At 35.6% G+C, this 72,089-nt stretch overlaps 1 protein-coding gene across 5 annotated transcripts; it reads left to right on the top strand.

Annotated features, from left to right (window-relative positions):
• The first annotated feature begins 30,788 nt into the window (after positions 1-30,788).
• LOC141720907 (uncharacterized) lies at positions 30,789-45,634 on the top strand. Of its 5 annotated transcripts, none has more exons than XM_074523590.1 (3): positions 38,078-38,291; positions 39,526-39,722; positions 40,412-45,634. In XM_074523590.1, exon 3 carries the CDS (start codon positions 41,175-41,177, stop codon positions 42,603-42,605), a length of 1,431 nt encoding a protein of 476 aa, XP_074379691.1. In that variant the 5' UTR covers positions 38,078-38,291; positions 39,526-39,722; positions 40,412-41,174; the 3' UTR covers positions 42,606-45,634. The 5 variants fall into 5 exon arrangements, with proteins under 5 accessions (XP_074379694.1, XP_074379691.1, XP_074379690.1 ...); XM_074523589.1 differs by having other exon boundaries at positions 38,402-39,722; XM_074523593.1 differs by lacking the exons at positions 38,078-38,291; positions 39,526-39,722 and adding an exon at positions 30,789-30,854.
• Positions 45,635-72,089: the final 26,455 nt, after the last annotated feature.

Genomic DNA, 72,089 nt, shown 5'->3' with positions numbered 1-72,089 from the left:
GGTATAGCTGCGAACTTGAGTCCAGTATAGTTGGTTTATATTCGCCAGCAATGGCCTTCTTTTGATTCTTATGAGGTTATATCTTTGCAGATATACCTGGGATACGGATTCAGTTATATTGCTTTAACATTGTGTATATTTGGTAGACTTGTTGAGCAATTTTGGCTCACCCCTTTTTGTTGTTATTCACCTTATTGTTTCAGTTAAGAAGGAATATGAAACCCGTCAGAACACGAGTGGTAAATAAGCGGGTCAAGCCTCGGGATCCTCTTATACCCAAGGTGTTGATCCCTATCCAGGAAGAAAGCTTTGAGTTGCCCGAGCAGGTGGAGTGTTAATAGATAGTATGTGTGTTTGAATAAAAGCTGAACTTAGTTTAAAATGAGTTAGACAATGGTTTGTAATAAAGAAAGTTTGTGAGATTTTGAATATTGGTTTGTAATAAAAGTAGTTAGTGGTTCTTGTTTTCATACTTCAACCTAGAAAGGTCCTGGTAGTTGTTAAGGGGTTTAGTTTCATTTCTTTATTATTTATCAATAAGCTTGTACAGGTTTGGTGATTAGCTCGTAACCCCCGGACTTATACCCCGGGTCTGGAGGGCGTTACAGTGTGTTAGGTTATAAGTATACATATATGGATATATGTATAAGAGCTGCACTTGGATAAAGAAATAATAGAAGTATGGCTTGTGATTATGTGTTGAATGAGAGAAATATGGAGGTATGGTGCATGTACTCCTTGTCTCCCCCTTTACTATTCACAACATTATTCTAGTTTGATTGACTAACTACTAGTTACACTTCTAACTACTAGTTGGGTGCAGGATTGTGCATGGCTAACTTGCATGGCTTCCAATTACTTCCTCATTTAATTATCGTTCATGCAATTGTCATGTTATTCCGATAGTTTTCCCGTAGAACATTTCGTTTCGCAAGGATTTCTTTTATCATCTATAATCATTTAATCACTTCCATTCCTTTCTCTTGAACTTAATAACATCTTGATGAGATGTTTATTTAACGTAGTATTCCCGATTCTACACCATTCTTTACGGATTCTAAAACACGTAGTATAAGAGTGAATCTTCGAATTTCGACGGCTTTTGCATTCACTTATTTCGCTCGTTAAACAAGAATACGTTCTCGAATTCTCAAGATTCCACTATTCATTTATGGTGAACTCAAAATTTTTGCATAATCACATCCAATTATTATTCACTGAAGTTTTGAAATATTACAAAATTTAGGTTTCTTACAAATTCTGTTCTTTGACACTGTGTCTCTGGGTACTTTGGATACAGCAATAGACCTTCTGAGCAGCTTCTTTTCATCTGGATTAGGGGTTTCATAGGAGAGGTCCAATGGATTTTTATCTAAATTCTTTGGATAATTTCTCTTGGGTTTAAAATTCACACTGGCCTTTGGAGATTTAATTGATGAGGGTTGACCACCTTTCCATGTTCCCTAAGCTCATTTCATCTGCTGAGATTTGTCTCAATTGAGAGAAGTGAGAAAAGACCTTGTCTTGTTTCTCAATTGGATCAAACTTCTTCGTGATGTTTTCATCAAGCTTCTTCCATTTTTCATTTAGCTCTAACTCAACTGCTGCTACATCAAGCTTTGTCAATTTGTCATTTGACTCCAACTTAGCTGCTGCTAACTTGACCATATCAATACTGTCAACGGCTGATGGCTTAATGAAAGTAATTGCTAGAACAATCACCTTGCTAACTTGTATGTTGAGCACTTTCTCCCCCTCACTTGTTGACTCACCCTGGCTAACTGGAACAATAGAGTCTTTCTCCCCCTTTTTGTTAGCATCAAGTTGAGTGGAGGTTGAGGTTTGTGCAGCCACCAGTTTCTGAAGTAGCAGAGTTTGTTGAGCTTGATGGAGGTGAATTTGTGTAATAGATGTTTCCAGGGTCTTGAGCCTGGTGTTTAAGGATTCCATTTTGCTGGCTAGATCAGAGTTTTTCCTAGGCTGTCTGTTGATATCTAGCATTTTTGTGTTAGGAAATATATCTTCTAATCTTGCAGTAATATCCTTTTTGACTTGACCAATTTCTGTCTTGAGCTCAGTGACATCCTGATTTTGCTTGAGAGAATGAATATGGTGCAATTGAAGAGACTCAAGGTGTGCTTGAAGAAGTCTTTTGGTGTTGGCATTTGTATTAACTTGAAGAGATGTCTGAGTCTGTTGAACTATGTGAAAGGGAGTGGATTTGAAATGGTGCTCATCACATTCTTTGCCAAACATCCAAGATAGAGTGTTTTTACTTGAGTTAGGGCTTACTTCTCCCCCTATGTGCATGAAATCTCCTTCATCATCATCTTCATCCCCAAATACATCCTCAGAACCACCAGTTGGATAATCAAAATCATCACCAGCTATGGGGGTATGGCTGTGATTGCATCCTTGGCCCTTTGCTGAAATAGTTGTTTCTTTTCAGCCTCATTGACATCCCTTAACTCACTTACAATGGGCTCTTCCCATTCTTCTGTACATGTCTTTCTCTCATAATCTCTCTTTTTTTGCATTAAGGGCTCCCCTTAGCTTCCCACCCTCACCTTCACCTACTAAGGTGGGACTCCACTCACTCACTTTTGCCAAGCTGGAAGAAATAGCTTGCATATTTTCAATATTTTCTTCTCCTTTTGCCTGAGAGCAACTCAGCCTCTCACTCTGTTCACTCCCTTCCCTCAATCCTAAGAGTGATTGCACAACTACTAAATCATCTGCACATGTGACAACAGTTGAGATTTCAAGTTTTGTAGTGATTGTCAACGGATGAGAGACATCCATCGAGGTAGTAATTGAGAGTTTCAACGGATGACTGCTGTTAAGCACATTCGTCGAGATACAATCACTAGTCAACGGATGAACAATATCCGTTGAGATAGTAAAAATGACAGAGTTTGGAGTAGATACGACTGTAGAATATGTGGTGATTGATTTGAGGTTTTGCACAGATTCCTCAGTAGAATCAGAAAGAAATGGCAAGTGACCCAACAAATCATCTAAAAGATGATGCTCACTTGTTGTAGCTTTTGGCTTCTCCATGAGAGTTAAAGATGGAGAATTAGGAATTGATGTGTGAATCATGTCCACATCCAGAGAATTTGAAGGTGAGTTTTGTGTGTGAGGTGCTTCTATCACTAAATATTTTGGCTGTGACTTCACATTTACAGGAGCCACATCAATCTGACTTTGATAAGGTGTTATAATTGAGTCTTTGACTGCAGTTTGCACAGTGTGTGCACCCTGTGTATCCCCAAGTGTTTTGGATTTCTTCTTTCTAGCATAAATTTGGGTTGAGCTTGTGTCCCTGACCCTCTTGACATGCGCTCTTGGTTGAGAGCTTGTTTCAATAGTAACATCCTTTTGGGAGGATGAAACTAGTAATGAGCTTATGTCCTTATTAATCACTACAGTTTGTTGGGAAACTGTAATGTGGCTAGGTTTGGTTACACAGACCTCTTCATCCTTATTCTTAGGGCTTCTTTTATGTTCACCATGTCCCTCACCAGACTTACTTCCCTTCACACTCCCTCCTGGTTTTTAGGGGATGTTACAACTAGCTTCTTTTAAGAGAAACTAGAGGGGGCTTTCTTTGACTTAGATTTTGAAATTTTTGGTTTTGTGGCTTGGGTAGGCACCTGTTTGGTCACTGTCACAGGTGTCATGGCCACAGATGATTGCAAAGAGATAGGTGGTTGAGAAATAGTAGGGATAGAAACATTTACCTCACTTACCTGAGGCTGTTCCATGACTAGCATGTAAACAAGGGGAACCTCACTGAGGTTGTTTGACCTGTTCAAGTCAGCAATAACACTTCTTTCTTAAACCCAACAATCAAGCTTGTTGGTTGGGTTCTCAATGATAAGATCTTTAGAAACAAAGTTAGCCAGTAACATAAAGAATCTATCATAATATATGTTTTTAGATCTTTTCTTAATGTCCCCTAGCTTAAAACCTAATTCAAACAAGACAGACTCACTAAAGTTATGATACTTATCACTAAGCAGCATATATAACATGTTTACAGGTGATTAAGTCAGAGCATCAAAATTACTAATTTTTCCAGAAAATGCTTCAATAAAAGAATCACAGAGAAAGCTCCACTCCTTTCTGAGGCCTTTTCTTCTAACATCACCTAGCTTGGTGGGGTCAAAAGCATAACCCATAGAACTGAGCATAGAACTCACATCTATGTCTGTGTGTGGAGTTAGTGTATTATTCTCAGGCAATTGAAAACAGACACGAATTATATCACTGTTTATGCAGTAACTTATACCTCTGAGAGTAAAGGTAATGGTTTTGTCACTTGAGTTGTAAATAGCAGGGGTCCATATCTCTTCAAACACTTCACAATAGATAACAGGAGACTCTAGCATAGCATACTTCAGTTTGCAACTTCGAATGAAATCCATCACTTTGTGGTAATCTTCAGAAGCAGTAATCTTCTTATTCACTAGTGCGATGAAGTTGTTCTTTTCATACACAAACCCAGATTGGGACTTGATCTTGACTACCGGTACCATTGCTGAGAATGAGAGTAATTTGCAGAGAGAAAAAGATTTTGCTTTGAGTAAGAAAGAGTTAGGGAAATTGCTTGAGAAAGATAAAAGTAAAGAATAGAAATAAAATTAGCTTATATACTTTCTCAGAAATAAACTGTCAAAAAGTAAAAAATAAAATAAAGTAACCAATCAAATTAGCCCAAAATAGTCATTTAAAAATAAAGAAAACTGTCAAAATTCTAAGATTATCCGTTGAAATATACATATAGGTTGTAATTAAATTCGACGGATAATGCTTAAAATTAACGGCTAAGATTGCGTACAATTCGACGGATAATGATAAAAGTACCCAGAGTAATAACTGATACTTCGATGGATGATAAGATTTAACGGATATTCATTTTCAATGGATAATGAACATCCGCCGAGATATAAATTCTGACTTAGCCAAAATTTTATCTTTGACAGGAAATATCAATTTTCACTCTGGTTGCATTTCAATTTGCTTAGACATCAAAATAAATTAAGATTAGTTAAGCATACCTAACTCACTTACCAACCTAGTAAAGGTGGATTCATCAAGTGGCTTGGTAAAGATGTCTGCAAGTTGCTTCTCACTTGGAACAAAATGAAGTTCCACAGTACCATTCATAACATGCTCTTTAATAAAATGGCACTTGATGTCAATGTGCTTGGTCCTTGAATGTTGTACTGAATTTTCAGTAATTGCAATGGCACTTGTGTTATCATAGAAGATAGGAATCTTATTCACATGTAGACCATAGTCCAATAGTTGATTTTTCATCCATAAAATATGTGCACAATAGCTACCAATAACAATATATTCAGCTTCAGCTGTAGAAGTAGAAACTGAATTTTCCTTTTTACTAAACCAGGATACTAGCTTTTTTCCTAAAAATTGACAGGTTCCTGTTGTACTTTTTCTATCAATTTTACAACCTGCATAATCTGCATCTGAATAACCAGTTAGATCAAAACCAGAATCTCTAGGATACCAAATGCCAAGTTTTAGTGTTCCTTTGAGATATCTGAAAATTCTCTTAATAGCTATTAAATGAGATTCTCTAGGATCAGCCTGAAATCTAGCACAGAGACAGGTAGCAAACATTATATCTGGCCTACTAGCTATTAAATATAAACGTGAATTAACCATGCCTCTATAACTTGAAATATCCACAGACTTTTCAGTGGTGTTTAATTCAAGTTTAGTTGCAGTGGCCATGGGAGTTTTTACAGATGTGCAATCCATTAAGTCAAACTTCTTCAAAAGATCAAAAATATATTTGGTTTGACTAATGAATATTCAATCACTAACTTGCTTAACTTATAAGCCCAGAAAGTAAGTAGTTCTCCCATCATGCTCATTTCATATTTACTTTGCATCAATTTGGCAAACTTTTTATAAAAAATTTCATCTGTAGAGCCAAATATAATATCATCTACATAAATTTGAACAAGTATACTAGAGTCATTAACATTTCTATAGAATAAATTTTTATCAACAGTACCTCTGGTGAAATGATTTTCTAAGAGAAACTTTGACAAAGTGTCATACAGGGCTCTAAGTGCTTGCTTCATTCCATAAAGTGCTTTCAAAAGATAGTAGACATATTCTGGAAAATTTGGATCTTCAAAACCAAGAGGCTGACTGACATAAACTTTATCCTCTAAATTTCCATTCAGAAAGGCACTTTTTACCTTTATTTGATAGACCTTGAAATTGGCATGGGCTGCATAGGCTAAGAAGATTCTGATGGCTTCAATCCTTGCAATAGGAGTAAAAGTTTCATCAAAATCTATTCCTTCTTGTTGACAATAGGCCGTAGCAACAAATCTAGCTTTGTTCCTGACCACTATGGCATTTTCATCCATCTTATTTCTGAATACCCACTTGGTGTTAATAGGATTCTTTCCCATAGGCTCGGGTACCAGCTTCCATACTTTATTCCTTTCAAATTGGTTTAGCTCCTCCTACATAGCTAAAACCCAATCAGGATCCAACAGAGCTTCCTCTACCCTTTTAGGTTCTTCCTGAGATAGAAAGTTGCTATAAAGACATTCTTCTTGAGTTGTTTTTCTTGTTTGCACCCTTGAAGATACATCACTAATGATTAGTTCAAATGGGTGATCTCTAGTCAATTTTCTCTGTTGAGGTAGATTAGCTCTAGATGAGAGGCCTCATTGTTGTCTTGATGTGTGACAGAGTTTTGATTAGAAGAAACTCCCCCTAAATTTATGGATCTTTGATTAGAAGTTGGAGTTCTTTCTGATTGTGATCTGACTTGGCTTTCAACTCCTATTGATGGATCAACGGATGTTGTTCTTTTCCTTTCGACGGATGATGCAGATTTTCTTTCAACAAATGATTCACTTGGTCTTTCGACGAATGTTGAATTATGTGCTTCATTAGTTGTAAAATTTTCTACCTTGTCCTTATGTGGCGCCCCAAAACCCGGGGTCAGGAGTCTCGGAAGCCACGTTATCTAAACTCACACAACTCACACTACAATATGTAAATACTCACGCTTCACGACCCTACACTTGACACACACACACTACAGGTTATTGTCTTGGAAACGAACCATCATTACTAGAGAAATTTTATTATAACCCAAATGTAATTAGTCTTACCGGGGGTGACCTTTACGTAAGGTTAATCCGCCGGCCGAATATACGTTTTTTATTTCTTATTTTACATAACCCATACTTATAAATAAGCTGAACTATAAACAACTAAAAACTAATCCAGCTTATTCCGACTACCTGAGGTACTGCACCAAAGAATCTACGGAATAGCTGGCCATTTCCTACCCGTTTCCTGGCTGTGGTTCTCATGGCAGGCATCTTGATTCACTGTTGTGTTGTGTCAATTTAAGAAAACAAGTGTGAGCTAAGATGCTCAGCATAATAATGTACAGTATGAAATGACTGTATAATAACATCATATATTATATATATGTTTTATTTAAGAGTAGATTTCTTGGTGTCCCACACCTTCTTATGAAAACAATTCTTTTAAGGGGGTTTTATAACCAGCGAATACCCAAATAGTAATCCCAGCACCTAGGCTTGGGTTACGGTATCACATATCAATTCCAATTGGAAGATTTTGGACATCTCACAGGAGCCACCGCATACGATGATCAGTCGTCCTACGGAAAGTAACCTTCTTTACTAGTAAAAGGACGAATACCGTCATCTCTCGGGTATCACCCTGGCCGCATTCGGGCTACGTGTCCCATTTTCGGGTATACACATACTTCACAAGTTCCTGAGTACACAAAGTACCTTCGCCTGCGGTACCTGTGGTAGCCCATCCAGCACACGTAGTACCAGAGTCTACCCCTCCATTGTCCTTCAACAGAATTCTATCAATCTCGGGAACTCGAACCACATCGAAGTTCCCCAAGCGTTTTGCTTGTTGATAGAGATAATTTATCTTTTTTTAAATATAAGTGTACATATATGTATATACGTACTTTCGAGAATTTCGAAGGAAGTACTAGGGATGTGAGTTGACCGTTGTCAACAGATAATTAATAAGGGGAAAAGTTTCTTCTTGAAACTATATTTAATATAACAATAAGTCGGAATAATATTCACCGATGATCTGAAATTATTCGAATAATACTTCTAAATCAGAAGGTATATCAGGATCTATGATCTTTCAACCAATAACAATCCTTAATAAATAATCATTACTTAAATAGTAGTCTATAAATAATTAAATGATAATCGATATTAATCATACCCCGAATGAGTTATTCTTTAAAAGATTTATTTAAATAGTATTCCTCAACTAGTTTGTGTTTGCATAATTAATAATCTATAATGATTAATCGGGTTTGAAATCAATAACGTTGAAGTATACTACTCCTATAATAAAGGAATACGTATATAATATTTAATATCCGAATCAATAAAATATAGTTGAGGGAATATGCTCATTGGGAAATTGTTTTAAAAGTTCGAGGTGTTTTAATGTTTCGTAAGTGGACGATGAGTCTCTTTAAAACGTACCACTATGGACGTATAACCGTCCTATAATATCTCCGGAATGATTCCCAGGTTTTATCTTAATCCCAGACCGACCCTCGGTCTTATATAATACATTACACTTAAAGCAAAATAACATTTCACGATATATACTTAGCGTACAACATCGCTATATTATGCGAAAATTCAAAAACTACGTATCATGGAAAACATGGTATTTAAGCGATGATAGTAAAACAATCCTTTCACAACACAACAGTAAAAATGGAGTTGGGTTTGTAAACTTGCCTGGGTATCTCGAGGTGGAGGATGCTCTAGGTTCCGCTCGGAATCTATAACCATAAACACATTTCATTTCGTTAGGTTCCGTCCTAATTCACGGTAACTCGCACTCATGCGCTACTCATTATACACCCTCTCAACTCATACTACCCTTAACATTTCTTTTAAGTCATAAACACTTTATGGTGACTTCATTTTCCTAAGTATCTTGAGTTCATTCTCATTATCGTTGTCGGCTCCGCTTAAGGATTCTTACAGTTTCTACTCGCGCGGTCTCGGCTCCGACATTTTTATAAAATTTAGAAATCATTATTTTCACTTGAAATTTTTATGACAGTTAGGAAACTCCACATGTTACTGTCTGTAAAAATTTCATGATTTATGAATACTTTAAGTCTATCCTTTATATTTTCAAAGTTCGTGATTCGTAGCAGTTTTTGTCACATAAAACGCTTTTACTAAAACGATCATAACTTTTGATCCGTAAATCGAAATTAAGCGATTCAAGCGCCTAAACGATCCTTATAACATTTTATATAATAAACAAAGGTTATTTCTCAAGAATATATAGTTTAAAACTTCGAGACTTTCTGCAGAAACATAAAGTTACGGTTTGTTGGTTTTAACGAAGTTACGTTTACGATCGGGGTTTTGTTTACGCCTTAACTATCAACACAACAACCAACAATCATATCATCATCAACACACAAACTCCTCTCAAGAACATCATGTTCTTGAGTCAACAACAATAACCTTAAATATACTTAACTTAATCATCAAGATTTCATCAACAACACTTAGTAAGCTAGGTTTACTAACACCCACTAAATGGATCTTAAACATGAACCTTAAATAAAGTTAGGCCAAAGAATTTTACCTTTATTGAAATCTTGAGATGTGTTCTTGAGGATGGTGGAGGCTTGGAAGTGCTTGGTATGATTTTTGGAACCTAAAACCACCATTAAAATCAAGAAACCAAAGAGAGGTTACTATTCACACTATTCACTAGTGAGTTTCTTGAATTTATTCCACCCATCAAACCTTGATAAAAAGAGATGAAAGTTTTTTCTTACCTTATTTTAGTTGCTAGGAGGCTTGGGAAATAATTGTGTGATTTTACAAGAACTAGAGCTTGGAGTTTTGAATTGCAATTCCCCTTTTTTCTTCAAAATGCCGAATGGGAGCTTTGTGAGGGGGGGGGGTATTTATAGCACTTGGTTTCTTCTCTTGGATGATTTCTAGGTTGCTTCTTGGAAGGTGACTTGATATCTTTGCAAGTTGATCTTTATTCTTCCTAGGATAGCTTAGGTTTATTCCTTGTCTCCAAATCCATGGACAAATCTTTGTAGCTTGCTAGCTTACAAGCTAAACTACAAGGTTAGCTCCTTAGCACACTATTTGCTAGCTAGCTTGGTCATCCTAGGGTTAGCTCACTATTTGATGAATTAACCATGATTACTTCCTTACCATGGTTTAGTTAGTGCGTTACGTTTAATTAATCGTTTACGCGTTCGCTCGGTTACTTAAACGTTCTCCGCAATACTTATTCGTAAATGGTTCGCAATGTAATTCTTTTCATTTCTATTCCTTGGTCACTTTCATCATCACTATCTTCACAAATCATCTCAACATTATCAAATTTGAGGCTTTCATGGAAATCTCCATCTTGCAATCCTTCAATCTTTTTATCATCAAACACAACATGTACATATTCCATAACAATGTTGGTTCTGAGATTGTAGATTCTATATGCTTTCCCAACTGCATATCCAACAAAGATGCCTTCATCAGCTTTGGCATCAAACTTTCCATTTTGATCAGTTTGATTCCTTAAGATATAGCATTTACATCCAAAGACATGAAGAAAGTTTAGTTTTGGCTTCCTATTCTTGAACAATTTATAGGGTATCATGCATTTTGCTTAATTAACCAAAAAAATATTCTGAGTGTAGCATGTAGTATTTACAGCTTCTGCCCAAAAATATGTTGGTAACTTTGACTCTTCCAACATTGTTCTTGCAGCTTCAATAAGAGATCTGTTCTTTCTTTCCACCACTCCATTTTGTTGTGGAGTTCTTGTTGCTGAAAATTCATGCATGAGCTCATTCTCTTCACAAAATGATCTAATCATAGAATTCTTGAACTCAGTTCCGTTGTCACTCTTGATCCTTCTTACTTTGAAATCAGGATGATAGTTGACTTGTCTTATGTGATTGATGATGATTTCACTAGCTTCATCTTTGGGTTTGAGAAAATATGTCCAAGAAAATTTTAAGAAATCATCCACAGTAACTAGACAGTATCTTTTCCTTGAGATGGAAAATACATTGATTGGTCCAAATAATTCCATGTGCAGTAGTTGCAAAGGTTCTTCAAATGTTGAATCAAGCTTCTTTCTGAATGATGCCTTGATCTGCTTTCCTTTCTGACAGTCATCACACAGTCCATACTTTGAGAATTCCACTTGAGGAATACCTCTTACCAAATCTTTCATGACCATCTCATTCATAGTCTTTGTTAGGAATATGTTGCGAACTTGATGATTACATTAACAAAACACCTTAGTAGATTTAACTTAGTGAAAAATATAGCACTCGACGGATGATCAAATATAGTCTTGGCGGATGATGATTTGACATCCATCGAGTGAGTAACTTATATAATAATAAGTATTGTAACTCATTTCGGCAAACAACTTTGTATAGATTCTATAGTAGCATATAAGTCATGTTGACTCTTATTAGATATGCAGAATAGGTTGATTAATTGTAAATATAAGATGTCTTGTAATTCTGCATAAGTGAAATGAAGTCAGGTGTCAAATAGCTACCCGACGGATGATCAACAAAGTTACCCGACGGATGATCAACAAAGCTACCCGACGAATGACAAGCATGTACCCGACAGATCATCAATTCAAATATCTGTTGACAGTGACAACACAGTCACATGCGTTGGGTGTTTGCAAAAGGAATGTGGCAGCCTGTTTAATAGGAAAGGAAGAACAAATAAGCATTACCATTTCCATGCAAGTTAAGAAGATTTTCAAAGATGCTGGAATAGGGTAGTGAAGCAGCATGGAGTTTGACTTGATAGTTTTGTTTTATTATCCTGTCTTATTACCATGTAAACTTGGTGTTATATAAACCAAGTGTAGCTAGTAGAACAAATAACTAAGCAAACACTTTTAGAAAATAAATAGAAAAAGTTGTAACTCTTAAGAATTTCACTATAGTTTGTTTGTTCACTTGTAAAGCAGCTGTGAGATAATTTGTTCTTCACAGAGTTCTTAATTCGATATATATATATATATATATATATTTATATCTAGTGGATACTTTTTAATACACCAGAAAGTTTTAAAGACTTGTGTTTTTATTACTTTGTGTTTTTGATTTATTTAACTTGTGATTCCGTACCTTGCAAATCAAAACACTTATATATATAGTTTGAGTTAGAACATTTTATAGTTCAAGAAAAAGTTTACTAGAATTACATTCAACCCCCCTTCTGTAATTCTTGCTGCATTGTTAGGGACTAACAATTGGTATCAGAGCAAGCTCTTGAAGCACAAAGAGTTTAAAGATCACAACAAACAGCAAGATGAACAAGAAGGATGTTAGAGTCAAGATTCCTTTTCTGGACAAAGATAATTACCATCACTGGAAGGTAAATGTAATATCCCATATTTTCAAATCTTATTATTATAATTATTTGGAATTATTATGTGATTTTTATGTGAATTTTTGTGAATTATATGATAAGTGGAATTGATGTTTGGGTGTTTATATGTGATATTCCTTGAGTGTTCTAATTTTTATATGTTCAGAATAGAATATAGATAATTGTGATATTTTTCTGGTAATTTTTGGACTGTTAGATGATTTTATATTGATTTATGAATTATTAATTATTTTCTGAATAATTACCAAAATTATTTTATAAAGCCGGGAATCGTCCAACTTCAACTGTTTTTGCGTTTTTACAACCCGAAACTCTTCCGAAAACTCCTTCCTAACCTAATCTGGTAATTCCGGACATTTTCCGTGTTTTGACTTTTTCGATCCGGATTACGGTTTGAACCGTGCGTGGCCCGGCGCAATATTTTCGATACGATAATCATTTCGGTAATCGACAAAAACCCGTATTTTCGAGAGACGGGATATTTTTACGTTATTTTCGTATATAGTGTTTTATAAAAAGCTCGGTTTTGATAATTATCCAATTCTGGTATTGAATTGTATCATTTTTGTAGTTACTTAGCGGCTAAGCAACTAATTTAACGATCCAAAACGATCGAGAACGATCCAATATTCCATAAATATAAATAGCCTATTTCTTATTTCGTTTATTCCGTTTATTCATTTGCAACCAGTTAAAACACCGTAAATACAGAGAAAAACCCGAGAAACCGATACGTACCCGAGAATCAAACACACGAACGAAGGCGTTATCGAACTCCGATTCGGGCGTGCAGCATATCAAAACGAAGCTCTCGAAATCTTCTTTCTGAATCAATCATCAGTTTTTGTCCAGAAATCATGGTAATTTTCTTATTTATTTATTTATATTCGAATTATTTAATAATTAAATTATGAAAATTTGTTCTTGAGGTTGTTGATATGATTTGATGATTCCATATTGTAGAGCATGTTTTTCTGGTCAATTTGGTATATTATACTTCCAAAATAGAGTTCAATATCATGTAGTAATTAAGGTTTGATTTTCTGAAAATTACTTGAATATGTGTTCTTGGTGTTCTTGAAGAGTTCTGAAAATCAAAGTCAATTTTGAAGGTGTTATTGAACACCAAATCACAAGTATTTGTAACCGTTGTGAAGCCCTTGATCTGTTCTACCTATTTCAACTATCAAATCGTTTAAACGACTGGTAAATTTCAAATTCGTATTTTAGGGTTCTAGACCCGAATTGGGTTCTTGATTTTCAGGAGTTTTTGGTTGTTTTTGATGTTAGGATTAGCTTTAACATGTTATTTAGAGTCGATTCATACCATTTTTGTGTTCGTTCTATTGCCGGAGGGCTATAGTCGAGTTTTTGGTTTTGTTAGTTTGTATTTTTCAATATTTTGGTTTATACGTTAATTGGTTGTTGATTGTGATGATATAATTAGATTGTACGTGTTTCTAGCATCGTTTTGATATATAGTACGTCGATTATGGTTGAGAAACGAAGCAAATCGATTTTTGGCCGGAAAATTTGTTGTTCTTGATGGTTTTGATCGATTTTTATGTGGGTTTGATTGTTTGATGTTGTAGTTGCTTCCATTCAATTTCTGGAATGATTTTTGTCGAGTTTGGTGTGAAAAACAGAAGTTTTCGTGATGTTTTGGTGTGATTTGGGGGTTCGCCGGAGGTGTTGAAGCTCGCCGGATTCCGGAAAATTCCGGCGAGTTCTTCAAGCTTCCCGACTGTGTTCTTGTGCTTTGTTGCTGTTTGATCCATCAAAGAAGATGACCCCCTTTCCAAAACATGTTTCTGGGAATTATTTTCAGAAAATAATTCAAAATTCATTTGAAATTCCAAAAATTGTTTTTAAATTCAAAAATTAATTTAGTTAATTATTTTAAATAGTTAACTGAATTATTTTAATTCCAAAAATTATTTTCTTTTATTATTTTCAAAAAAATTCAAATTTGATTTAATTATTTATAATTTATTTTAGTTAATTATTTATGGATTTGATTGATTGATTAATTCATTTAATCAATTAATTTTATTTATAAATGGTTAAATAAAATATAATTATTTATAATTAAGCCAAATAATTCCTAAAAATTATTTTGGGCTTTTAAAAATATCTATAGAGTATTAAATATTCAATTAATACTATTATTAATTGAATTATTCGTATTTTATTCGTAGAAAATCAACCGTTCGTCCGTTTAATACGAAACGAACGCCTCTAGACTCAGAAAAATATTCCGCTTTCAATAAAAATACTTTCGAGACCAAAATCCTTTTTGTTTTGAAAGGTCGCTTGTTTTATAAATCGATTCTGAGTCGCGTAGTGACTGAAAATCATATTTTGATCCGATTTCAGTTTTAAACATATCGAGTCGACCTTTCTGATGAACCGAGTCTTATGTGATATGAATTATGTGATATATGAGTTATGTGCTTATGTGCTATGTGAATTACGTGTATATGTGGGTCATAAGTCTTGTGTTTGACTGTTTTTCTTGTGTGTGAGCTATCGTATGGGTAGAAATTAGGGTTTTGACGCGCAGTTCATCGAGTAATTATCGTTTAGACAATTAAAGTTGTATCTTTTAATTATAGATGCGGATCTCTCGAGCTGGTCGGGACAAGACGTTGGATAAAGAATGAGATGGATGGTATTGGATATTTGGCTTCTAGCAATCGCAGGAGCAGCATATCGGTGAAGTGTTGAAAAGAAAGACGGTGATATTTTAAGACAGAATGTCAGAATAGATGCGTCATTGCGAGTGTGACTAACTACTAAATCCCAAAGGCAAGTACCCTAACCTCACTTATCATTCAAGTGACGTTTAATTCGATTCATATTATGCAAGTATCCCTATCATCACTTATTGTTCAAGTGATATTTATTTTAAATCTTATCATGCAAGTATTGCTTTTCCTATTCTCAGTTTAGAATCGATAAATGTTTTACATATCGCTGAATTATCATGCAAATATTCTTCTGCTATTCTATGTTCAGAATAGCTAAGTGATTTTACTTATCAACTTATTGGATTTACAAATGTTTTGGATTTTGAGAAAGATGACGTTGTTTTGGTTTTTCTGCCCAAGTAAATGGGGGAATAAAAGTTTTTAAGGGTGTCGAGTATTATGACCCCTCTCAATAAAATGTTTTTAAGATTGGATGGTTGCATAAGAGGCCGTGGCGGCGGTCCAGTGTGAGCTATGTGTTATACAGGATATAACACCTTGCTAGGCCGATATGTGCCTTGGGTGCCCCTTTGTTTAGTTGGATATGCTTCGGCATACCGGTGTTGCTCCGCGGCTGATCACCGGCGGCAACACACCGTCGTTTGAGGATTCCAATCTAAATTATGATATTGTTTTGATATTCATAGAATAAATGATTTATCAACTGTTTCTGTTTTGGATTAACGGTGAAATGCAGTTTTGATTCAGATTCTGATTTATGCTGATACTTATGTTGTTGTTAAATATCAAATGTGGTATTAGTACAGATGATTGGGGTTGACTTCAGTATGGAATGTTGTTAGCATCAAAGTTCGTATTGATATCTAATTTGATATGACAACAAAATAAGTATTAATCTCAAGAGTTCGGTTTTGAGTAAAGTTTATGATTCAATCCATAATCATTGTTTCATGTTATTGTGGTTTACGATATTTCCGTAAACACTGTTTTACGAGTTTTATTCTCGTTATGATTCAAAGTATTGCTGAAGCACGTCGCTGGAAAATATAAAAAGGGTTTTTGAATACAATTAAGGAATCAATTCTGGGGTTCCACCACTATAATTTTATGATTCAGCAATTATGATTTTTAAATGTTCTGCGCTGATGCAGATATCGGTTTTATATCAAAAGACCCTATATATGCTATAATGATCTTGCTGAGCATTTCTTCCGCTCATACTTGCCTGTTTTTAAATTTAACCTCCAGTGAGGATTAGCTTGCGCTACTTAGCTGCGAAATTCGAGGAAGCAAAGAAGAAGCTCTTGGAAGGTGGTTGGTCCAGGGTTTGCGGACTAGTGTAAGTTTTATTGTATAAAGTTGTTTATATTATATTATATTATAGTTGTATATTTTATTTGGGCCTAGTATACTTCATTTCGAAGTTATACTAGTGGGTTTAGTTTTGAGTTGGAATTTATTGAATAGAGTTTCAAAAGAAAGTGAAAAATTTATTGTGGAATTTGGATATCTTGTTTCTAGAACTGTAACCTTAAAAGATCTTGGATTAGTTTGGGGTCATTTATGATAAATATCTTCTGCTGGCATTTAATTTTGATTAAACAGGTTATTTTGGATTGAGGTTTCATAGTGACGACCAAATCTTCTGACCCCGGATTTGGGGGCGTTACAGGTTGGTATCAGAGCTGAGGTTATAGTAAACTAGAAACGAGAGTGTGTAGGAATGTGTATAGCTATGTGAGGACGTTTGAGCTCATATCGAGTTCCTGTTGGACTATTGGATATAGTACCAACGAATAAGTTAAGATAGGCGCATTCGTTTGAGATGGTTGTGCTGAGCTGGATGGAACTCCGGAAAGCTGCAAATTTCTATTATGGAATCTTCCGAGACTACGATACGATGACGATGGAGATTATCGATATCCTTAAAACATGAAGAATTGTCTAGAATTGGATGACGAGTCAACAAAAGAGTTCAAACAGAAGATAAATATTAAGACTTTGGTAATACCTTCTCTTTCTATAATTTCTTTTGACATCTCTCAAAAAGAAGTAATTGTTAGAGGATATATTCCCTAACACTCATTGTCAATCATATATGTGTTTTAAATGTGCCAGAGGCTGTCATGAAGCCTATTTTTCAGGTTTTGATAGCTCTGTCAAGTTGTGATATTGAACTTCCACTTTTCTTATATGGTGGATAGTTTCTTGGTGATGTGACACCACTTGCTCATTTGGTGCCAGAATTTTGTTCTTTGAATTTCATTTCCTTCAGAAATATCAGCTTTGAAATCTTTTCAATTTTATTCATTTGAATTTGAATTCTTTTGATATTCTTTTATTCTGACTGAGATGAACAACCTTAACTATAGGGGACACAAGGTATACCTGTCTGTGTGATAGGAGTTGGATGGGACGCCATCACTTGTGTGTGTTGTGAATACATGAAGGTTAACAACCTTTAGTAGTGTCTTAATTTGGACACGCAATACCAAGTTCATTTGATCATATTGATCTCTCAGTTATTCTCTTATTTCAACAAAACTTTTTCTCAAATTCAGATTTTGGTTCCGTTATGATATCAAATTCTTTTCTTTTTAAAATTCCATGATTTTATCATTCCAAATATTCGAAGGTATGCCAATCAAATTAAGCTGAGTTATCCTGGTCAAGTCAAATCAAGGTTATGTGATGGGATTACCAATGGCAGCAGTGGAATGCAATGTGATTAAAATATCAGTGGCATATACTGAAGTCGGTCTGTTTCTTTAATTTTCTCTATCTATCTCTCTCTTTCTTTTCTTTCTCTTTCTCTCTGTTCTTCTTTCTCGCGATCAATAAAAGTGATTCTATTGAGGAATTGGTCAAAGGGTGTGAATGGAACAAGGTGCACGGTGAAGCTCCTGTAAAAGTTTTATTATATAAGGAATACAAGATTTGTTTGAGATTATGGAAAATTGAGGTTATTTGGAAATGGAAAATTTGTGATAAGATCCTTAGTGCTCTCTTCTGCTGATTCCGAGGACGGAATCCTTATAAGGGGGGTAGATTGTAATATCCCATATTTTCAAATCTTATTATTATAATTATTTGGAATTATTATGTGATTTTTATGTGAATTTTTGTGAATTATATGATAAGTGGAATTGATGTTTGGGTGTTTATATGTGATATTCCTTGAGTGTTCTAATTTTTATATGTTCAGAATAGAATATAGATAATTGTGATATTTTTCTGGTAATTTTTGGACTGTTAGATGATTTTATATTGATTTATGAATTATTAATTATTTTCTGAATAATTACCAAAATTATTTTATAAAGCCGGGAATCGTCCAACTTCAACTGTTTTTGCGTATTTACAACCCGAAACTCTTCCGAAAACTCCTTCCTAACCTAATCTGGTAATTCCGGACATTTTCCGTGTTTTGACTTTTTCGATCCGGATTACGGTTTGAACCGTGCGTGGCCCGGCGCAATATTTTCGATACGATAATCATTTCGGTAATCGACAAAAACCCGTATTTTCGAGAGACGGGATATTTTTACGTTATTTTCGTATATAGTGTTTTATAAAAAGCTCGGTTTTGATAATTATCCAATTCTGGTATTGAATTGTATCATTTTTGTAGTTACTTAGCGGCTAAGCAACTAATTTAACGATCCAAAACGATCCAGAACGATCCAATATTCCATAAATATAAATAGCCTATTTCTTATTTCGTTTATTCCGTTTATTCATTTGCAACCAGTTAAAACACCGTAAATACAGAGAAAAACCCGAGAAACCGATACGTACCCGAGAATCAAACACACGAACGAAGGCGTTATCGAACTCCGATTCGGGCGTGCAGCATATCAAAACGAAGCTCTCGAAATCTTCTTTCTGAATCAATCATCAGTTTTTGTCCAGAAATCATGGTAATTTTCTTATTTATTTATTTATATTCGAATTATTTAATAATTAAATTATGAAAATTTGTTCTTGAGGTTGTTGATATGATTTGATGATTCCATATTGTAGAGCATGTTTTTCTGGTCAATTTGGTATATTATACTTCCAAAATAGAGTTCAATATCATGTAGTAATTAAGGTTTGATTTTCTGAAAATTACTTGAATATGTGTTCTTGGTGTTCTTGAAGAGTTCTGAAAATCAAAGTCAATTTTGAAGGTGTTATTGAACACCAAATCACAAGTATTTGTAACCGTTGTGAAGCCCTTGATCTGTTCTACCTATTTCAACTATCAAATCGTTTAAACGACTGGTAAATTTCAAATTCGTATTTTAGGGTTCTAGACCCGAATTGGGTTCTTGATTTTCAGGAGTTTTTGGTTGTTTTTGATGTTAGGATTAGCTTTAACATGTTATTTAGAGTCGATTCATACCATTTTTGTGTTCGTTCTATTGCCGGAGGGCTATAGTCGAGTTTTTGGTTTTGTTAGTTTGTATTTTTCAATATTTTGGTTTATACGTTAATTGGTTGTTGATTGTGATGATATAATTAGATTGTACGTGTTTCTAGCATCGTTTTGATATATAGTACGTCGATTATGGTTGAGAAACGAAGCAAATCGATTTTTGGCCGGAAAATTTGTTGTTCTTGATGGTTTTGATCGATTTTTATGTGGGTTTGATTGTTTGATGTTGTAGTTGCTTCCATTCAATTTCTGGAATGATTTTTGTCGAGTTTGGTGTGAAAAACAGAAGTTTTCGTGATATTTTGGTGTGATTTGGGGGTTCGCCGGAGATGTTGAAGCTCGCCGGATTCCGGAAAATTCCGGCGAGTTCTTCAAGCTTCCCGACTGTGTTCTTGTGCTTTGTTGCTGTTTGATCCATCAAAGAAGATGACCCCCTTTCCAAAACATGTTTCTGGGAATTATTTTCAGAAAATAATTCAAAATTCATTTGAAATTCCAAAAATTGTTTTTAAATTCAAAAATTAATTTAGTTAATTATTTTAAATAGTTAACTGAATTATTTTAATTCCAAAAATTATTTTCTTTTATTATTTTCAAAAAAATTCAAATTTGATTTAATTATTTATAATTTATTTTAGTTAATTATTTATGGATTTGATTGATTGATTAATTCATTTAATCAATTAATTTTATTTATAAATGGTTAAATAAAATATAATTATTTATAATTAAGCCAAATAATTCCTAAAAATTATTTTGGGCTTTTAAAAATATCTATAGAGTATTAAATATTCAATTAATACTATTATTAATTGAATTATTCGTATTTTATTCGTAGAAAATCAACCGTTCGTCCGTTTAATACGAAACGAACGCCTCTAGACTCAGAAAAATATTCCGCTTTCAATAAAAATACTTTCGAGACCAAAATCCTTTTTGTTTTGAAAGGTCGCTTGTTTTATAAATCGATTCTGAGTCGCGTAGTGACTGAAAATCATATTTTGATCCGATTTCAGTTTTAAACATATCGAGTCGACCTTTCTGATGAACCGAGTCTTATGTGATATGAATTATGTGATATATGAGTTATGTGCTTATGTGCTATGTGAATTACGTGTATATGTGGGTCATAAGTCTTGTGTTTGACTGTTTTTCTTGTGTGTGAGCTATCGTATGGGTAGAAATTAGGGTTTTGACGCGCAGTTCATCGAGTAATTATCGTTTAGACAATTAAAGTTGTATCTTTTAATTATAGATGCGGATCTCTCGAGCTGGTCGGGACAAGACGTTGGATAAAGAATGAGATGGATGGTATTGGATATTTGGCTTCTAGCAATCACAGGAGCAGCATATCGGTGAAGTGTTGAAAAGAAAGACGGTGATATTTTAAGACAGAATGTCAGAATAGATGTGGCATTGCGAGTGTGACTAACTACTAAATCCCAAAGGCAAGTACCCTAACCTCACTTATCATTCAAGTGATGTTTAATTCGATTCATATTATGCAAGTATCCCTATCATCACTTATTGTTCAAGTGATATTTATTTTAAATCTTATCATGCAAGTATTGCTTTTCCTATTCTCAGTTTAGAATCGATAAATGTTTTACATATCGCTGAATTATCATGCAAATATTCTTCTGCTATTCTATGTTCAGAATAGCTAAGTGATTTTACTTATCAACTTATTGGATTTACAAATGTTTTGGATTTTGAGAAAGATGACGTTGTTTTGGTTTTTCTGCCCAAGTAAATGGGGGAATAAAAGTTTTTAAGGGTGTCGAGTATTATGACCCCTCTCAATAAAATGTTTTTAAGATTGGATGGTTGCATAAGAGGCCGTGGCGGCGGTCCAGTGTGAGCTATGTGTTATACAGGATATAACACCTTGCTAGGCCGATATGTGCCTTGGGTGCCCCTTTGTTTAGTTGGATATGCTTCGGCATACCGGTGTTGCTTCGCGGCTGATCACCGGCGGCAACACACCGTCGTTTGAGGATTCCAATCTAAATTATGATATTGTTTTGATATTCATAGAATAAATGATTTATCAACTGTTTCTGTTTTGGATTAACGGTGAAATGCAGTTTTGATTCAGATTCTGATTTATGCTGATACTTATGTTGTTGTTAAATATCAAATGTGGTATTAGTACAGATGATTGGGGTTGACTTCAGTATGGAATGTTGTTAGCATCAAAGTTCGTATTGATATCTAATTTGATATGACAACAAAATAAGTATTAATCTCAAGAGTTCGGTTTTGAGTAAAGTTTATGATTCAATCCATAATCATTGTTTCATGTTATTGTGGTTTACGATATTTCCGTAAACACTGTTTTACGAGTTTTATTCTCGTTATGATTCAAAGTATTGCTGAAGCAAGTCGCTGGAAAATATAAAAAGGGTTTTTGAATACAATTAAGGAATCAATTCTGGGGTTCCACCACTATAATTTTATGATTCAGCAATTATGATTTTTAAATGTTCTGCGCTGATGCAGATATCGGTTTTATATCAAAAGACCCTATATATGCTATAATGATCTTGCTGAGCATTTCTTCCGCTCATACTTGCCTGTTTTTAAATTTAACCTCCAGTGAGGATTAGCTTGCGCTACTTAGCTGCGAAATTCGAGGAAGCAAAGAAGAAGCTCTTGGAAGGTGGTTGGTCCAGGGTTTGCGGACTAGTGTAAGTTTTATTGTATAAAGTTGTTTATATTATATTATATTATAGTTGTATATTTTATTTGGGCCTAGTATACTTCATTTCGAAGTTATACTAGTGGGTTTAGTTTTGAGTTGGAATTTATTGAATAGAGTTTCAAAAGAAAGTGAAAAATTTATTGTGGAATTTGGATATCTTGTTTCTAGAACTGTAACCTTAAAAGATCTTGGATTAGTTTGGGGTCATTTATGATAAATATCTTCTGCTGGCATTTAATTTTGATTAAACAGGTTATTTTGGATTGAGGTTTCATAGTGACGACCAAATCTTCTGACCCCGGATTTGGGGGCGTTACAGTAAAGATGCATCTTCATTAACTTTCTCAAGATGAGGCCTATGTGGATTGCATAGAGAGAGGTCCTCATGTACCAATGAGAGCTGCAACTGGAAATGAGCCATCAGTTCCCAAGCCAAGGCATGAATGGTCAGATCCTGATATTGAATAAGTCAGGAAAGACAAGAAGGCCATGAATATTCTGTTCAATGGAGTTGATGGTGACATGTTTGATAACATCATTAACTGCAAGACAGTCAGGGAAGTTTGGGATACCATTCAAATAATCTGTGATGGCACTGAACAAGTTAGAGAAAACAAGATGCAGTTACTAAGCCAAGGCATTTTCTCTAACAAGTCAGGAAAGACAAGAAGGCATTTACAAAAGCTACTAAATGCTCTAAAGTTACTAGACAAGAAGGTATTTTGAGTTTCTCAAGCAAAAGGAAAGGGCTTTCATAACACAAGAAAATGACTAGGCAGCTACTGGACTAGATGAAGATGAAGACACAAGCTATGTCAACTAGCCCTGATGGCCAAGTCTGATGAGACAGAAATAAGTTCTTCAAGTAATCAGGTAATCACAACAAACCTAGCACATTTAACTAAAGATGAGTGTAATGATGCAATTAATGATATATCCACAGAATTATATCACTTGAGTGTTACTCTTAAGTCTCTCACAAAAAAAAATGCAAAAATTATAGAAAATAATTTGTTTTTAAGTGAGAGGAAAAATGTGCTAGAGTCTTAGTTCATTGAATTTGAGAAATTAAGAATTAAGTGTAAGATTGCTAAGGAGGAATTAACTGAGTCCTTAAAGAAAGAAGAAATTTTGAAGAAGCAGCTTGATCGTGAACAAGAATTGATCAATGCATGGAAATCATCTAGAGATGTCCATGCTCAAATCACCAAAGTTCAAGGAATTGAGTCCTTTTATGATGCAGCCTGGAAGAAAAGCCAAAAGAAGATGGAATCCAATTTGGTTGAAGGACAGTCTACAGATGTGGACTCAACGGATGATGAAGATCATCCGTTGGGTTATCAAAATGATTATCCATCGAGTGATAGAGAGCCACATCCATCAGCTGTGAGTAAACCAGTGAGCAAAGCCAAGCTAGCCAAGTTGAATGAGAAATATGGATCTATCACCAAAAATTTTGTTTCAGGAGAATCAAGTCAAATCAAGAAAGAAAAGAAGGTCAATGTTGGTCATCTGTCCATCAAGCAATTGAATGACCGATTAGAAAAGATTGAGGTTAAAACAGATGCTAAAAGGAAGAACAATAGAAACGGGAAAGTAGGAATTAACAAACATAACAACTACACACCTGATAAATATGCTCCTAGAAAAATCTGTGTTAAGTGTGGTAGTGTTAATCATCTGCCAGTTAATTGCAAAATTGCCATGCCTACTTCCATGACTGTACATCCCTCTTTTCCCAACATGAATGCCATGCCTATGAATGCTATGTCTGCTCAGAATATGAATGCACAATTTGCTATTATGCCATTTGCACCTAATCCTTACTATGCTGTATTTAGTATGCCTCAAATGCCATTTAGCATGCCTTACCTGAATAACATGTTTGCAAACAGCATGCCTTTTCCTGTTAATCAAAATATGCATGATAATTCTGTTCAAATGACTGGTTTCAAAGGTCTAACTCAAATGACTAAGGATGAATCAGAAATTCCCAAGTCTAATGAGATTAAACCTAAGAAACCAAGGAAGAAAGCTAACAAGGCATGACCCAAAGAAACTTGCATACCAAAATCAACTTGATTTGATTTTGTGTGTGCAGGGAAACAGAAAAAATCTGTGGTATTTGGATAGTGGGTGCTCAAGGCACATGACTGGAGATTCTACCCTGCTCACTGGATTCAGGGAAAGAGCTGGCCCAATTATTACTTTTGGAGATGATAGTAAGGGTTTTACTGTGGGATATGGCTTGATTTCTAAAGAAAATGTCATCATTGAAGAGGTTGCCCTAGTGGATGGTCTGAAGCACAATCTATTAAGTATCAGCCAACTTTGTGATAAAGGCAACACGGTAACATTCAATTCAGTAGCCTGTGTTATGACAAACAAAAGGAGCAACAATGTGGTAATGTGCTTGAACTCATTAAATGCAGAATCTGGCTGACTTCAGCTCATCAAATGCAGAATCTGTCACTTGCCTTCTCTGCAAAGCAAGTCAATATGAAAGTTGGCTATGGAACAAGAAGTTGCCCATCTAAACTTCAATACCATGAATGAGATTGTCAAGAAAGAACTGGTTAGAGGTATTCCTCAAGTGGAGTTTACAAAAGATGGACTGTGTAATGCTTGCCAAAAGGGAAAGCAAATCAAAGCATCATTCAGAAAGAAGCTTGATTCAAGAATTGAAGAACCTTTGCAATTACTACACATGGATTTGTTTGGACCAGTGTCCATCTCAAGGAAAAGATTTTGCCTAGTAATTGTGGATGATTTCTCAAAGTTCTCTTGGACATATTTCCTAAAGTCTAAAGCTGAAGCTAGTGAAATCATCAATAATCACATAAGGCAAGTCAACAATCATCCTGATTTTAAAGTAAGAAGAATCAGGAGTGACAATGGAAGTGAGTTCAAGAATTATGTGATGAGATCATTCTGTGAAGAAACTGGGATTATGCATGAATTTTCTGCATCAAGGACTCCACAACAAAATGGAGTGGTAGAAAGAAAGAACAGATCCCTTATTGAAGCTGCAAGGACAATGCTTGAAGAATCAAAGTTACCAACATACTTTTGGGCTGAAGATGTGAACACTGCCTCCTATACTTAAAATATCTCTTTGGTGAATCAAACAAAATGCATGACTCCCTACCAATTGTTCAAGAACAGGAAACCAACTCTAAATTTTCTTCATGTCTTTGGCTGCAAATGTTATATCTTGAAGAATCAAACTCATCAACATGGGAAGTTTGATGCTAAAGCAGATGAAGGAATTTTTGTTGGATATGCTGTGGGAAAAGCATATAGAGTCTACAATATAAGAACCAACATTGCTGTGGAATCAATACATGTTGTGTTTGATGATAAAAAGATTGAAGGACTGCAAGATGGAGATTTCCATGAGAGCCTCATATTTGATAATGTGGAGATGGTTAGTGATGATAGTGATGATGAAGGTGATCAAGAAACTACAACTAAGGATAGTATAGAAAAATCTACAACTAATGAAGCTAATAACTCAACATCCATCGAGTTACAAAATACTTCATCCGTCGGGAGATAATCTGCATCATCCATCGGGAGACAATCAACCTCATCTGTCGGGACTCAAAGTGCTTCATTCGTCGAGTCATTGAGAGAAGCTGAAAGTCAAGGTAGATCACTCACAGAAAGTTCCCCTTTTTCAAATCAAAGACTCACTAACTTAGGGGGAGTTTCTCATAATTAAAACTCAGTCACACATCAAGTCAACAATGAGGCCTCTTCATCTAGAGCAAATCTACCTCAATAGAGAAAATGGACAAGAAATCACCCCTATGAGCTAATTATTGGTGATGCATCTTGTACAGTTCAGACAAGGAAAGCAACTCAAGATGAATGTATGTACAACAGCTTCCTTTCTAAGGAGGAACCAAATAAGGTAGAAGGAGCTTTGTTGGATCCTGATTGGATTTTAGCTATGCAGGAAGAGTTAAACCAATTTGAAAGGAACAATGTTTGGAAGCTGGTACCCAAGCCTAAAGGAAAGAATTTAATTGACACCAAGTGGGTATACAGAAACAAGATGGATGAAAATGGTATAGTTATAAAGAACAAAGCTAGATTGGTTTCTAAGGGCTATTGTCAACAAGAATGAATTGATTTTGATGAGACCTTTGCTCCTGTTGCAAGACTAGAAGCCATCAGAATTTTCCTAGCCTATGCAGCTCATGCCAATTTTAAAGTCTATCAAATGGATGTCAAAAGTGCATTTCTAAATGGAGATTTAGAGGAGGAAGTCTATGTCAGTCAGCCTCCTGGTTTTGAAGATCCAAATCTATCTGATCATGTATACTATCTTTTGAAAGCACTCTATGGATTGAAGCGAGCACCTAGAGCCTGGTACGACACTTTGTCAAAGTTTCTTTTAGAGAATCACTTCACTAGAGGTACTATAGATAAAACTTTATTCTTTAGAAATGTTAATGACTCTGGCATACTTGTTCAAATTTATGTAGATGACAATATTTTTGGCTCTACAAATGATAAACTTTGCAAAAAGTTTGCCAAATTGATGTAAAGTAAGTATGAAATGAGCATGATGGGAGAACTAACTTACTTTCTTGGTTTACAAGTTAAGCAAGTTAGTGATGAAATATTCATTAGTCAAACTAAATACATTTATGATCTTTTAAAGAAGTTTGAACTAATGGATTGCACATCTGCAAAAACTCTCATGGCCACTGCAACTAAATTTGAATTAAACACTACTGAAAAGTCTTTGGATATTTCAAGTTATAGAGGCATAGTTGGCTCACTTCTATACTTAACAGCTAGTAGGCCAGATATAATGTTTGCTACCTGTCTTTGTGCTAGATTTCAGGCTGATCCTAGAGAATCTCACTTAATTTCTATTAAGAGAATTTTCAGATATCTCAAAGGTACACCAAAACTTGGCATTTGGTACCCTAGAGATTCTGGTTTTGATCTAACTGGTTATTCAGATGCAGGTTATGCAAGTTGTAGAATTGAAAGAAAAAGTACAACAGGAACCTGTCAATTTCTAGAAAACAAGCTAGTGTCCTGGTTCAGTAAAAAGCAAAATTCAGTTTCTACTTCTACAGCAGAAGTTGAATATATTGTTGCTGGCAGTTGCTGTGTACAGATTTTGTGGATGAAAAACCATGTTAGGAATATGTGTATTAGTTTGATGATAAGTTAAACAAAACACTTAAGTAGAAATCTAGTGTTTGTAGCCTCAACGGATAAGACCATCTTGGCTATCCGTTGAAGGAGTAGCTTTACTTAGCAATAAGTTTAGTATTGTAGCACATTTCATTCTCTGGATTCAAGTTGTAATTCTTAGATGTTGTAGGAAAGTATCAGTCATGTTGACTACTAGTGGATATGCAAATAGGAGGGCTAATTGTAAATATTTCATGCCTTGTAATTCTGTATAAGTGAAGAAGTATCAACTGCTATTGAAGACCTTCAACGGATAAGAAACAAAGCTTCAACGGATGTCTCTAATGCTTCAACGGATAATATCCATCAACGGATAAGTGCTTCAACAGATAAAGACTTCAACTGATAATGCATCAACGGATAAAGCTTCAACGGATAAAGCCTCAACGGATAAGGCATCAACGGATGAAAGCTTCAACGGATGCTTAGTTCATTAGCAGTTGATAGTGACAATTCACAAGCTGACAGAGGCACATGGGTTGACAGAGAGAAACTGGAATGTGGAAGCCTCTAGGAGGATCAAGAAAATGCAGCATTCCCATTCTGATGCAAACAAGGAAGTATTCAAAGATTCACAGATTATCCTAGATTGCATTGGATAGAGAAATGAAGAAGAAACATGTGAAGAATCCTTTCAATTGTATTTTACAGTTTTGTCTTCACTTGTAAACTTGGTGTTATATAAACCAAGTAGCAGCTAGTAATTAGATAAGAATTTTCCTGAGCTGTTTAGAAATATCAAGAGAGAAAATCATCTAGTTTGTACTAGGAAGCAGCTATGATTTAATTCTTTGAATCACAGATTTTCTGAAATAACACATCTCTGGTGGAACAACAAATCCACCAGAAAAGTTTTTAAGTTCTTTGTGTTCTTTACATTTGTGTTTGGATATATATCTGTCTGCATCAGCTTCAAGCAATTCACACACATTTGTTCACTTAAACACTTAGCCTTAGAAACTGCTCAAAACTTGAAAAAGTTTTGAGATTTACATTCAACCCCCCCTTCTGTAAATCTCATTGTTAGTCCACTGGGAATAACAAACCAATTGCTAGACTATGGTCTGCAAGTGGAAAGAATTCCTATTTTCTGTGATAACACAAGTGTAATTGCCATTACTGAGAATCCAATACAACATTCAAGAACAAAGCACATAGATATCAAGTACCATTTCATTAGGGAACATGTAATGAATGGTACTGTGGAACTACATTTTGTTCCAAGTGAAAAACAGCTTGCAGATATATTTACCAAGCCACTGGATGAATCCACCTTTTCAAGGTTGGTAAGTGAATTAGGTATGCTTAATTATTCTTGAATTATTTCAGATATTTTTGCAAGTTGTAATGCAGCCAGAAATTTAATTAATTTTTCTGCCTTGGATGAAATTTTGGTTAAGTCAAAATTTACATCCCGACGGATGATCATTTTCCATCGAGTTTGATCATCCGTCGGAATAGAATATTTAAAATTCAATTATTTTTCTGGATTATTTTAGTAACCCTACTGATCAAATGTTTTATCCTCATCCGTCGAATTGTCCAAATCATGGCCGTTAATTCTCTGAACATCATCTATCGAGTTTACTTATAGTCTGTAAGTATATTTTGACAGATGGTTGATAGAATTTTGACAATTTATTTTAATTTAAACGGCTATTTTGGGCAAATTTGATTAGTTCTTTATTACTTTTGTCAGTTTATTTTTGAGAGAGTATAAAGCAAAATTCATTTTCATTACTTTTCTTTTATCATTCTCAATTCATCTGCTCTAACTTCTTTCTTTCTCAAAAGAAATTACCCTCTCTCTCTGCAATTTTTACTCTCTAACAATGGCACCAGTCGTCAAAATCATGTCTCAAACTGGCGTTATCTATGAGAAGAACAATTTCACAGCTCTAGTGAACAAGGATGTGCAACAGTCTGGAGACTATCACAAAATGATGGATTTTGTGCAAGGCTGTAAGCTCAACTATGCCATGCTAGAGTCTCCCACTATCTACTGTGAGGTTGTGGAGGAGATATGGACAACTGCAGTGTACAATTCAACTGACAAGACCATCACTTTCACTATTAAAGGTAAGGAATTCTGTGTTAATAGTGACATTGTTAAAACATGCTTTCGGATTCCTGATAATACTGTCACTACTCCACACACAGACACTGATATTGTTAACATGTTAAACTCCATGGGTTATGCACTCACCATCTCTCAATTAAGTGAAATTAGGAGATTGGGTCTTAGGAAATAATGGAGTTACCCGTGTGATGTAGTTACTAAAGTATTTTCTGGTAAAATTAGCAATTTTGATTCTGTTAATATCTCCATTGTAGCGACTCGTATACTTTTATATTATTTAAAAGTGTAATTATTAAATAATTAAGTAAATAAAGTATGTGTATAGCTTCTATTAACTATGTGTTGTTTTATTAATAGCTATGTGTGATTTAGGGTGTGTCGGGTTGTTCGCGTAATTAATTATTGAGTGTACTGAATTATTTTCACTTTTAAAGGTGAATTTAATGCAAATTTATTTGCATAAATATTTGGATTATTTCTAAAAAAAATTATGGTTTTATAATTAAAATAATTATTTTTGGGATTTTATAAAATTTAGAAATCAATATTTCCTCAATTATTTAGCCATGTATGATTTTCTGATTGTATTTATTTGTGAAATTCGTATTTAATTCCAGAATTTTTCAAAAAATTATGAAACTCATATTTATTTAGGTTTGGAATAGTCCGAGACTTTTAAAATTATTTTGGGAATTTTCAGGATTAATTTTACCCGCGCGTTGATTCGTTTAATTGCTAAAAGCGGGTATATATCGTGTTTAAGAAATTATTTTAAAATTTCTAAATTTACGTTCTTATTAACTTCGAGATATTTATAACATTTTAAAACTATTTTTCGTGATTTTCTAAATTCGTTTTAAGTACAGATCGGTTCGTTAATTGTGAATTGCGGGTATGAGTTACGTTTTAAAATGATTTAAAAATTTCGAAACTTTTATTTTACCAACACTGGAAAATTTTGAAAATTTTGGTACAAAATTTTTAAATGTTCGATATATTTTGTCCCCCAGCTGGGTCGTTATTTTTATCAGAAAGAGAACGAGGGAATTATTAGAAGTGAACCCGGGACACGTGCATTGCACATGGGTTATCCAATTAATATGTGTCCTGATATGTGGCAGCAGCAGAATAGATTAGGATTAAAACAAAGAAAACCCCCACCCTGTTCCCTTTTCTTTACTGCTTCGATGCCTTGCTATTCTCTTCGTTTTTTCTGGTAAGTGCGGGATTACTTCATCTTCCCGGTTGGGTTTGCCTAATTCGTTATTATTTCAGTTGCTTGAGATGTCAATTGTATATATATACATCTGTATGTATATATTGCAGTCGATTTCTTTGTTTCCTCTGTGGTTGCTACCTCTCAGAAATTCCGAGAGGTGTGGTGACCTGGTTGCAGCGTGTAGGCACGAGGCTCCTGTGTTGCTGCGCTTCTGGTTGTTGTCGTTCTCTTATTTTTCGGCGGCCCTATCACCGCTGCCGCACGTGCTGGTGGCGCGTGTATGGGTCCGTTGGGGTTTGGATTGTTAGACTGTTGTGCTTTGTGATATCTATGTTGTGCTTCCCATTTCTTGTTCAGCTGCGCGCCGCCCTCCTTATTTCTCCGGCGAGGAGGCGGTGGCGCGTGGAATCAACGCGTGTGTGTTCTATCTGCTTGTTGCCTTATTCGATTATTGTGTTAACAAATTCTTAATAATTTTTGCAGAGATTATTTGACTTAATTCTTGAAATAGAAATAAACATTTCATGTGAGAAATTATTAAGATTTAATCGATGAGATTCGTGTCGGAAACCCGTATTTATCGGGTACCCGCGAGTTTTATCGCCGTCAGCGATGAGCAGCGGTGAGCCGACGGTGGACTGTGATGAGTATTCTGAGTCCTAATATATAACATATAATATATAATAAATAAATAATAAAATTATGAAATACGAATCAAAACATAAAAATGCGGACAATAATGATTAATAAGTGTATTTGATTGGTGTATGTGAATTGCGAATTGACGTTGTTGACTGAAATCGGTGGTTGGGATTCAGATTGTGATTGATTGTGGTTGTGATTGATTTGACGTCAGGATGTCCGACGGGTTAGCTGATAATCAAAGGAGGTGCTGCCCGATTTCCGGAAAATTAAGTTACGGTAGCGCAAGGCTGTACGTGACTATCGGAACGTCGATCGGTTATATATGAATATTCTATACAGAACCTGATTTTGTGTTGTGATGAAATACTTTGCTAAAACCGATAACCCTAATTTTTTAAAAGGACAGATATACATATTTTATGAAAATGAATACCGAGCCGATTTTCGAGAACGTGAACCCTAATTGATACGTGTATTATTATATGAAGTATGTTACGAGTCGAGTTTTGTTAATGTTCGGGTAGATTGTTAACGAGCATATGTCAAGGATACCTGATCGTCTAACATAGGTATTTCGACTCTGTAGGTTATAGTCGTGGGACTCAGGAATTAAAGTCTAACTAAAGATAACCTAGTTATCAGTTGATAAACGCAGTGAGGTTTCAAGTGAAGGACCCGAGCGTAAAAGTCGGATCCAGGATAGTCTGATAGTAAAGCGAGGCGATAAAGCCAAGTGTCCAAGTCAGTCCAAGGTTAATCAGAGATAGTCGTAAGCTCTGCAAGGCAAGTACCCCTGACCATTCCTTTATGGTTCAGTACGTATGAATAGCTAAATGTTTTATTCTCGTAATGGAACAGAAATGTTTTAAGTTACGTATCCCCTGTGTTTGAAAATGTTGTTTTAATATGTTTTTGGGAAAAAGTAACTTCTGAATATACCTATCTCTAAAATGTGATTAAAAATGGAAATTTGGTTTTGAATAAGTTTGATGTGATAGAATGGTTTTAAAAAGAGATAGGTGATGGTAAATTTTTAAAACTGGATAAAAAGAGTATTCTGGTCCACCTATGTCGTGGAATGTGTTGATACCCGTGGTAACACGGATGACAGGTTGATACCCATGGTAACACGGATGACAGGTTGATACCCGTGGTAACACGGATGACAGGTTGATACCCGTGGTAACACGGATGACAGGTTGGTACCCGCGGCAACACGGACGAGTTGATGATCCCTGTCATGGGACAGTTGAGTTAAAAATGGAAATAGCATACTAGTTACTGAGGTCCAGTTTATACATGTTTTTACTTGTTTTGCAGCAAGTTATAATTTCTGTTCCAATAATTGGTTTATCATAAGTTATTTTACTTGTTATTCATATAGTGGTACTGTTGAGCAATTGATTGCTCACCCTTTTAGAATGATTTATATTTGTATTGTAGATGCCTAGAAGATTCTTCCGCGGTAGTCAGGGCAGAGTTCCAGTGCCTTCCGTGTCAGACTCCTCTGAGGTTGTTGTGTCAGACTAAAGGCGGTCTGTCGAGTTATTGTATTAAGTTAGTTGTGTCAGGATGGTTTTGTGTAAGTCGGTATTGTAATGGTTGTAACCTAAATCATACTTAAACCTCAAAAATATCTTGGTAAAAAGGGGTCGTAATTATATTTTATCATTGAATTGTTTATCTTATGGTTATTGATGACATCAACTCCTGACCTCGGGGTTGAGGCTGTCACAGTTGGTATCAGAGCTACAGGTTTGAGTCCCTGAATTAGGTTATGAGTAGAGTCACAAGAGTATAGGAAGGTTTATATATAGGTGAATCAACAACTCAATCATAGGAGCAAGTCTATGAGTTTAATCAAGGGTTCGGAGGTGTAACCCTGACATTTATTGAGGATTGACTGGAACTGCCCTAACTTAGAGTATGTTTCCTTCGTATATGTGTTATTGGTAATATCTGGTAGAGATTTCTAGTTTTCCTTTCGAGAAAAATGAGTCTGATCGCGAGAATTCAGTTTTTGCGCGGATTTTTGGTATGTCAGCTATAGAGACACCTATACTATCCCTAAATATAATATTTTTGACGTCAAGGAATGTTGTCGGACCAAGTGTGTGACCTAGATGAGTTCAGATGGAATGATAATAGTTAGTGACTTCTATGACAACCAAGTTCCGTGAAGTATGGGGATCAGTACTGTTGTTATATCTTAAATCTTATGCGTATTTCTTGAGACACCTTTTGCTTCCTGAATAATTGTTTATCATCTAGTAAAATGCTTGTTTATCACTAAGAAAGTCAAACTTGAAGCAAGCAACTTAAGGTTCTGTTGATTTATCATAAATCAGATTTTCCCTTCCTATTTGTGAATTTTCTATTTAAACATTGTTCCATTCCTCGGTGACTTTCGTGGTCGATTGGGGGCAAACAATGCATATGAGTTGACCATTTATCTGTATGGCAAAAGGGTCTGGTGGGACGCCATAGAGTTATGTGTTGTGAACTGTGCGGTACTAAGACTGACCATCTTATGTACTTGTATGGTTGCTCTCAGTCATACTTACATCTTCTTCACTATTCCTTCTCATTCGATTTCCTTGATTTTGAAATTTCTTTTGGTATTCCATGATAATAAATTCCTTTACTGATCTCTGCGATTAGACAACCTTGATTATCGGAAATAAACGAAAGTTGATTGTCAGGAAGAATGAAAGTCCTATATAAGGATGTTATTTAAAAATAATGGTAGTAGCAAGGGTTCAGGATCTAATAACAGAGTTATATCCTCGGGAAAGGTAATCCAGTGATTGATGAATCACTTGAGGGTGATAAGAAATCATCCTTAGAGGAATGGTTGGTTGAAATTTGGACTATGGTTCCCGGAAGAGTCTAGCGTTCCTTAAAAAGACCTGATTTATTAGTTGTTCAATGTAGGTGGGTGATATAGCCAGCTAAGTCTGGTAGTATATTAAAGTTGATGTGGTTATTGAGTAGTGATGGGAAGTTAGTCAGTTTCGGTTATATTGAGGAGTCCTGCAACAGCGTTTAATTTCTTTTTATTTTAGTCTTCCTGAACTGTTGTTGATTCTGCTACTGTCATTGTCGTTGTGATTGCTAGTGCTGTTAATCTAGATTTCTTTTATAAATGGACCCCGATATTAAAGACCTGGGTACTTTGATTGGGCAGCATTTTCCTAATACAGGTGCACCGTTTAAACAGTGATATCTTTTGTCAAATAATTTTGTTATGTTTTGAATAAACTCATTTATATATTTCAGGAAGATGCCACCCAAGAAAGCTGCTCAGTCCAAAGAACATAGTAGTAGTTTTGCGGAGGGTCCAGTTATAAATTAAATTCTAGACTTGTTGTGACAGCAGCAGCAACAACAGTTGTAGTTAATCCAACAGGTTCAGCAACAACAATTACTGTTGCAGCAGCAATATTAAGGAGCAAACCAAAGTGCCAGTTTCAAATCCTTTCAGAATGTTAACCCTCCTGAGTTTAAAGGTGAACCTAATCCTGTAGTTGCTGGAGCATGGTTAAAAGAAATGGAGAAACCTTCAATCTCTTCCAAGTAAGTGATAATCTTAAGACTGATTATGCAAGCTACTTCTTAAAGAATGAAGCAAACTATTGGTGGGAGTCAACTAAGGCATTAGAGAGAGGAGGCCATGTTCCATGGGTGAGATTTACCGAGTTGTTTCTTGAAAAATATTTCCCTGACTGTGTACGGAGTCAAATAGAGATTGAGTTCTTAGAACTGAAGCAAGGAGACAGAAGTGTAGCGGAGTATGAGGCTAAGTTTATCGAATTAGCTAGAATTGTGCCAGACTATGTAAGCTCTGAAGCTCAAAAAGCCAAGAGGTTCCAACAAGGGCTGAAACCAGAGATTCAGAGCGGAGTTGTAGTCTTACAACTAAAGACTTATACCTTAGTACTTTAGACAGCCATGGTAATACAAAGTGATCAGAAATTGACCGCCAAGGAAAAAGAAAGGGAGAAGCGGAAAGTGAATGTTATGGAAGAAAAACAAGATCAAGAAGAATCCAGTCAAGGGTTTCAGAAGCGATTTGAAAAGAATACAAACAGAAGATTCAGGAGACAGACTTTATTCCAGACTGGGTCTGATGCCCCTTCAGTTGTTTCTGATCCAACCAAATCAGTCAAACCGGTAGTGGATTGTACGTTATATGGTAGGAGTCACAGTGGTCAGTACAAAGGGAATGATAAGTGTTTTAAATGTGGTCGGGAAGGCCATTTCGCATCAGAGTGTAATTCAGAGAGTCCAAGAATCACTTGCTATAACTGTGGTAAAGTTGGGCACCTTGCTAGGAGTTGCAGGACCATTACCCAAGGCAATGTCGGAGGTAAGGCATCCCAAGGACCAAAATCCAGTACGGCTAGAGCCAGAACCTTTTAAGATAACTGGAAGATCCAAGGCTCGAGACTCGAATGTAGATACAAGTATATTTTCTCTTAACTCTATACCTGTTAAGGTTTTACTTGATTCAGGAGCATCCTAGTCTTTTATACTTAAGAATTGTAACATAAGAAAGACATTGTAAAGGTAATATAACAAGATAAGGAGTCTCTTCCAATCACATAAGCAAGGAAATCATTAAAACAAGGAAGTAATGTATACCTAGTACATGTAATGAATATGAGAGTTAGAAGATATTCAGGTGGTAAATGAAGTTCCATGTATCCTTTGAGATGAATTACCAAGATTACCCAGATTATGATATCGAGTTCTTGGTGGTTCAGCATCAGAGTTGAGCCAGTATCAAAAGCCCCGTATCGTATGACCCAGTAGGAACCAAGTAATCAGTTAAGGAAACTTCAGGATTGTGAGACGAAAGCCTAATGAGATAAGGTGTATTCCGTGTTGTGCACTGGTGCGGTTTATAGAAGAGAAGAATGAATGTATGAAGTTACGTGCAGATTATCAGAGGTTTAAAGAGTTGACGAATAGGAATAAGTAATTCCTGCATAGAATTGATTATTTATATAACCCAATGAAAGGAACGTGTTGATTCTTGGAGGATGACCTAAGATCAGCTACCGTCAGCTAAAGGTAAGCATGAGGTCATACTAAAGACTGTGTCTAGAGTAAAATATGGATATTGTGAGTTCTAGTGAGGTTATTTGGATTAACGAATGCATTAGTTGTATATGAAGATTTATTGAACAAAGTGTATAAGGAGCACTTGCATAAGTATAATTATATTTATTGATAACATCCTCAGCTATTTAAAATCTATAAAATCCATATAAAATGCCCAAGGATTTCTCTACGAAGATTGGAAAAGGAGCAGTTGTATGTTAAGATTCTGAGGTATGAATTATGGGTTCCTATTAACGATTACTCCTGCAAGACTAGTAAATGTAATTGAGATCCCTGAGGAGTTAACAAAAGAATCGGAAAGAGTGAGGGTTGAAGTTTGAACAATCGAAGATGAAAAGAAACCTCAGTATGAAATTAATTCTTAGTTTAAAATTGATTAAAAAGTTACAAGAATTGTTAGATCCTGAATCAGTTCATTAGATTATGAGTACGGAATATTGATTTGGGTAAGGTATTCTTTATCTAATTAGAGCAAGATGTATAATCCAATCTAAATACTAGATCATAGAAAACGAGACCTTAGAAATAAGTATATTCCTATAGTGAGTATGTTTGGAAGAATGCCCGAGCAGAAGAATCTACATAAGAGTTAGAGTCAGATATGCTTGACCAATATCCTCACTTGTTTAGTTAAGTTAGATTCTGTGGACAGAATCTTTTTAAGGGGGGAAGGATGTAGCGACTCGTATATTTTTATATTATTTAAAAGTGTAATTATTAAATAATTAAGTAAATAAAATATGTGTATAGCTTCTATTAGCTATGTGTTATTTTATTAATAGTTATGCGTGATTTAGGGTGTGTCGGGTTGTTCGCGTAATTAATTATTGAGTGTACTGAATTGTTTTCACTTTTAAAGGTGAAATTAATGCAAATTTATTTGCATAAATATTTGGATTATTTCTAAAATTGTTTTTATGGTTTTATAATTAAAATAATTATTTTTGGGATTTTATAAAATTGAAAAATCAATATTTCCTCAATTATTTAGCCATGTATGTTTTTCTGATTGTATTTATTTGTGAAATTCGTATTTAATTCCAGAATTTTTCAAAAAATTATGAAACTCATATTTATTTAAGTTTGGAATAGTCCGAGACTTTTAAAATTATTTTGGGAATTTTTGGGATTAATATTACCCGCGCGTTGATTCGTTTAATTGCTAAAAGCGGGTTTATATCGTGTTTCAGAAATTATTTTAAAATTTCTAAATTTATGTTCTTATTAACTTCGGGATATTTATAACATTTTAAAACTATTTTTCGTGATTTTCTGAATTCATTAAGTACAGATCGGTTCGTTAATTGTGAATTGCGGGTATGAGTTACGTTTTAAAATGATTTAAAAATTTCAAAACTTTTATTTTACCAAAACTGGAAAATTTTGAAAATTTTGGTACAAAATTTTTAAATGTTCGATATATTTTATCCCGCAGCTGGGTCGTTATTTTTATCATAAACCGAACTAGGGAATTATTATAAGCGAACCCGGGACACGTGTATTGCTCCTGGGTTATCCAATTAACATGTGTCCTGATATGTGGCAGTAGCAGAATAAATTAGGATTAATAATAAAAAAAGGAACAAAAAAAAAGAAAACCCCCACCTTGTTCCCTTTTCTTTACTGCTTCGATGCCTTGCTGTTCTCTTCATTTTTTTTCTGGTAAGTGCGGGATTACTTCATCTTCCTGGTTGGGTTTGGCTAATTCATTATTATTTCAGTTGCTTGAGATGTTAATTGTATATATATACATATGTATGTATATATTGCAGTCAATTTCTTTGTTTCCTGTGTGGTTGCTACCTCTCGGAAATTCCGAGAGGTGTGGTGACTGGTTGCAGCGCGTAGGCGCGAGGCTCCTGTGTTGCTGCGCTTCTGGTTGTTGTCGTTCTATTGTTTTCCGGCAACCCTATCACCGCTGCCGCGCGTGCTGGTGGCGCGTGTATGTGTCCATCGGGGTTTGGATTGTTAGACTGTTATGCTTTGTGATATCTGTGTTGTGCTTCCCGTTTCTTGTTCAGCTGTGTTCCGCCCTCCTTGTTTCTCCGGCGTGGAGGCGGTGGCGCGTGGAATCGACGCATGTGTGTTGTATCTACTTGTAGCCTTATTCGATTATTGTGTTAACAAATTCTTAATAATTTTTGCAGAGATTATTTGACTTGATTCGTGAAATAGAAATAAACATTTAATGTGAGAAATTATTAAGATTTAATCGATGAGATTCGTGTCGGAAACCCGTATTTATCGGGTACCCGCGAGTTTTATCGCAGTCGGCGATGAGCTGCGGCGAGCCGACGGTGGACCGTGATGAGTATTCTGAGTCCTAATATATAACATATAATATATAATAAATAAATAATAAAATTATAAAATACGAATTAAATCATAAAAATGCGGACAATAATGATTAATAAGTGTATTTGATTGGTGTATGTGAATTGCGAATTGACGTTGTTGACTGAAATCGGTGGTTGGGATTTGGATTGCGATTGATTGTGGTTGTGATTGATTTGACGTCGGGATGTCCGACGGGTTAGCCGATAATCAAAGAAGGTGCTGCCCGATTTTCGGAAAATTAAGTTACGGAAATGCAAGGCCGTACATGAATATCGGAACGTCGATCGGTTATATATAAATACTCTATACGGAACCTTATTATGTGTTGTGATGAAATACTTTGCTAAAACTGATAACCCTAATTTCGTAAAAGGACATATATACATATTTTCTGGAAACGAACACCGAACCGATTTTCGAGAACGTGAACCCTAATTGATACGTGTATTATTATATGAAGTATGTTACGAGTCGGGTTTTGTTAACGTTCGGGTAGATTGTTAGCGAGTATATGTCAAGCATACCTGGTCGTCTAACGTAGGGTATTTCGACTCTATAGGTTCTAGTCGTGGGACTCAGGAATTAAAGTCTAACTAAAGATAACCTAGTGATCAGTCGATAAACGCAGCGAGGTTCCAAGTGAAGGACCCGAGCGTGGAAGTCGGATCCAGGATAGTCTGATAGTAAAGCGAGGCGATAAAGCCAAGCGTCCAAGTCATTCCAACGTTAATCAGAGATAGTCGTAAGCTCTGAAAGGCAAGTACCCCTGACCATTCCTTTATGGTTCAGTACGTATGAATAGCTAAATGTTTTATTCTCGTAATGGAATATAAACGTTTTAAGTTACCTATCCCGTGTGTTTGAAAATGTTGTTTAAATATGTTTTTCGAGAAAAGTAACTTCTGAATGTACCTATCTCTAAAATATGATTAAAAATGGCAATGAGGTTTTGAATAAGTTTGCTGTGACAGAATGGTTTACAAAAGAGATAGGTGATGGTAAGTTTTTAAAATTGGATAAAAAGAGTATTCTGGTCCACCTATGTCGTGGAATGTGTTGATACACGTGGTAACACGGATAACAGGTTGATACCCGTGGTAACACGGATGACAGGTTGATACCCGTGGTAACACGGGTGACAGGTTGATACCCGTGGTAACACGGATGATAGGTTGATACCCGTGGTAACACGGATGACAGGTTAGTACCCATGGCAACACGGACGAGTTGATGATCCCTGTCATGGGACAGTTGACTTAAAAATGGAAATAGCATGCTAGTTACTGAGGTCCAGTTTATACATGTTTTTACTTGTTTTGCAGCAAGTTATAATTTCCGTTCCAATAATTGTTTTATCATAAGTTATTTTACTTGTTATTCATATAGTGGTACTGCTGAGCAATTGATTGCTCACCCTTGCAGAATTGTTTATATTTATATTGCAGATGCCTAGAAGATTCTTTCGCGGTATTCAAGGCAGAGTTCCAGTGCCTTCCGTGTTATACTCCTCTGAGGTTGTTGTGTCAAACCAAAAGCGGTTTGTCAAGTTGCTGTATTAAGTTAGTTGTGTCAGGATGGTTTTGTGTAAGTCGGTATTGTAATGGTTGTAACCTAAATCATACTTAAACCTCGAAAAGATCTTGGTAAAAAGGGGTCGTAATTATATTTTATCATTGAATTGTTTATCTTATGGTTGTTGTTGATGACGTCAACTTCTGACCCCGGGGTTGAGGCCGTCACATCCATGCTTAACATGCTTTACATGCCAGTAACTGATAAATACTTCAATTTTAGTAATCTAGTCTTGTTTGAGTTGGGGTTTAAGTTAGGGGAGCTCAATAAGAGAGGTAAGAGTGGTTATTATGCTGGATATTTCATGATGCTTGCTAACCACCTCTCTGAGGACATTGTGATTGAGAACCCAACCAACAAGTTAAATTGTCGGGTTCAAGAAAGAAGAATTATTGCAGATCTCAATAGAGAAGATCACCACAAAGAGGTGCCACTCTTCTACTTTCCAATAATGGAGGCACCTCAGGTAAGTGAGGTAATTTCGACTGTCGCTACTCTTCCAACCTCAAATATTTCTTTGCCTTCTAGTGTAGCAGTGGCATCTGTGTCAATGACCAGACAGATGCCTACCCAAGCTACCAAAACCAAAGTTTCAAAAAAAAGACAAAGAAAGCCCTCTTTGGTGCCTCTCAAAAGATGCTAGCTGTAAAATCCACTAAACACAAAGAGGGGAGTGTGAAGGTGGGAAAGACAGGTGAGGGACAGGGTAAAAATCAAAGAAGCCCTAAGAATAAGGATGGTGAGCATAGTGTACCCAAACCAAGCCACACCACAGTTTCCCAACAAATGGTGGTTTTTAATAAGGACAAAAGCTCAATTCTAGTTTCATCCTCCCAAAAGGATGTAACTATTAAAACAAGCTCGCAACTAGGAGCACAAAATAAAAGGGGTAGGGACACAAGTTCACCACAAACTTACACAAGAAAGAAGAAAACTAAAACCCTTGGGGATGCACAGGGTACACACACAGTGCAAACTGGAGCTAAAGACCCATTCACTGCACCATCTCAAAGTCAAATTGATGTGGCTCCAACAAATGTGGAGTCACAGCCAAAATCTGTACAAATTGAAACACCTCAAACACCAAATTCTCCCACACACTCTTTGGATGTTGACATTATTCATACATCTCAACCATATTCTCCATCTTTATCTCTGTTGGAGAAGCCAAAAATCCATGCAAGTGAGCATCATCTAGTAGATGATTTGTTGGCTCACTTGCCATTTCTTTCGGAGACTGTTGAGACATATGTGCCAAAAATTTCATCAATCTGCACAGAGTCTACAATAGTCTCCACTCCACACTCATTCATTTATACTCACTCGATGGATATTGTTTATTCGTCGAGTAGTGATTGTATCCCGATGGATGTGCCTAACAGCAGTCATTCGTCGGATAGTGAAATTACTAACCCGATGGATATTTCTCATCCCTCGGGTGTCTTTGCACAACTTCAAAGTTCAACTATAGTTACAAGTGCAGATGACTTAGTAATTGTGCAATCACTATTAGGATTGAGGGAAGGTAGTGACTTGAGTGAGAGTCTGGGTTGCTCCCAGGAAAAAGGAGAGGAAAAGAGTGATCCAATACAGTCCATTTCTTCAAGACTGGCAAAAGTGAGTGTGAGGAGTGCCACCTTAGATGGTGAAGGTGAGGGTGTGAGGGTGGGGAGCCAAGGTGAGACCTTGATGCAAGAAAAGAGAGAAAATGAGAGAAATGCAGGTACTGGAGATATAAGGGTGGATGTCATTGTAAGTGAGTTAATGAATGTACAGGATGCAGACATGGAGAGACTATCTCAGCAAACTCAAGCTGTTATAAATTCTACCTCCTTGGATGCTGAGACATTTACTCACCCTGTTCCAGCATATCAACTTCTAGCTGGACAGGGTAATGATAATGCAAAAAGAATGCTCAATTTGGTGCATACCACACAGTTCATACAAAGAGCTAAGGATGCCATCACAGCTTTGCCCTTAACAACTGGTGATGTTGATAATGAGACTGGTGGTTCAGAAGAATTCTTTGGAGGTGAGGGTGGAGATAGTGAAGAAGAGCGATTGTAGATAGGGGAGAAGTAGGCCCTAGTTCCAGATCAAGCATGCCATCATGGGCCTTCTCCAAGAAATATGATGATCACCATTTCAAGACCACACTCATCCAACTTATCATCCAAACACAGTCTCCACTTCAATCAACCATAAATGCTAGCACCAAGAAGCTTCTGCAAGCACATCTTGCTTCTCTCTAACTACAGCAAATCTCAGGCTACCAACAAAGTCAAAATGTCTCCCTCATCAAATATAAAGTTGATCAACTTAAGAAAGACATCTCTGACAAGTTGGAAGATAGACTTCCAGAGACAACAATGACAGACATCAAAAGACAGCTCAGGAAAAACTCTGATCTTGCAACCAAGGTGGATTTCTTGGACAAAAGAATGGTTTCTATGGAAGCTTTTCTTACAATAATCTACACCAAGCTCAACAAACAGACTTGCTTCAGAAACTGGTGGCTGCACAGACCTCCTCCACTACTCAACTTGCTGATAACAAAAAGGGGGAGAAAGAGAGTTCTAGAAGTGAGGGGAGCAAAAAGTGCTTAACATTCAAGTGAGTGAAGCAATTGTGCCAACAATTGCTTTCACAAAGCCACCAGCTAAAGATAGCATTGATCTAATAAATAAAGCAGCAGCCACTTTTAGAGCAGATGAGAAGAAGCAGTTGAGTCCAATCAAATGGGAGAAAATTGATGAGGATATTCAAAAGAAATTTGGTCTAGCAGAGAAGCCAGAAAAACCAGTCATTCATCACTCTCAAGTCAGGCAAATTTCTGTGAATGATATGAGCATGAACTATCTGGAGAGAGGCCAGGCATCCTGCATCAAATCCCCAAAGGCAGATCTAATCATGAAGCCAAAGGTGAACTACCCAAAGTCTTCACTCAAGAACCCTTTGGACATAGTGTATGAGACACCAAAGCCTGATGAGAAGAAGCTGTTGGCCAGGTCTATAGCATTCTACAAAGATCCTGTAGATTCAGTTCTAAAAAGGAGAATTGCCAAGGTTTTCAGAAATGGTAAGGAAATTTGTGTGGTGGCTGGACACCCTCAATTTGTTGAAGCAAAAAGGGAAGAAAAAGCAAGATTGAAGCAAGAAAAGAAGCAAGCTGCTCTAGATGCTAAAAAGCTCAAACAAAAGAAGGAGCAAGCTGCTATCTTGGCCAAGTTGCAAGCTGTGAAACCCATACAACAAATTCTTGAATAACCATATGAAACCACTAAATCTAAAGATCAGAAAATGCAAGAAGCACCTCAAAAGAAAAGAAAATCTAGATACAAGTTCTTTCTAAGAGAAAATTGGATTTCAGTGATGAGGAGATGGAAGACTACTTTCCCAAAGAGTCTACTTCTACAACAACTCAAACATCCATACCCTCTGTGGCACATGAAGAATTCAAGATAGATCCATCCAAGAATTTCCATGGTGAACCTATCATTCCAAAGGATGAGCCAATAGACTGGGATAGTCTACCAATTCCTGAACTCAGTCTACCTCATTTCATGAAGCCAAAGAAAACAGTCAAGAAAGTGAAGCCCTCAACTCTCAGATCCAAGTCCCTAACCAAAGCTCAAATCAAGGTCAACAAGGGAGATATCATGTACATCTATGACATCAAGGAATTCTCTGATCTAAATCTCTATCTAGATGAACTGGAAGAAGTTAGATGGATTGATGCTTATAGGAATCTACCTGAAAGGCTAGTATTCAAGTACAAGGGAGGAAAAGAGATAACATGGCCACTTCACAGGATTCTTCAAGAGAGCCAATCTATACTGATAAAAGTCTATTCATCTTTCAAGAAGAAATTTGGATTCAATGTGACAACTAGAAGATTAGTTCTAAAGAAGATTAAAGAACTGAGGAGTATTAGAGCCAAAGATGCACTCCCAAAGACTTTAACTATTCCTTACACAGGAAGTAGAGTGCATCTAAGGCCCTACAGGCTGATGGAATTCATGGATGATAAGGGAGTTAGAAGATTCTTTGAGACTAGAGGACCAACTGAGCATCTCTAGCAATGAGACTCTACTGGAAATGCAAGAAATGCTATATCTGTCAGAAGCTGATGAACTTGAATTCCACAGACAGCTCCAAAATCAGATAGAAGAAAACAACAGGAAGCTTGGAAAGAAATCCAGACCATCAAGGAAATAGATCAATCTGCTCAGACTAGAGGAGCACCTTGAAAATGACTGTGAGCAAATTTTGTACACTTTGTCTTGTAAATTCTTCAGTAAATGTTGCAGCACTTTTTAGTTTTATCTACTACCTTTTAAATTTGTATTTTTAGGGTGTTTTGTTATCATCAAGTTTCTCTTAATTTATGGCTACAATTATAGTAGGCATAAATTGGGGGAGATTGTTAGGAATATGTTGTGAACTTGATGATTACATTAACAAAACACCTTAGTAGATGTAACTTAGTGAAAAATGTAGCACTCGGCGGATGATCAAATATAGTCCCGACGGATGATGATTTGACATCCATCGAGTGAGTAGCTTATGTAATAATAAGTATTGTAACTCATTTTTGCAAACAACTTTGTATAGATTATGTAGTAGCATATAAGTCATGTTGACTCTTATTAGATATGCAGAATAGGTTGATTAATTGTAAATATAAGATGTCTTATAATTCTGCATAAGTGAAATAAAGTCAAGTGTTAAATAGCTACCCGACGGATGATCAACAAAGTTACCCGGACGGATGATCAACAAAGCTACCCGACGGATGACAGGCATGTACCCGACGGATCATCAATTCAAATGTTTGTTGACAGTGACAACACAGTCACATGCGTCGGGTGTTTGCAAAAGGAATGTGGCAGCCTGTTTAACATGAAATGAAGAACAAAGAAGCATTACCATTTCCATGCAAGTTAAGAAGATTTTCAAAGATGCTGGAATAGGGTAGTGAAGCAGCATGGAGTCTGACTTGATAGTTTTGTTTTATTACCCTGTCTTATTATCATGTAAACTTAGTGGTATATAAACCAAGTGTACCTAGTAGAATAAATAACTAAGAAAAAACTTTTAGAAGAGAAATAGAAAAAGCTGTAACTGTTAAGAATTTCACTATAGTTTGTTTGTTCACTTGTAAAACAGCTGTGAGACAATTTGTTCTTCACAGAGTTCTTAATTCGATATATATATATATATATAGTTAGGCTCTATGGAGATCTATTAATTTTGGAGTTCTTGGAGTCCTACTTTACAACCGTTGGATTAAGTTTCATCTTGTGGATTATATTAAAACAAACTTAATGGCAATTTTTAAAATTTTAAATTGAAAAGGGCGAAAATACTGCAATTATGAAGTAGAGTCATACTAATCTCAAGCCCACTAAACTCCCACTAATATCCTCTTCCTTGACAATTAAAAACAATTGAACTATTAATACAACAAATTATGGCTTTATAACGGATACATTGGTGATGAAGTTCATCAGAAAAAGTCCTGTGGTATTCTTTTGAGTGTTTTTTCAATTGAATAATGAGGAAAAATTGCAGTACAATCAAAGATATGAGCGATAATATGAATTCCATCTTATTGTCAAGTGGTATAATGAATATATTTGATTTAAAGTGCAGAACAATATACCTCTATTTTTGTGCAGTACAATGTTTAACATGCATATTATAGTGTTCTTTAAAAAAAGTTTAGGATTTTTGTGCAGTATATTAATTTACTTCAGACCTCAATGTGTTAAGATGTTAAAATTGTACATGAATGTAAATGACTTTCATATGGAAATTAGTGAAGAGGTACATTACAAGTTCAGGATTATTTGGATAACTCAGATATGTGAACATTGAAACGAAACTATAATACCTACAGTAATTCACATATATTATTGGAAGATATATACGGTGACCTTCTAACATGAGGATATAGTGCAGGATGTTGTTTCTATTTTCCGGGATAAAAATAGAATAAAGCCAAGCAGATAGAACAAACTAACTACGAAAAAAAGTGTAATCACGTTAGGAGTAACTGAAAAATGGCAGTTAGTTTTTATGCATAAAAATAGACACCTACGTACGTGCAAAACAAACATATGTATCTATCATATTTTCACTCATGTTTTTCAGTTAATAAAATAGAATAAATCTAAACCATTAAAATGACATGTCTTGGATGGCTAGGATTAGGGACTCCAGGACTCCACAAAATCAAGGTACTCCACTGAACTTTCTCATATATATATATATCTGGTGGATACTTTCTAATCCACCAGAAAGTTTTAAAGACTTGTATTTTTATTACTTTGTGTTTTTGATTTATTTAACTTGTGATTCTGCACCTTGCAAATCAAAACATTTATATATATAGTTTGAGTTAGAACATTTTATAGTTCAAGAAAAAGTTTACTAGAATTACATTCAACCCCCCTTCTGTAATGGGATTGAAGTTAAGGTGGGACATCTTCTTGTGCCATAGCCAACTTTTATCTTAACTTGCATTGCTAAATAGACAAGTGACAGATTCTGTATTTGATGAGTTAAATTTAGCTAAATACACATTTCCTTTTCTCATTCCAGTCATAACTACTTTGTTGCTTTTCTTGTTGGTCACAACACAGGCTTCAGAATTAAATGTTACTAAGTTGCCCTTATCAGAAAGCTGGCTCATACTCAACAAATTGTGCTTGAGTCCATCCACTAGGGCAACTTCCTCAATTATGACATTATCTTTTGAAATTATGCCATATCCCACAGTATAACCCTTGATGTCATCTCCAAAAGTAATACTTGGGCCAACTATCTCCTTAAACTCAGTGAGCAGGGTAGAATCTCCAGTCATGTGACTTGAGCACCCACTATTCAAATACCAAAGATTCTTTTTGTTTCCCTTCACACAACAAAATCAAATCAAGTTGATTTTGGTACCCAAGTTTCCTTGGGTCCTGTTTTGTTAGCCTTTTTTAGGTTTTTGGGCTTGTCCTCATTTGACTTAGGCATTTGAAATTCTTCCTTAGTGAACTGAGTAGAACCCTTAAAACCATTCATCATTGCAGAATTATCATGCACAGGCTGGTTAACATGGAAATGCATATTCTGTGCAAACATGTTATTCCAATATGGTATGCTAAATGAAATTTGTGGTATACTAAATGCAGCATAGTAAGGATTTTGTGCAAATGGCATATTAGCAAACTGTGCATTCAAATTATGTGCAGGCATAATATTCACAGGCATTGTAGGCATGCTGGGAAATGAAGGAGGTGCATACATGGGAGCAGGCATAGCAAGTTTGTAGTTGTTATGTTTGTTAATTCCTAGTTTCCCATTCCTATTATTTTTCCTAATAGATTCTGCTTTCACTTCAATTTTCTCCAATCTGTCATTTAATTGCTTAATAGACAGATTCCCTACATTGACTCTCTTATTTTGTTTTACTTGACTTGTTTCTCCTGGAACAAAGTTCTTAGAAACTGATCCATATTTCTCATTTAGCATAGATAGTTTGGCTTTGCAAACTAGCTTTCTTTCACTCGACGTATATGATTCATTGTCTTTCGATGGATAATCTTTTTGGTCATTCGATGGATAACATTCATCATCCGTCGAATCCACATCCGTTGAAAGTCCTTCTACCAAATTATAATCTAGTTTCTCCTTGCTCTTTTTCCAGGCTTCATCACTGAAAGATTATATACCTTGAACTTTAGTAATTTGAGCATGGACATCTCTAGATGATTTCCATGCCTTAATTACTTCATGTTCTCGTTCAAGCTGCTTTCTTAAAATATCCTCTTTCTTTAAGGATTCAGTTAGTTCATCTTTAGAAATCTTGCACTCTATTTTCAATTTTTCAAACCCAACAAATTGAGTCTCTAGCACATTATTTCTTTCACTTAAAAAAATTATTCTCTTTAATTTTAGTGTTTTCTTTAGTGAAAGATTTGAGTGTAACACGCAGATGATATAACTCAGTAGACATGTCATTTATAGCATCATTACACTTACCTTTAGATAAATGTGCCTAATTAGTGGAGATTACCTGATTACTTGATGAACCTACTTCTATTTCATCTAAATTGGCCATAAGTGCTAGATTGACATAGCTTGTATCATCATCCTCTTCTAGTCCATCTGCAGTCCAGTCATTTTCTTTTGTGATGAAATCCCCTTCCTTTTGTTTGAGCAACTCAAAATATTTCTATTTGTAATCAACAGGCTCAAACTTCTCTTTACCAGAATCAGACTTTTTGCATTCACTAAAAAAATGACCTGCCAAGCCACACTTGAAACATTTGAATTTAGACTTATCAAACATGTTTCTGTTTGACTTGGCTGCTCCAAAATTCTTCTTGAATTTGAGCTTGGCAAACCTCCTAGATAGAAAAGCCAGATGCTCATTTATGTCTTCCATGTCATCTTGGCTAAGATGGTCTTCATGTTCAGCTACTAGCCCTTTTCTCTTGCCTTCACAAATTTTAGGGTTTGGTGCAGATTCAACAACTTTAACCTTTATCTCCTTCTCCTTTCCTTGCTCAGCAACCAATGCAATGGATCATCCTTTCTTTCTTCATTTCTCTAGCTTCTCATCTTGCTCTATTTCAAGCTCATAGGTCTTTAGAATCCCATACAGTCTGTCAAAGGTGAATTCCCTGTAGTCTTGAGAGTTTCTTAATAAGACTACCATAGGCTTCCATTCCTTTGGCAGAGATCTAAGGAATTTGAGGTTTGAGTCCTTTGTTTGGTAGACTATTCCATGTAACTTTAGAGCATTTAGCACCTTTTGAAATCTAATAAATATGTCTGTGAGTGACTCACTTTCTTCACTATGAAAATGCTCATATTGCTGAATCAGGAGTTGCATTTTATTTTCCCTTACCTGCTCAGTACCATCACAAATAACTTGAATTGTATCCCATCCCTATTTGGCAGTTTTGCAGTTTATGATGTTGTCAAACATGTCACCATCAACACCATTAAATAAAATGTTCATGGCCTTCTTATCCTTATAATTATGCAAGAACAAATCTGCCTGCAAGAGTAAAGCACAATTATCTTTATGAGCTTTAGGACATCGACACCCCAATATATTCTTCGGATACGGTTTCCTTTTATAGTCAATATCCCACTCTGTATATAATGTCATTGCCCAATACATAAATTCACAATTTCAAATAAATTACTTACTGTATGAATCAAGGCATGTGCATTAAATACAAGTGTCAATCACTATATCCGGATTAAGAACCTAAGAAATAATAATATCGTAGAATGTTAGTTCTTCTTTATTGTCAGAATAAAAGAAAGAATTATTCTAGTATTTCGATTCCGTTCCATATACACAAGTATTATTCAATAGTCAAGATAAACTATTTCTAAATAATTCTTCATTCATTCCAGTGGTTTGTCTAACACCACTTAGACTGTGAACCTTTACTATATTATATAAAGAGTCTGACAATCTAATCTTCTGTTATCGCATTTGATACTAGATTGTCTACAATATATATTATACAGAAATTGTGAAAAAATGCATTCAAGATTCTCAAAAGATTATTATATACTTTCAAACGAATAGTTCAGTATATACCCTAACAATCTCCCACTTATACTCAAGTTATTCTGAGTATATCAGTATTTATTACAATCAATCCACCACCAACTATATAACTATGTGACAAAGTGTCTAACTTCTATCGCTTCCACGTCCTCCTGGAAAGCCTTAGTTGGTAAGCTCTTTGTGAAAGGATCTGCCCGGTTATCCTTTGATGCTATATCAGCCACAATAATATCTCCTCGCTTAATGAACTGTCGTATGAGGTGATACTTATGCTCTATGTGTTTCGCTGCCTTATAGGCCCGTGGCTCCTTGGTATTCGCCATAACACCAGTATTATCACAATAATCGTGATTCATCGTGGAAAATTAGGAACTACATCCAAATCCAGCAGGAAGTTTCGGAACCATATAGACTCTTTGGTTGCCTCAGAGGCTGCCACATACTCGGCTTCCATGGTTGAGTCTGCAACGCATTTCTGCTTCACACTCCTCCATATTGTGGCTCCACCTCCCAAAGTAAAAATACATCCCGAGGTGGACTTTCTCTTATCCTTATCTGTCTGGAAATCTGAATCGGTATATCACATAGGCAACAAATCCAAGGACCTGTAAACTAACATATACTCTTTAGTCATATGCAAGTACTTGAGTACTTTTTTACTGCACTCCAATGTTCATGTCCTGGTTTAGACTGGTATCTATAAACGATGCCCACGGCAAAACAGATATCAGGCCTCGTACATAACATGGCATACATTAGGCTTCCACATGCTGAAGCAGAAGGAACTACCTTCATGTTCTCTATCTCCTTAGGTGTCAAAGGACACTGACTCTTTGATAGAGAAACTCCATGACTAAAAGGTAAATTACCCTTCTTGGAGTCTTGCATGTCAAAACGAGCTAATACGTCATCTATGTAGGGCTCCTGAGATAAATCCAACATCATTTTCTTGCGATCCCTTATTACTTTAATCCCAAGGATATATTTCACTTCACCTAAGTCCTTCATTTCAAATTGTTTAAACAACTGTCTTTATTGAAGACAACATATTAACATTGTTTCGAATGAGTAAAATGTCATCAACATATAGCACTAGAAAAATCGCTACATTTCCCTCACATCTCTTATACACGCATTCTTCATTTAAAATTTGATCAAACCCATACCACTGGGCTGCCTGATTAAAACGAATGTTCCAATACCTAGAATCTTGTTTAAGTCCATAAATAAACTTCTTAAGCTTACATACAAGATGCTCTTGGCCTTCCTTAATGAATCCCTCTAGTTGTCGCATATAAATGGTTTCTTCAAGACTTCCATTAAGGAAAGCTGTCTTGACATCCATTTTCCAAATCTCATAATCGAGATGAGCTGCTATAGATAAAAGAATACGGATTGACTTAAGCATGACCACTGGCGAAAAGGTTTCCTCATAATCGATACCTTCTTTCTGAGTATACCCTTTCGCAACAAGTCTTGCTTTCCAGGCTTTCACCTTTTTATCTGATCCCCTTTTTTTCTTGTAGATCCACTTACATCCAATGGGTTTTACACCTTTAGGTGGTTCCATGAGCTCCCAGACCTGATTAGAATATATCAATTCCATCTCAGATTCCATTGCCTTTTCCAAAGATCTGCATCTTTGCCTTGCAGTGCATCTCCGTATGTCCAGGGAGCATCATCATGTTCACAGAACACCAAGTCTTAAGACTCTCCCAAAAACATGAATCTATCAGGATGATGAACAACCCTCCCACTACGACGAGGCACTGGTGCAGTATTAGTGACAGGTTATGCATTTTGTTGTGGTTGTTCTACTTGTACTATCGGTTTCTGGGTATTATATGTCCCTCCCACTAGTTCCTCTAAAATAACACTACTCATGGGTTTGTGATTTATTATATAGTCTTGCTCTAAGAATCTAGCGTTGGTGCTTACAATAACATCCCGATTCTTCAGACTATAAAATAAATAACCTTTCGTTCCCATAGGGTAGCCTACAAACAGCCTTACTTTTGTATGAGATTCTAACTTAGTCACGTTCTTGTTCAGCACATGTGCTAGACAACCCCATATCTGAATATGTCTTAGACTCAGTTTATCCCCGGTCCATAATTCTAAGAGGGTTTTAGGAACCGATTTAGAGGGTACAAGGTTCAGAAGATAAGCTGTTGTTTCTAAGGCATGTCCCCAAAATGACTTGGGTAAATCTGAATAACTCATCATCGATCTAACACTCTCTAAAAGAGTCCGGTTCCTTCTTTCTGCTACACCATTCTCCTGGGGTGTGCCTGGTGCAGTCAACTGGGATTTAATCCCATTCTCTGATAAATATTCCTTAAATTATCCAAGAATGTATTCACTTCCATGATATGATCGTAGTGACTTGATTCTTTTACCAAGTCACTTCTCCATTTTAGCTTTGTACTCTTTAAACTTCTCAAAGCACTCAGACTTATGGTGCAACAAATAAACGTACCCATATTTAGAATAATCGTCAATGAATGTGATGAAATACTCATAACAACCTCTTGCCTGGATATTCATGGGTCCACATAAATCAGTGTGAACTAATTCTAACACTTCTTTGGCTCTATTCCCTTTTTCCTTGAAATGCCTATTAGCCATTTTACCTTCCAAGCAGGATTCACAAACTAGAAATGGCTCCACTAACAATGAGCTTAAAGGCCCGTCTACTACCAGTCTTTGAATTCTTCTCAAGTTAATATGACCTAATCTCAAGTGCCAAAGATATGTTTGGTTCAAACTAGAAGGTTCCTTTCTTTTAATAGATGTAGAAGACATGTTGTTCAATTCCCTATATTGTAGTTGCAGTGCCAGTTGACTATTATTAATTATATACAAATTGTCTTGCAATGTACCAGAACATATAATTCGTTTATTCATCATAACAGAAACATTACAATCCAAACAAACATTATAACCATCCATTGCAAGCTTAGAAACTGAAATTAGATATCTTCTAAATGAAGGTACATAAAGACAATTGTTCAAAACCAAAATCCTATCAGAACCAAAAGATAAATGATTAGCTCATGAACACGTATATTTCATCATCTCTAAGCATTCTAGATAGTTGAAATCCCTGCATAGAATTACAAACATGATTAGTGGCTCATGTATCTACACACCAAGTGCTCGTAGATATAGCCGCTATATATGTTTCTGTAACTAGAGAAAGAGACATACCAGTATTGTTTATCTTCTTAGAAAGAGGACAATCTTGTTTCCAGTGACCTGACTGCTTGCACCTGAAGCACTTTCCCTTAGACTTTTCCACACCACCTTGAACTCCCACTGCATTCGCAGCTTTCTGTGTATGAGTCTTTTTCTTCTTCTTCTTAGCTTTCGGTTTAGAGGAAGAACCTTTCTCAGCCACATTCACTTGAACACTCTATCGACATAATCCTTCAGATGCCTGAAGTTCTGTCAAAAGTTCCGCGAGACTATACAACCTCTTGTTCATGTTGTAATTCAAGCGAAACTGCTCAAAACTCTTAGGCAAGCTCATAAGGATAATGTCAAGGTTTCCCCGTCAAGTTCAGCACCAAGGATCTCTATCTCATTCAGATGACACATCATCTTTAGAAAATGATCCCTTACAGGCGTTCCTTCAGTCATCTGAGTGTTTATTAAAGCCTTCATGGCTACTTTCCTAGCAGCCCTATTCTGATCTCCAAAAAGTTCCTTGAGATTAAAGAGCATATCCGCAGCAGTGGCCATAGACTGATGCTGATGCTGCAAAACACCCGACATTGCTGCCAGAATGTAACATAGCGATATCTCATCAGCCTTAATCTACCGCTTATAATACTCTTTCTCATCTTCAGGAGCATCTAGGGATGGCAATCGGGTCGGATCGGGTCGGGTATTGTAGAATCCATATCCAAACCCGAAAATTTTATCCAAACCCGAACCCGACCCGAACCCGACCCGAACCCGAAAAATACCCGAAAATGAATACCCGAACCCGATCCATCGGATTTCGGATCGGATTCGGGTATACCCGAAACTCGAAAATTTTTTGAATTGGATATTCATACCCGAAACCCGAACCCGAAATCTGAAAATTTGTATAATTATTGATATTGCAAGTGCTTGGGATCGAACACGTGACTTGTAGAGAAAGAGTTTTAACGTGTCATCTTCAACCACTCCACCACATCATTAATTGTGTTATTATATGTATAGCTAATATTTAAAAAATCAACTCTATTGATACCTAGTTTTTAGATTTATTACTAAAAATGTTTTGTTAACCTTATAAAACTTATCACCCGTTTAAATGATTGAATAATTATATTTCATTAAACTTTATAATTAGTTAATTTTTAACATAAATATAAAAAATATATGTTCTAAAATATATAATAATATGTATAATGTATAATATATATATATTATATAATATTATAATGTGTAATATATAAAATTCTAATATTTTATATATATAATTAATATATATATATATAATAATTCGGGTTTTTTTCGGATTTCGGGTTCGGATCGGGTTCGGATAGAGTTTCAGATTTCGGATCGGGTTTCGGATCGGTATACCTAATATCCAAATCCAAATCCAAATATTTTCGGGTTTAAAAATTAAATCCATATCCAAATCCAAATCCAAAAAATCGGGTTCGTTAAATCCAAAAGTTCGGGTTTCGGATCGGGTATCCGTCGGATCGGATTATTTTGCCATCCCTAGGAGCATCAGCAACAGGCTGATCCGGCTTGGGTTCATAAGTGCAAAACTTGTACTTCTCAGCGGTCAACACAATGTCCAAATTTTGTTTCCATTCAATATAGTTAGGTCAGGTAAGTTTGTTATCCTTAAGTATGGTGAACAGTAGATTAAACCCTATTGTATCCTGAGAATCATGCATAAAAATAACACATAACACATAAGAGGTGCATTAAATATTAAAACCTATTGGTTCCTCTAACAATTATTAAAATTAATGCACTAATATATAACCATCATAAGTTTCTGGTACATCATGATGGGTGACATGTATACCACCTAAATTTGTTTAAATGTTACTTCGGTCCTATTACTAAATAATACGCCATATTGGGGTGGTCAGTATTATTTTTCATAGCTAAGTGTATACCATTATCAAATCTTAAATCATAATTATCCCAGATGCATCAAATAATATCTTATAATTATCCGAAATCTATGAAATTTGGTACGCCACGATGGGTGACATGTATACCTTTCAATATTCGTTATTAATTTAAGAAGTTTGTTCTAGTAACCTCCTTAACATTCTAGACACCATAAATTACATGTCACGATGGGTGATGTATATATAATTTATATTTGTCTCTATGTTAAATTACATACAAAAAATAATGGAGACCATGGTATTTGATTTTTTATCAATTCCCTCTCCCACTTAGTATTTACTTTGAGGATTTTAATCTAGATGCATCGCCTTATGTTATTTCTTCGACTTCCACATGTAATATGTAAACAATAAAGAACACATAACATAGCAGCATACTCGCATGATTAAAGCATTTAAAATGATCCTATGTCCATCTTATTCTAGCATGCTGGGGTTAGTATCACATGGAATAATAACACAGACAAGAAACACATAATAGAAATAATCAAGATCAGCAAAAACTAATAAAGCACATTCACTATTATGGCCTCATATAAGCTGATCAACGGATCTCTTGATCAACGGATGTCCTGATCAACTTATGTCTTGATTAACGGATGTCCTTATCAATGGATGTAACGCCCCCAAATCTGGGGTCAGGAATCTGGATCATCACACAATCCTTCAATCATGTGTAACCTGCATTAACTCAATAATCCAATAATTCCATATCATAGACCCCCAATCTTACACACTCACAAGTTATAGCCATAAAAATGACGTACAACAAGTATCATCTGTTATTAAAACTTAAATGTACTTTACAGGATCTCAAACAATTATTCATAACCTCTACATGAAGTTACAATAATTACGACTGATATCTTATACCTATCTGATACTTTGGCACACCTGAGACAAAGCTTCCAGGGATTCTCCCCATGACTGCAAGCGACTAAGTCCCACACCGGCATACTGGTTATCTGTTGTGTTGTATCATTTAAAAGAAAGCAAGAGTGAGCTATAATGCCCAGCATAATAATGTATAGTATGTAAATGACTGTATGATAAACTCACGTAAAACATCATATGTGATTATTACGTTTTATTCGAAAATAGTTTTCCTTGGTGATACACACCTTCTTATGAAAACAATCCTTTAGTGGATTTTATTATCCTGCAAATACCTTAATAGTAAACCCAACACCTAGGCTTGGATTACGGTATTGCATTATAATTTCAATTGGAAGAATAGGACACTCGTTGGAGCCACCGCATACGATGATCAATCATAATACGATAATAGTAACATTTTCTACTAGTAGAAGGACGACACCTTCGTATCCCGGTTATCACCCTGGCCGCATTTGGGCTACGTGTCCCATTTTGGGTATACACATACTTCACAAGTTCCTGAGTACACAGAGTACCTTCTCCTGTGGTACCTTTGGTAGTCCATCTAGCACACATAGTACCAGAGTCTACCCCTCCCTTATCCTTTAAAAGAATTCTATCATATCTCGAGAACTCGAACCACATCGAAGTTCCCCCAAGAATTTTGCTTGTTGATAGAAATAACTTATCTTATCAAGGTATATATATATATATATGTATATACGTACTTCTGAAATTTTATAAGGAAGTACTAAGGATACGAGTTGACCGTTGTCAACAGATAATTAAGTAAGGAGGGAGTTTCTCCGACGATCTGAAATTATTCGAATAATTTTCGAAAATCGGAAAGTATTTTAAATCAAGTCCTATGATTTTTAAATCATAAATAAACCCTCTAATAAATAATAAATAATTAAATGATAATCGATAAATAATTAAACCTCGAAGGATTTTACTTTTAAAAGAATAAAAATAATATTCCTCAACTAATTTATGTTTAATAATTTATTGAACTTTAATATTTAATCGAGTCTGAAGTAAATATTTACTGGACAATACTTCTCCCTAATAAATGACTGGTAAGTAAATATTTTTTGTCCAAACGATAAAGTATAGTCGAGGGAATACGATCTTTGGAAATTGTTTTAATAAAAGTTTGAGGTGTTTAATATTTTATAAGTGGACGTTGAGTCCCCTGAAACGTAAATACTATGGACTTTAATCGTCCTATAAATATCACCGAAATGATTTCCGGGTTTTTATTTTATAAAAACAAAACTGACCGACTCTCAGTCTTACAACTTATACATCAAGCTCTGCTATAGCGCTAATATTCTTAAATAAAGCAACTCCGGAATACTTCTGGGTTTTCATCAATTTTTACTGACCGATCCTCGGTTTAAACTATATACACGCCACACTACTCACTAGCATTAATGTTCTCAATTATAAACTCCTCCGGGATACTTCCAGGTTTTTATAAGCTTATACCGACCGACTCTTGGTCTAAATATAATATTTCGAACTCGGTATGAACATATACTAGAAATTATCAATAATTGAGTAATGTAATACATCTCAAACTTTGTAAAACAGTTTAAAGCAATCTCATGCATATATCACAGTTTTGTAAAATATTCACAACACAACAGTTCTTAAAAGGTAGGGTTTGAAAACTTGCCTGGGTATGCTCAGAAATCTATAATCATAAACACAATTCGTTTCGTTAGGTCCCGTTCTAATTTACGACTACCCACACTCATGCGCTAATCATTATGCACCCTCTCAACTTATATTACCCTTATTATTTCTTTAATTCCTTATTCACATTATGGTCGCTTCCTTTTTCAAAGTATCTTAAGTCCATTTTCATTTTCGGCGGCTCCGCTTATAGATTCTATGATTTCTAATTGCGCGGTCTCGGGTCCGATATTTTTATAAAATTGAAAAATCATTATTTTCATTTGCAATTTTTATGGAAGTTAGGAAACTTAAAATAATACTCTCTGTAAAAATTTTATGATTTATGAACATTCTTAAGTCGATCCTTTATATTTTCAAAGTTCGTAATTCGTAGCAGTTTTTGTCGCGTTAATTACTTTTAGTAAAACGGCCATAACTTTTGATCCATAAATCGGAATCAAGAGATTCAAGAGCCTAAACAATTTTTATAACATTTTCTATCATAATAAAGGGTTATTTTTCAAGGAACTACAGTTTACATCTTTCCGACTTTCTGCATAAACTTAAAGTTATGTTTTGTTCGTTTTAACGAGATTACGGTTACGATCGGAGTTTCGTTTATGCCTTAAATCTTTATATTACCACCAACAATCAACATATCATCATCACCATACTAACTCCTCTCAAGAACATCATGTTCTTGAGGCAACAACAATCAACCTTAAATCTACTTAGCTAAACATCAAAATTACAACAACACTTCCTCCAAAACTAGGTTTACAACTATATTCTAAAAAGTTCTTGAGCTTAAATCTTAAATAAGGTTCGGTCAAAGATTTATACCTTCCTTGGAGAGTGGGTAATTCTTAACAAATCTTAGGTGATCCTTAACTAGCTTTATACTTGATCAAAGCCTCAAAACGAAATCAAGAACACAACATTAATTCTTGAGTTAACTATTCATCTAAACTATAAAACATTAGAAACGGAATTAAGAATCAAGGAGGTGAGGAGATTAGTTACCGTAAATGTGTAGAGCTTCTCGAGGGCTTCGATTTGATAGGTAGAACGCGAAAAACGGCCAAGGGAAACTCAAGATACAAGCATTTGATCTTTCACCATTTCCATTATTATTTCCTCTCGGGTTTTTGATAAAAAAAAATGGGGGAAAGAGATGAGTTTTACTTGGTTGTTTGTGTTTGTGGTGAAAAATGAAATGATGCAAAGATATATACTTGTTTGATGTTTGCTTAATTGTGTGGTTAAAAGAAAGAGTGAGGTGTTAACTTGGTGGCTTAATTAACACCACTAATTTCTTTGCCAAGTGTCACTTACTCATGGTGTAAGGGTGTTGTCTTGGTGTTTAACTTGTGTCCACATCCTTGCACTACTTGCATTATTCACTCGTTTAATTTTTTTACAATTCATTTATCATTCGTTCTCGATGATCATTTCGAAGGGAACGTATCCGTGGTTTCATTGCCAGGGCTCTATAAATCCCTCTTGATATCCTTTATTACTCCTTTAATCCCTTTTTATAATCCTTGGTTTCAATTCCTTAATTCTTATTCCTTCAACCCAATTCCTTTAGTGTCTGGTGAATTCTCGGGAAAAATGAAAGTGTCCAGTTTCGAATTCCGACGACTTTTACATACACTCATTTGGTACGTATAATCATAATATCAAGTCTGAAACTCATTTACTCGTGCACTACATAGTGTGGGCTAAAAAAATTTCCCCGTCCATCAGGGTTACTATTTATTAAACGTTTTTGCAAAGTCTCAGAAATTCGAGTTATTACAGTCTTCTCCTCTAACAAGGATTCCGTCCTGGAATCAATCAGAAAATAGGTGGGGATATCTATTCCTCATTGCGTCTTCAAGTTCCCAAGTTGACTCTTCGACATTTTGATTCCTCCACAAGATTCTAACCAGCTTCACATTCTTGTTCCTTAGCACTTGTTCTTTTTGGTCCATTATCCTTACTAGCTGCTCAATGTAGGTCAGGTCTGGTTGTAAATCTATCTGCTTGTATTCTATTACATGCCGTGTCTGCATGGTTCTTCCTTAACATGGACACGTGGAACATGTTGTGCACTTGTTGCAGATTAGGAGGAAAGACGAGCTTGTAAGCTAGAGGTTCTATTCTCCTCAAAATTTTAAAGGTCCTATGAATATGGGACTCAACTTCCCTTTCTTTCCAGACCTCATTACTCCTTCCATGGAGATACCTTCAACAACACTGAATCCCCTGCTTCGTATTCTCTATCCTTTAGAATCTCATTACTCCCTCCCTGGGAGTCACTTTCAACAATACTTGGTATGTTACTTCGTACTTCCTGCCTTTATAGTTTTGGTCCGTATATCTCTATTGTTTATCCTGGGCTGCCACTAGCTAGGTTCTGATAAGTTCTAGGAATTTCTTTGGTCTGTAGACTCAACTATGGTCCAGCATCCTCCGCTTACCAATTTCTTCCCAACTTAAGGGAGAACGATTCTTTCTTCCGTACAAAGCTTTGTAGCCGTTCCAACGCCCGCATGATAACTCGTTATTGTCGATAATTCGATTAACGTCAATTGGTCACTTCATTTTCCTTAGAAATCTATAATATGGACTAGTAACGCATCTTCTAGTGTTTGGAATGCTCCTTCAACTTATTCATTTCCCCTCCATCACTCTTACTAGTGCTAGAGTTTCCTTATTTAACGTTTTCCCCTTTTTACGCATCATCTCTGTCGATTATTTTATGCAAGAAGTCCTCGTCTCATTTCTACACGCTCATCTCATGTTACACGCTTAGCGTCAAATTTAACATTTCTTCCCGTAGTAACGTAAGGCACATCATCGCCTAGTTGCCATTTTGAAGGAATCACCACTACATACGCAATTGATTGACACGTTTTAGGGTCATGGAACGTTCAGCTTCCGTCATCGGTCGGACTTCTTTAATCATTCCCCGTATAATATCTATAGAACTACGATACCTTCTGGGTCTTACTTGTTATTCTCGCTAGCGCCTTAGACGTATTCACGTTTATTGGTACCTGCTACCAGTGGCTTTTATAGGGCGTGTACGACCTTCTTTACCTTCTATCAGCTCTAACAATGACATCCTTCGTCCTTTCACGTTGTCCTTCGTAAGGGATATCGGCGACTATTTTTCGTATGCTAGCGTGGTAAGTACATCTACACGAATTTTCTGTCAATGATAGGCGATTCCCCTAACAGTTCCAAATAAAAGGTAAGCCGCTAGACGTATCTTCAATGGCCCGGATAGTCCTCTCATTCTACTTGTCGATTTGAGAACTCTAAGTCGTGCCTCTGTTCGTCCCTTCTCGTGAAATATCTTGGGTCCTTGTATGGCGCGATATCACGGGTCTCTCTATCACCAATTATCTCTTCCGCGTTCATAACAATTTTGTAGAGTGGACATCTATCGTTTGCATAATAAAATAAGCGGTTTTATTTAATCTATCATTCAAAATCCTCAAATAGCACGACGGCTAACTTGGTTCTTGATAATCCTCCTTCAAAATTTATTATAATTAACTCTTACTCCTATTTGGGTCATCTACAAGTCGTAATCGCCAAAATTTTAATCCTTGCCTTTCCGTTTTCATTTTCAACCATGTCGAATACTTACTTACCTACTCAATGACATCCCTTTTTATATTCTGTAATGACTAATATTCGTTTACATTTTTATGCATCTTTAAGTCTTCCTGTTATGTAATAAAGGGTTCTTTTCATGCGATCCTTCTCATTAGTTATTCTGAGATTTGTCATCCTCAATATATCTTTTCCTACTTAAAGTGTCGACCACCATATTGGCCCTTCCTTGATGATAATAGATTTCTCAATCATAGCCTTTGATCAATTTGACTATAGCCTTTATCTCGTGTTCAGTGTAAAAAAAAATTCCAAAATTTCCTCATAAGTAAACTCCTTGCCCTTTCAGTGCGAACATTATCGCAATTATTCTAGATCATTATTAGGACGCCTTATGTCACGGTCCTTAAGCTGCGTAGATGTATCATTACATTTCATACAAAATCCTTTTTTATCGCCGAGTATTTCTAACAAGAGTCTATTATTAATCTTACCTTCACTTTTTTAAAAGTCTTATTCCTCGAATTCATACATGATTGGTCTTTCCCGAATTCATTAGTTCTTATCCCGATGGTGTTTCACAGAAGCGTACCTCACTAATCACGTTATATCTCTATTATCGTTCTTCTATAACCATGTTAAAGATCCTATGATAATAACTAAACATGGTATTCCCTTTTTACAACAACTTACTCATCACGATGCTCCGATTGCACCATTATAGCACTGAGCTTTCAGTCTCATATTACAACAATCGGTTCTCAATTATACCTCTCTTTGTTTGGAAGGCAATTAACCTTGGAAAAATGATTTTCACGATATCGATGAACATCTGAACAATTAATTAGCTCTGAATAAAAGAGTCGCAATACTCAGAAGATTTATAACTTGGAAGGAAGAATACAACAAGGGTTATCCTTCCATGTCCCTAGAATTTTATATTGTGATATTATAGAGAATATCCATTGAAAGCAATGATTGCTGAATAATAACATCATACGAATGATACGTGTAAGATTTTCCCATTGAAAGAATACTTTTCTTCTTGAATAATGAAAGAAATTTGAAGTAACATTCTCAATCAAAGGTTAACCATTGAGGTTTCAAAATGATGTTATTTTGAAGGAAGGAAATTTTATTCAATGATTAACAAATAAGGAAATATATTATTCCTCAATCACTTTATAATTTTAATTGGATATTCTTTATATAAACCAAAGAATAGAATGTTTCATGAACAATTATTTCATAAAACTGAATATAAATTCTCGTTTGAGTGGGCGACCTAGTTAGGTCTCAATTAAATCATTCTTTGAAAATTTCATCAACAATTAAATCTGGCATATATAATGCACTATGGAATAATAAAAATTTGATTGGAAGTGGAACTAGCAAAATAATAACTAGTCCATACCAAGCAATATTATCAACCGGCTAAGAAAATGACCAGCACAATTGGTTTGGTCCATGGCAACTAGCTAGAACGATTAGCTAAACTTTCATCATATTAATTAAAATTTCGACTAGTTAGGACATTAACTAGTCGTTCCTGAGAACATATACAACTAAGCATATTTCAGTTTGTTCGAAAAAAAAATCTCAATATCGTAACCACTAAAGAATTTGTGGCTACCTGGATGATGATTTCAAAATAAAGATTTTTCCAATTTGGGCCGAGAAATACAATTATAACTCTGAATCGAGTGTTCTTGGCATCGGAACAATCGATAGCCTCTTATCAAATATTTCTTGCCAATAAAAGGGTACACTTAGAGGTGTTTTCGTTCACATACTTTATTAGATTCTCAAATGGAATTGAATTCGGAATACCAATATCAAATTGATACCCTTACAATGATTTCAAAGGTCAATATACAATTTCATCCCGATTAGAAGAAAAGGATTCCCGAGGAATCTATGGGTATTAGATCATCCATGTCTTTAACAATTTGTTAAATATTTACAATCTCGACTGAGAAGAGTAAGTATGAAAGAAGAATCAAATGAAGATATTCATTATGAATATTCATCAATGAATTGAGGAAAAAGAAATTCCCTGGATAATTGAAATAAAGTATAAATAGCTCTGAGCCGAACAAGAAGATCGTAATCTATGAATGAAAGTTCATTAATCAACTAAAAGAATTGAACAAGTCCTGATGCGGAGAAAGACTATTCAAGATGGTCACATCAGAAGTTCAAAGTAGGGAACAAAAAGGATTACCTGATATGACTTATCAAGGCAATACGAATGATCAACATTTTGGAGGGAGTAACGTGACAGTGAGTAGGTGCCAAAATATCTCACTAATTATCCTAACTCTCGTTATTATCCATCTGAGGATGATACCACCTCTTCGTCTTTGTAATTCCATGTTTCAGCTAGTGTCTCCTTCATATCATTTTAAAATCGCTTACTAATCTTGACTTTCACACGTATATCTGTCATTCCGGTGTTTTACCTCGAAGACCTTACTCGGAAATATTCGAAAAGCATCTATTAAGCTGATAGGGGCCTTCTACACGCATCTGTTACTAACTGCAAGTGGCCAGTTCACAGTTCACCCTGGGAACAGATCAAAGAGATCTCTCAGGGATTACGATGCAGTCAATAAGTTCGGTGGCATGTGTGTGTAGTTGAATCATACGTTACCAAATATATTAGAGGTCTACGATTATATATACGTAGTCTCTGACATCATTTCTACCGAAGAATTCCGCTCTAGACTCACTGGTCTATCCTTTTAGAAGGTTCTAAGATCGAACCATCACTTATTGTAATCTTACGCCATTTATTTATAGACATGCCATCAATTCTTGATGCTCTTGATCTCTGAGCTAAACCATCATAACCCTTCATGTTAAGCGCACTAATAATATCATGTAATGTACTCATCTTACGATAATATTCTTATATTACATTCAAATATTCCTTAATATAATTAAGATCCTTAAGGGTATATTCGGCACTATTTCTGCTGAATTCGTTATTAATATGATATTCAAATCCTCATTGGTAAAATGACACTGTCAACTAGTTTGGGCCAATAACCTCAGCTGTAAACTAATAATTAGACTTCATGGTCCTCACATGTGATGCCCCTTCACAGGAAACCTATAAAGAACTACGAGTAACAAGGCTCGTGTTATCAAAATTTATATATGGTGTTGGTAATATTGTCTTTACCCCAAATGCTCTGGAGACTCAGCTCCAAGTTCTACATCCACATCCTTGCCAAATCAAATATGATTCTAATTTTTCTCCTCATCATTATGATAATCTCCAATGGTCCTATTAGTCATGCTTTAATACCTCAAATATACACTTATCCTCACCTACCCATTGGGCTACATCCGGTAGTCCAATGATGAACTATATATGAGCTCTTACGCAATCTCGTATCTAGACAAAATCCTAACGCTCTCGTCTCTAAATACTATAACTTAATGCTCTGATACCATTTCTGTAACGCCCCCAAATTCGGGATCAGGAATCTGGGTCGTCACGCAATCCTTTAATCATGTGTAACATGCATTACCTCAATAATCCAATAATTCCATATCACAGACCCCAATCTTACACACTCACAAGTTATAGCCTTAGAAATGACGTACAACAAGTATCATCTGTTATTAAAACTTAAATGTACTTTACAGGATCTCAAACAATTATTTATAACCTCTACATGAAGTTACAATAATTACGACTGATATATTATACCTATCTGATACTCTGGCACACCTGAGACAAAGCTTTCAGGGATTCTCCCCATGACTGCAAGCGACTAAGTCCCACACTGGCATACTGGTTATCTGTTGTGTTATGTCATTTCAAAGAAAGCAAGAGTGAGCTATAATTCCCAGCATAATAATGTACAGTATGAAAATGACAGTATGATAAACTCATGTAAAACATCATATGTAATAATTACGTTTTATTCGAAAATAGTTTTCCTTGGTGATACATACCTTCTTATGAAAACATTCCTTTAGTGGATTTTATCATCCTGCGAATACCTTAATAGTAAACTCAGCACCTAGGCTTGGGTTACGGTATTGCATTACAATTTCAATTGGAAGAATAGGACACTCGTTGGAGCCACCACATACAATGATCAATCGTAATACGATAATAGTAACCTTTTCTACTAGTAGAAGGACGACACCCTCATATCCCAGTTATCACCCTGGCCGCATTCGGGCTACGTGTCCCATTTTGGGTATACACATACTTCACAAGTTCCTGAGTACACAGAGTACCTTCGCCTGCGGTACCTTTGGTAGTCCATCTAGCACACATAGTACCAGAGTCTACCCCTCCCTTGTCCTTAAAAAGAATTCTATCACATCTCGAGAACTCGAACCACATCGAAGTTCCCCCAAGCGTTTTGCTTGTTGATAGAAACAACTTATCTTATCAGGGGTATATATATATGTATATACGTACTTTCGAAATTTTTGGAGGAAGTACTAAGGATGTGAGTTGACCGTTGTCAACAGATAATTAAGTAAGGGGGAGTTTCTCCTTGAAACTATATTCAAAATATTAAAATAAGTTGGGATAATATTCTCCGACTTTCTATGATTTTTAAATCATAAATAAACCCTTTAATAAATAATAAATAATTAAATGATAATCGATAAATAATTAAACCTCGAAGGAGTTTACTTTTAAAAGAATAAAAATAATATTCCTCAACTAATTTATGTTTAATAATTTAATGAACTTTAATATTTAATCGAGTCTGAAGTAAATATTTACTGAAGAATACTTCTCCCTAATAAATGACTAGTAAGTAAATATTTCTTGTCCAAACGATAAAGTATAGTCGAGGGAATACGATCTTTGGAAATCGTTTTAATAAAAGTTGGAGGTGTTTAATATTTTGTAAGTGGACGTTGAGTCCCTTGAAACGTAACTATTATGGACTTTAATCGTCCTATAAATATCACCGAAATGATTTCCGGGTTTTTATTTTATAAAAACAAAACTGACCGACTCTCGGTCTTACAACTTATACATCACACTCTGCTATAGCGCTAATATTCTTAAATAAAGTACCTCCGGAATACTTCCGGGTTTTCATCAATTTTTATTGACCGATCCTCGGTATAAAATATATACACGCCACACTACTCGCTAGCGTTAACGTTCTCAATTATAAACTCCTCTGGGATACTTTCGGGGTTTTATAAGCTTACACCGACCGACTCTTGGTCTAAATATAACATTTCGAACTCGGTATGAACATATACTAGAAATTATCAATAATTGAGTAATGTAATACATCTCAAACTTCATAAAACAGTTTAAAGCAATCTCATGCATATATCACAGTTTTGTAAAATATTCACAACACAACAGTTCTTAAAAGGTAGGGTTTGAAAACTTGTCTGGGTATGCTCGAAAATCTATAATCATAAGCACAATTCGTTTCGTTAGGTCATGTTCTAATTTACGGCTACCCGCACTCATGCGCTAATCATTATGCACCCTCTCAACTTATATTACCCTTATTATTTCTTTAAGTCCTTATTGACATTATGGTCGCTTCCTTTTTCAAAGTATCTTAAGTCCATTTTCATTTTCGTCGCCGGCTCCGCTTATGGATTCTACGGTTTCTAGTCGTACGGTCTCGGTTCCGATATTTTTATAAAATTGAAAAATCATTATTTTCACTTGAAATTTTTATGGCAGTTAGGAAACTCAAAATAGTGACGCGACATGGAATCCCAGCGTCCATTGTCTCCGACCGAGACCCCAGGTTCAACTCCAGATTTTGGAGGAGCTTTCAGGAATGTGCGGGGACCAAATTAAACATGAGTACCGCTTACCATCCCCAAATGGATGGGCAAAAGTGAAAGGACCATCCAGACACTAGAGGATATGTTGAGAGTCTGTGCAATAGACTTTAAAGGAAGTTGGGATGATCACTTACCGTTGATCGAGTTTTCTTATAACAATAGCTTTCATGCCAGCATCGGAATGCCACCCTATGAGGCCCTGTACGGAAGAAGGTGTCGATCTCCTTTATACTGGGATGAAGTAGGAGAGCGGAAGATGCTCGGACCCGAAGTGGTCTAAATGACCAAAGTCATAGTGGATCTCATCAGAGGACGGCTGGTAGCAGCCCAAGACAGACAGAAGAAATATGCAGACCTAGCCCGAAAGGACAAGGAGTATGAAGTAGGGGACTTAGTACTGCTAAAAGTATCCCCTTGGAAGGGATTAATGAGGTTCGGAAAGAAAGGGAAACTAAGCCCAAGATACATTGGACCTTTTGAGATACTAAGACGGATTGGAAAGTTGGCTTACGAGCTAGCCTTACCCCCGAACCTACAACAAGTTCATAATGTGTTCCATGTGTCAAGAGTTGTTTTTCAAGGAACTACAGTTTACATCTTCCGGACTTTCTGCAGAAACTTAAAGTTATGTTTTGTTTGTTTTAACGAGATTATGGTTACGATCGGAGTTTCGTTTATGCCTTAAATCTTTATACTACCACCAACAATCAACATATCATCATCACCACACTAACTCCTCTCAAGAACATCATGTTCTTGAGGCAACAACCATCAACCTTAAATCTACTTAGCTAAACATCAAGATTACAACAATACTTCCACCAAAATTAGGTTTACAACTATATTCTAAAAAGATCTTGAACTTAAATCTTAAATAAGGTTCGGTCAAAGATTTATACCTTCCTTGCAGAGTGGGTAATTCTTAACAAATCTTAGATGATCCTTAACTAGCTTTATACTTGATCAAAGCCTCAAAATGAAATCAAGAACACAACATTAATTCTTGAGTTAACTATTCATCTGAACTATAAAACATTAGAAACGGAATTGAGAATGAAGGAGGTGAGGAGAGTAGTGACCATAAATGTGTAGAGCTTCTCGAGGGCTTTGATTTGATAGGTAGAACGTGAAAAACGGCCAAGGGAAACTCAAGATACAAGCATTTCATCTTCCACCATTTCCATTGTTATTTCTTCTCGGGTTTTTGATAAAAAATGGGGGAAAGAGATGAGTTTTACTTGGTTGTTTGTTTTTGTGGTGAAAAATGAAATGATGCAAAGATATATACTTGTTTGATGTTTGCTTAATTGTGTGGTTAAAAGAAAGAGTGAGGTGTTAGCTTGGTGGCTTAATTAACACCACTAATTTCTTTGCCAAGTGTCACTGACTCATAGTGTAAGGGTGTTGTCTTGGTGTTTAACTTGTGTCCGCATCCTTGCACTACTTGCATTATTCACACGTTTAATTATTTTACAATTCATTTATCGTTCGTTCTCGTTGATCGTTTAGAAGGGAACGTATCCGTGGTTTCATTGCCAGGGCTCTATAAATCCCTCTTGATATCCTTTATTACTCCTTTAATCTCTTTTTATAATCCTTGGTTTCAATTCCTTAATTCTTATTTGTAATAACCCCAAAATTTTGAACTTTGTGTAACCCTTATGAATAGTGTTTTTGCTGATTATGCTGAATAAGAAAACTTTTCATGCCACACTTTGTAGAGGTTCTTTTATTGTTATTCTGAGATCTTATTAGTACTCTATATGGTATATAAGTGTATGTAAAGATCGTCAGAATCCAAATTCGAACACTTTGATTTTTCCCGAAAATCCACCAGATACCGAAAGAATTGAGTATAAGGTAACAGGATAAAAAGGATTTAAATTCAAGGATTATAAGAGAGGATCATAAAAGGAATATAATGTATTGAGTATGATCCCTCAAACGATAAACGAAAATGAAAGTTAAGCGAACCGTATAACAGATCAACGATCATTAGCAAAGTAATTAGGAGTTAATCAAAGAGGTTAGTGATGATGATGTCATCACACTAACCACACCAACAAGAAGAGGACAAGTGTGGGAAGATGACATAGGAGGATGACATAAGCATGACCAAAAGGGAAGGAATTGTTGGTTGATTACAAGCCACGCAAATTTTACCATGGTTAAAAGGTAATTAAGCAAAACAAAACAAACCAACCAAGCAAAACAAATAAAAATCACAAAACACAAAGTTGACTTTAATTATTCAAGAAGAAGCTCTCGGCCTCTTTTCTTTTTCAAAGGAAAGAAAATTCAAATTCAAGTTCCAAGCTTTGTTAATTAGTGAGGTAATTATCTAAGGTTCCTTGTACATAGATATAGATATCCTATGAATCTAAGCTTCAAATTCCTTCACAATCTCTTCCAATAATTCATGGAAGAAGCGAGTGAATAGTGTTTTTCAAGAACTTGAAATTTTGATCTTGTGTTTTTGTTTAGATAAAGCTTTAATAAGGATTTTTCAAGGTTGTTTCAAGCTCATTAGTTACTCCTACTCTCAAGGAAGGTATAATCTCTTAACCTAGCATTATTATTGAATGTTAAGAGCTTGTTATGAGTAGTATAGTTCATGAGAGGCATGATTATTGTATATTTAGAGATTGGTTGGTTTTGTAATGTTTTTGGAGTTGAAAATCTTGATTATTAGTTAATGAACTTCAGTAAGCTTTTAATTCATGATTGAGAAGTAGTATAAATTAGAAATCTTGAGATGTTGGGGCTGTTGTAGTAGTGTATGGATGGAGTTTGGTTATAGTAATGATTGTGGATTGATTTGGAGTAGTATAAAATTTGGTAATCGCGTAAACATAGTCGTCGTAATGCCCGATTTACCTTAGACTGCTTTTGTTCTTAACATCAGGACCCGTGAACTCATTGCTAGGTTTTGACCATTGCCATGATTAGATAGTTCATGTTACGAGCTTCATTTTGATATGTGGTTCGCTTAAATCCGATGTACGGTTTAGGAGAAACGACCGTTTTAAGTAATGGCGTTTCGCGAACGAACCATTACCCCTCGCCTTACTTTGAAACCTTGGTTAAGGCCCTTAAATGACTAATTCGAGTATAAGACAATTATGTAAAGTGGGTTAGGCAGTTGGTAGGGTACTTGCGAAAGAATCACCTTAAAACTCTTAATGGTTAATTTATTAAAAATGGTGGAGCCGAGGGTACTCGAGCGACTTAAGTGAATCGTTAAGCGCAAAAATGAACGTTAGGGTCTAATTGGTTAAAGTATAGATTCTTTAGCGACTTTGGTTTAATTCCAACTTATATGTTGTTTATAGGTTACCAGACTCGTCCCAAGCCTTTTATCACCCCCAGTCGCTCAGGCAAGTTTTCTACCCGTTATACTGTTGTTGTGATGTATATATGTACATGCATTATCCTGTGATAGATGCATGATTGTTATTAGCAAACCCTGCGATATATTGGAGCATGCTGATATGGTATATATGCATGTCTGTTTCATAATCTTGTTATCTAATTGTTGATTCAAATGCTTATAAGTTGCATAATACATATGCTAGAGATTAGCAGTAGTTGCGTATACCCTTAGTATAGGGGACCCAAAGATGAACATTTTCTAAAACCGGGAGTCGATGTTCCTGAGTATATTATATATATTCATGTATATATATAGATATAGTTTTCCAAACTATTAATCGAATAAGGTTTATTCGACAACTTTATTTTAATTAATAAATATTATTTTGAATATTCATTCGAGGACTTATGACTCCGTTTATTCTATTTAATGAATATTATTTTGAATATTCATTCGAGAACTTATGACTCCGCTTATTTACTAAATAATATTCTTTATTTTATTAAAGAATAAGGTTTCGATAATCAAACTTATTTTCGATTATAGAAATAAAGATCGTACTTTCATATAAGTATATCTTTTGTTATTTATTATTCGTTTCAAGTATAAGTTTTAAAACTTCTACTTCAATTATTTTTATAAAGATTATCCTTTATGGGAATATTATTTAGATAATAATATTCAGATATTTTCTAATATATTGGGACTGATTTATTTCATTAAATCAGCATTACTCCAAACATTCTTAAAAATGTTTTCGAGTCTTCAAAATGATTTTAAAAGTTAGGGCGGATCCCAAAACTCATTTTTATATTTAAGATCCTCCTTTCGAAGGGGATTTAAATACTCGCTCAAAACCTGAGGGATCCGGCTCTGTGGTGTATTTTATATTCGAAACAAGGTTGCTGTTTTGATAAAAGAGTTTTGATTACTTACCCAACACTCGGGAAGTAAAATTCTTAGAATAAGTTAATCCATTAACAGGCACCGCCTGGGAAATATCGGTGAGTTTTCCTTTCCAACTAGATACAACTTCTTGGTGGAGCCGTATTAACAAGTTTCTACTTGGGGAAAGGGGGGACGAGCTTTACGTTTCAGAGTCATGGATTTCATCTGAACTAGGAGTGGCGTAAGTGGTCGAGTGGCGCCGGCCCAGCCTTATTATATTGGCCCAAATGTCCTGGAAGTTCCGCTAAGACGGTCCATTCCTTAGGAGTCCAGTGTTCGGTTGACAAGTAAATCCGACAGGTTCTCCTCTACATGTAGAAAATGGTGGGGTTGCACTACTGCGACTGATCATCGTAAGTGGTCTTCCTGGCACGGCAAATTCCCGTAATGAGTTCATCATCCAGTTGGATATTTCTGCAACACTACCCGGAGCATTTCGATCGAAAGGCTACGGATGGGTGGTTGCCGAAGCATTGACAGGGTCAAACAGTTATAATGGTGTTTCAATCGAATGAAGTATC

This window comes from Apium graveolens, chromosome 4 (assembly GCF_009905375.1).
Source record: "Apium graveolens cultivar Ventura chromosome 4, ASM990537v1, whole genome shotgun sequence".
Taxonomy (NCBI): Eukaryota; Viridiplantae; Streptophyta; class Magnoliopsida; order Apiales; family Apiaceae; genus Apium; species Apium graveolens.
Note: the sequence above shows the minus strand (reverse complement) of the source record. Positions and strands in the feature narration are given on the sequence as shown.

Bases quoted from the DNA above. Each gene is read 5' to 3' on its own strand.
- LOC141720907 (XM_074523593.1), top strand. From the start codon at position 41,175: ATGCTAGCTGTAAAATCCACTAAACACAAAGAGGGGAGTGTGAAGGTG.